The sequence below is a fragment of the Poeciliopsis prolifica genome, unplaced genomic scaffold, assembly GCF_027474105.1.
Source record: "Poeciliopsis prolifica strain line A6 unplaced genomic scaffold, Auburn_PproV2 SCAFFOLD035, whole genome shotgun sequence".
NCBI classification, from domain to species: Eukaryota; Metazoa; Chordata; class Actinopteri; order Cyprinodontiformes; family Poeciliidae; genus Poeciliopsis; species Poeciliopsis prolifica.
Genome location: NW_026562410.1, coordinates 3,315,368 through 3,384,821, shown reverse-complemented (window position 1 = coordinate 3,384,821; position 69,454 = coordinate 3,315,368). Strand labels below are relative to the sequence as shown.

The window sequence follows — 69,454 nt, the reverse complement described above, 5'->3', positions numbered from 1 at the left end:
TTTGCATGTGTAGATGGGCAGTGACAGTTCAGGGTTTCATCTGCAGGTTGCTGGAATTTAAGATGCAGTGGGAAAGAAAATAGCGCCGGTAGTTTCTCAATTTGCAAACCTGTGGCTTAATCTGAATGATTTATGTGATAAGCTGTTCACAGGTTCAGTATGGGGGATTGGATAACATGAGGCCAGCAGTAAGCCTGGTTCTGCTGTAACCAAAGGTAACGCCTTAACTGAGTGTCAAGCTTAATGAAGGTCAACAAATTTTCCCACTGAACGCACGTTTTATCTGACTTTTTGCTGAACTGTCTGCTAATAAGTATCAAAATATCAATGTCCCATATAGCAAGTTTTCATTGCAGTTTGCATGGAGCTAAACTGGGGCCACAAAAAAAAGGAGAGATTTGAAACAGGGAAAAAAAACATAAAAAAGGAAAGGGGAAAAAAAATATTTGGAACTAAAAAAAAAAAATAACTGAAAAATTGGTGGAGAAAAAAAAACAGAAGACTTCACTTTAAATATTTTTTCCTAAAAAAAACAATAACCAGGATTATGTGCTGTATTTTATGACCGTGGAACAAAAAACAGCCAGCGTCCCTCTATTACAGAAAGACGAGCATCTGGAGTTAAAAGTGAAGCTTCGCACTTCAATAGACACAGTTTGTTCATCGAGACCGAGACGCAGTTGAAACTCGTTTCATTTCAGTTTAGTTCCGCATGCTTATTTTTGATTCCACTAGGTTTTGTTGAATTCAACCCAGTTTAGTTTAATTCAGTTCAGTGTAATTTAACCCACGCCTCAGGGTCACATTGGGTTGAAAAATGCATGGAGTTTGTTGAGGTCCATTTCACAGTTTAAAGTTCGGGTGACTGCCTTTATTGTTCCCCAGGAGCCTCTTTCTGTGCAGTTGTTTTATGTGACCCAGCACTTTGTCCTGATGAAAGATGGTGCTGATTGGAGTCTAGTTGTTTGGGGTTTTGAAATATCTTTGTTTTCTATAAAGTATAACACAAGCGCGGCTTTGGTCTTACAGTCCAAAGACATGCATGATAGGTCGACTGGCCTCTCTACATTGTGAATATGAACATGTATCGTTGCTTATCCTGTTTATCTCTGTTACTATCTGGCCTGGATGCATCTACACCATCTACAAAACCCTGAAATAATTAGTGGAAATGCTATACATGATCCAAACTAGTTGTACTTAATCAAATGTTAAGTTGTTTTGATAGGGATTGAGTTGAAACTTGATTTCACCAGCTTATTGCGACGTTTCTCTTCTATAGCAGTCAGTCTGGTTTCTTATATACGTCATCTGAGGTTGTCCTTAAAGTCCACCTAAACTCAGGATGATTTTGCCAACAACATGACTATTATATTTGATTTTTTTTTTTTAAATAAACATCAAATATTTTATTTTTGACGTTTATTAAATTTTCTCCAATGGAGCCTAGACTTTTTTGTTCTCCGTTATTTTGACCGACAGCATTTTTTAAAAATTGGTCATGTACTATTTTTACCCGTCAAAATATGTTAACATAGCCCGATCATGTTAACATCAGGCTATTTAGCCACATTTTTACGCGGTCTGGTTAATATTCACCTAGTTCAATCATGAATCCAGATCCCATCACACATAAAGCAGATAAATGGACCTAAATTATTCTCCATAGTGACACAAACCACTGACTGCGGTCAATAGTTTATAATAAATTGAATTAAACGACTCCAATTAAATTACGGTCACTTCACCTGCTGCAGTCCAAACGCACAGCCTCATAAAGTCCTCCTGGTCGCATCTGCAGAAAAATCTGCTCTGGTCGGATCCAAACCGATCAATCAAACTCTGCGAGTTTTGTTTACCCTGTGTGGCCCAGGTGTGCGCTTTTACGAGGATTTTCTCTTTTCCTTTTTTCTTTTGGCGTGGTTTCGTTTCCCGAAACGGACAGATGTTACATCTAGTTTTAAATAGATAATAGCTTCCTTCAGAAATCTGCTGTAAACCTCTTACTGCATACTACTACGCAGATGACACATATTCAACTTTTATTAAAATGTCAATAATGTAAAAACAAAATCCAAGTTTTGAGTCCCTGTTGAAATGTACAGGTTCATAGGAAGCTCATGTCTGGGTGTAGAATCTGTGGTCTGGAGATTTTTGTTCATGTCACCCCATTCTATCAGGAATATTGCCCCTTAGCTCTCCATACTGCCTGCTACTGTTACTGTTATTTTCTCTCTTTACCTTGTGACCCATTTCCATCCCTGCTGAGGGAATCCTCTGTAAGAATATTACCTGTCACTTTGTCAGAGGACAAACTCATCTTAAATCGTAACTGAAACTGTTCGTCATATTGCTCACTTTGTCATTTCAAAGTTTTTGTTTTCACAAAGAGTCAGGGAGGGGATGAGAAAATCTTCCCAGGATCACCTCCACAGTGCTTTATTTTGATGTTTCATTTCTTCTGCAACGGGTGAAGAGCCAAGATTCGAAAGCTTCTGCAGAGAAACACTAAGTCATCCCCACAAAGACTTCAGCCAGCACCCGCAGCTAGCTGCCTCCCTGCGGTCTCTTCGGCTAAATCCTCCCACTAATCTTCAATTAAAATGCCGATAATAGGTGTTGGCCCGGCTCGGTGCCCATCGCTGCTCCCCATGCTCCGTCCGTCCCTCACGTGTGTCGTCCCCGGACACACGCGAGATCCTGTCAAGACTCTTTGCAAAGCCCCCGAAGGATTGACCTAAATCGAGGTCAGTTCACAAACTAATTTCTGCAAACACAAAGACGGATTAGCAAAGATTAAGATGACAAGTTTTAAAGATGGAGGAGTAGCTGGCACGGGCCAATTACGATTAAGGCTCTAAGTAAAAAGAATGGACTCCAGTTAATCCAGCCAAGGGTTGTGTCTGGATCCACTCTGACCCCAAATTGTCATTTTAATGCCACAGCTCCTCTTTTATTAAGGAGGTTTATGTAAAACACTTGTGGAATTCAGCAACTTGCATGCAGCGGATGATGCTTCATCAAAGAAAAATACTTATGTGGCGTCTGAGAGCGTCACCAGTGCAGCGAAACGGTGAAGTTCCATCAACTTAGGTCAGAATGTCATGGATTTTCTGGACATGTCAAAGAAATGTGCAGGTGTGAGTGTTACAATTTAGCAATAATGTTACTTAGGCTCGTGCTGTGGCACGCAGACACTCTGTCTGCACTGTTGAAGGTTAATTTACCTCCATGGATGCCAAATGGTCAGTGCAACTCCAATTCTACAGTTCACATTTGCACTGCTTTGTGTGTGCAGACGGCTGATGGTCTCCTTCTCTTCTCTGTAGTCATTTCATCCGACTGCAGACCACCGGGCCACTTTAGAGTATTTGTACCGTGCTCAAAGGAACAACCCAGGATCAAAGGGTGTTCCTCTGGTGAAGAAAACTAAATGCTAGGATTGAATCAAGAGGCGGCTCAATAAAGTTTGTGGTCCAAGGGTGTTTAAGGGTGCACTTACGATCGTGTTGTTGTAGTTTTGTGATGTTTTTCTTTATCTTGAGCAGATTTGTTTGTTTTAAAGCTAATTTGCACATGTGTCATGTAAAAGAGGCGAAAAATGGGTTCGCTTCTGTTTTTAATCTGCTAAAAACAGACTATTTACCAGGAGTTTGCAGACATCAAAATGTACCTAAAGATAAATCGTTCATTCGAAAGAAAGCGAAGCATCGTCTCGCTCTAAATGTATCTCAGAAATTCACGAATTCAGTGTGTTGTTCTTTTAAAGTCGCTGCGAACACAAAACCTCAAGCATTCTCTGCAGACTTCCCCTCACATTTTGTAGTTCAGCTTTTCAGCAAAGCTCATTTAAACTGATGAAAACGTGATATCGTTTTGGCCCTTGCGGTCCAGTTCCTGCATTCTTGCGTTGTGGTCCCACCAGATTGTACACAGGTTGCGCGCAAAGCGTTCCTGAGCCAGCCATTTCCCCTAATGCATGCCATGTGTGGATCCACTCTGCTCAAACACACATCTGCTCTGTCACTGTGATTCATTCAGACGATCCACAAACGTGTTTTATTGCTCTCTTTCCTGCATTAGGAAATTCTAATGAATAAAGGAAATGTAAGTCTTACCGCCGCTTATAGGGATTTAAATTCCTGCTTTGATTCCTCCCCCGCCCCTCCATCCCCAACCTCCTAAAGCCATTTTTCACCAGTACTCCACCTTCAATACTCATCCGAATGAAACCATATGTCACAAAGACAGAAACATCCCCCCAAAAAACTCAGCCAGGTCTTAAAAGCTGAATGTAACTCAGTGTCAAGAAGCCTCCCCTCCACCCTCCATCCGGTTGTCGTCTTTGACACTTGAGCTCTGGATGTTTTGCAAAACTCTTCACGGGACGTTAGGGACCTGGTGTGTGAGTGACTGTGGCTGGCTGAGAGCGTCTGTGGGTGTTCAGAGAGTGTGTGCGAGCGCATGTGCGGTTTCCACTGTTTATGGACGCGTGTGTGGTCCGGCGCAGAACAAAAGCGGACACTCATCGGCGGGGCTGGCGTGCGCGGAGCACATTCGGATCAGGAAGGAGAGGCAGGCTTTCATCTTCTCTCCGCCCTGCCGAGGGCCCCGGCGGGGGACCGCATGCCCCAGTCAGGCGAGGAATCCTTTTGTGTGATTAACGCTGAAGGTTTAGGGGGTTCCCCCCACCCGCCGTCAGACCCTCTGATGAAACTGAAGAGACCCCCATCGGCAAGGGAGTTAGTCGTAGCCAATGAAATCTCCTTGAGGTACAGATAACAACTTGCCACGCAGGGGGGGAAGGCGAGCAGCAAATAAAACAGTCAAAACACTAACCAGCTGCGAAGGGGTTTCGGCATAATTCTCCTAATTACAAACTCGGTGGGCTTGACGAGCCCCTTCTTCCCCTCTCCCAGCTTCACCTCTGCTCCATCTGTTACTCTGCTGTTTAATTAAGGAGACTCTCCTAATTGATGAGAGTGAGAAATGCAACTCCAGACCACAGTCTGACTGCAAGTGCTTATGAAAATGCCTGAGAAATTGGTGTTCTGCTCAGCCCTCAGACTCATTCATTAGCCACTGTGGCAGGGCCACCTCACACCCACAAACAGTCATTTATCAGCATTATCCCGAAGCATGCCTCTGTAAACATAAACATTCCTTTTCCCAAGTGATGAAGACGGGGTTTATTGTTGTCTGGACTTTTCTCTCAGTTGTGGGTGGTTTGGGTTTGATACTGATGAAGGTCTGAGCCTAGACCGACTTTTACCTGAGAGACGGTTTTGGGAGATGAAGGGAGTTTGGGAATGTCGGGGTTGGAAGGCAATCAGGCATTTGGGCCTTTTCTTACCTGGAAGGACATATTTATATACAGTTGTAACTTGTATGCTAGCCAGGTAAAAACCAGGCTCTCTTTTCAGATCAAGTTTATTGTCATATACTTAGCAGGGCTAAAAACCAGGCTTCGCTTGGTGCAGAAGGTCTGAACCCTTGGCTATTGAGAAACTATTGCTTTCTGAAGACATGGACTGTTGAAATGTTGCCCAATTGCCAACGTTTGCTCATGACGTTTCTAATGCACCAGTTTGACGCCATGAAGTTTGCCAGAAATTGGGTTCGGTGCAAGCAACCAGAGAGAAGTGCAGAGCCGAACGAGGCGGCTGCTGATGTTAATTCAGTATTTGGAAGCATGGCCTAAATGGACTGAACGGCTTCGTTCACTTCCTCCGCTGCCATTGCTAAAACTACAGGCGGACTACAATGCAATGTCATAATTCACAGCTTCTCCTTCTGCTTGCTGATTGGTCTTGCTGGAACTCTTTCGAATAAATCCTGCTCAATGGAAGAAATCCCAGAAGACAGACAGTTGGCTTGTTGGAGGACAGCTCTACTTCCGCAAGGGGGCGGGGCTGGCGTCGGGTCAATTGCCTGGGAAGGTTCTGGCCCAGTACTGGTCGGGCACAATGGGCCAGTTATCAGGATCAGGTTATTCCAAGGCTTAGTGATTTGAAGTCCTCTAAAGTTGATCCAAGAGAAACCAACAGAGTGAGTAGAGAACCTTCAGGAAGTATAAAGTACTGCCCATCCTCTACCTGTTTCTGTCAGTCACTAGCTTTTAGAGTGAAAAAAGGCTATGGATGGTGTTGATGTAGAAACTAAAGGAGTTCCCCGATCACTGAGGTAAAGGGCTTGAAGTGTCGTCTACATGAGCTGCTGTGACCTAATCAAAAAGCACGCTTCACTCTGAGGCATGAAGTTTTCACTCTAAGCCCTTCTCAGAAGAGGAAAGGAAGAAAATGAACAAAAAGCACAAATAAAGAGCGATCCTTTAACTGAGGTCGTCACAAACCTTGAATGGGCGTCTGCAGCAACTCTGAGTGCCACTCTAAGAACCACAAACCTTTAACCACAAACGTTAAAGGTTTGTGGTTTTCTATCTCTATGGTCTGAGCATTAAAAGCCCAGAAACTGTAAAATGCTCCTCATGTCTCACATAAAGTCACATGGTGGAATTGTTTTCGTTTTTCAAACTTTTTAGATGGGTAGTTTATTTACAACATTTTTAGTGTACAGTGGGATTTGGTGGACTAAAACTCAACACAAATTTGATACATATTGAGTAGAATAATGGTTACTTTAAAAAGTGGAAAGCTAGAGTACAATGTGCTGGCAGCACCATCGGTCTGGATAGTAAAATCGAGGTCAAAGACGTGACTTAGGCCTGTTATGCATAAAAAGTGGGAATCAGCTTTAATTCTGCAGCTCCGTTTGGCTGAAGGTTGCAGTTTCTTTGCATTTTTTCTATTATTATTTTGGGTTTATTGGCAGCACAATTACACATCACAGCTCAGCACAAGCCCTATCAAGCAAAGCGCAAGTCTGACATCATTTATTGAAAATGAATGAATGGGTTGCAGAGCTGCTTTCACTCTGAAAGCATCTTTTGTGTGTGTCGACTTTGATAGATTTCATTACAAGTCCAAATATGGAAATACCCCTGCTGCGGCTTATTAACCAACCCTAAGTTGCACAGGTATCTAAACCCTTCACTCTTAACTTTTTTTTTTAGTTGAAACTAATTAATTTTGAGGCCACTTTAGTGAAAAAGTTATTTAATGTAAGAAATGTATATATTTCTCCATTTTGATGAACGAACGACGCTAAAAATTGCAACGCGAGGACACACAGCGGGCAAATATTGTGAGCAAACAGCAGGTAAACGTCTCACTTCCATCTGGATTCAGGAGCAAACTGAGACGACGGGGACTTCCTGTGGAAACAGCGAGGCAGCATGAACGGAGGACTCAAAGAGAGCTTCCTAAACCAGAGCTTACCTTCACATGAAAGAGTGGGATGATGTCTTATTTGCTCTTGTGTAGCTCTCAAAGATGTCCTTTGAGAGCTGCATTGAGCTTTTAGATTTAAAAAAGCAAAAAGACTCTTGTCCCTGCTCTGCAGTTGGTAGCTTGATGTTTGCTTTCTGTCAAACAGAAGAGGAAACCAGGCAGCAGAGCGATGTTTTCAGTAAGTCGCGTCCTGTTCCAAAGAGCAGCTTGAGGTGTCACAAACTGATTTAGGTTCATTTAGTTTTGCGAAGGGCACGCACACAGAAACCGAAAAAGTAATAAAAACATGAACGAGCCTCCCATGCTAGCAGTGTTGAATCACTTTTTGCTGCCACTGCAGCTTCAGATGAGAGACCATTTCATTCACTCAGGTTGGATAGAAAATATCTGCAAACTGTTTTCTGCGACACATTGCACTTTATGCACAGGTCAAAAACTGTTAACAAATTTGGATCTTTATAGTTTTCTTTCGACAACGTGTTTCTGGTCTCGTTACTCGGACTTGTGGAGTGCTCCGCTAATAATCGTCTTATCCGCAGATTTTCTCAGGAGCTGGGGATCTCTGCAGGTCTTTCTGAGATCCCTCTTCTGTTCCTCTCTTTGAAACCTTTCGGTTGTCCTGGAAGGTTTGCAGCTGTGCCATTCTGTTTCTATTTCTGGAAGATGGCTTGAGCAGTTCATCACGACTCAACCTAACGCTACTTCAAGCTTCTCCTCAACCCTCCCCCTGACCCGTCTGCTGTGTTTCTCGGTGTTAGTACAATATTACTCTCTCAGAAACAATTTCAGGTTGTTATTTTGAAACGTAATGTCATTCAGACTAGGGGTGTTTTAAGGTGGAATGATTTTGTTCCACCTCAACACAAAAGTGGTAAAAAAAACATTTGCCTGACAAAGCAGAAAACAAGTCACCCCTAAAATTGTGGAAATATTTTTTTTTTCATTAAGGCAACAGTCTGAAGCCCTTTTTATGTTTCGAATCACAAACAGATTTTGTGTATTCACTCAATGACTCTTGTTGCTCACCAGCAGTTTAAATTTGCCATGTTAGCGCAAAAAGTTTGGATGCCAAACTTTGACATTACAGTATTAAATGAATACGTTCTGAAGTCTCTGGCTGTAGTTTGAAAGAGTAGAGGAGGAGAGGAATCTGTATTTGCTTGGTAGCTTTATTTTTGATGGCATGTGGGACAATAACATGCAAGAGGTCGCCGCTGTGAGCAAGTTTCTCATGATGTCAAGCTGACAGGTTACGGTAGAGGGTACCACTTAGACCCGCCACCTGTGAATTCCTCTCCTTAATTAGAAGGCAGAACTTAACCGATTGTTTTGGCTTCCCGTTCACGTCTGAATGATGTTTATTGTGTCCAGGCTCCATCTAAGCCAGCGCTGCGCTAAAGCAAAGTGAGTTTACCCCGTCCGCCCACCTGAAAACCACGGAGCCCCTCCTCCGACTGCCCTGCCGCTCACCCACACCTCAAACCGCACCCCGCCCAAAATCCGTACCACGGCAGAAATTGCAGGGCAAATGCCTTTGAGCCGCGCTGATTAAAAGACCCCGCCAACTGCATTTCAAAGAGAGCCTAAACAATATCACGAGCACGCTCGCCTGCCGTGACTCACCCGAAAACTGTTATTACAGCTTATGAAGCGGTGCATTCCATCTCTCTGTGGTTTTCCAGCCCGTAAGATAAGCCGTAGATAGCTGAAGCAGGCTAAGTGGCCTTAAAAGCATCCCTGAGCGGTTAATAAGTATGTACTAATGACTCCCAAACATGTCTTATCAACATGGAAGTCCTTGATGGAGCTCCAGCACATCCAAAGGCTGAAGTACTTGTTTGACGTCGCTGACTCGTAAATCTAGAGGCAGAAGAAATGAGAGCGAGAGAGAAAGAGAGAGACATGGGGTTTGAAGGACATTTGCAACATACAGGCCACTGAGATGGCTGTTCGGTGAGTCGCATCATAGGTCTTACTGCAGCCCAACTTCGTCTTTCAAACCCACACTCACTGCTTAAATCTACTTTAAGAGCCTTTTGTCTGTCTGACAAATTGGGTTTGTCCCACGCTCAGCACGAGGCTTCGAAGTGGAGTAACGTGAGTGGGATCGTACAGAGGAGGGATTCCCGATGTTCTATCAGAAGAACATCAACAGAAGATAAGGTGTTTGGGACACTGATTATGTACTCCGGTTCCCTCCTTTGCCTTGAACTTAAACTGCAAACGGCCACTTAAACTCTATGAGGTTTTAAGTGGCCATCTATACCCTCAAGACCCATAGACATTTTACGGCGATAGTTGGGGATTTATACGTTGTTTTATTATTCAGATCAAAGCAGTTTTTATCTGTATACTGTCAAATTTAATCAAGGTGTAAAGACACAACATTATTAAATTTCAAATGCAGAGAGAGATATTTCTTGATATTTTAGCAGTTTGTCAAGGGGTATAGTTTGGGACAGCGGTGCCCTAACTCGGTCTTGGAGGGCCAGTATCCTGCATGTTTTTGTTCTCTCCCAGGTTTAATGGTCAAACGATGGCTCATTAGAAGAACACTGACATGCTGAAAAGGTTGTTACAACCACCAGGGAGAGAACTAGAACGTGCAGGATGCCGGCCCTCGAGGACCCACTTTGGACACCCCCGGTTTATGGTACATTCTGCCACAACCGGCCCTTTGACGACATTCGTGACACCCCTGATACAGAACATGATCCAATTCATCCTCTCGCAACCTGGATGCATCATTACTAGTTTAGCCGCCTTTCATTACAGCATTGCTTTTAAAATCACAATGTAATCTGATTATAGGTTTTACTGCAGATCCACCGCTTTAGTCATCTGGACGATGGCGTGCGAGATGTCAGACTGCTGCAGTACGTCCAAGTTGACTCAGAGACGTTGCCACGGAAACGGTCGAAAACAAAACAACTCCTGCTAAATATTGATGCTCACTGTAAACCGGCAACTGTAAATATCCAGGGAACGGATGCAAGGCAGGAATGAAGTTGTCTCCGGCAGGTCAACCGTACCCTGTGCGTTCTTGCTGGGATAGCGCAACCGGTTGGCGGCCTCCCTCCTGGCTACGCAGCTCTTTCCCAGCAACAAGCCGCTATCTTTCATACATCAAAAGGTTATGCTTATCTCCATGGAACCGCAAGCAAACATGGGACACATTCTTCTCTTGAAGACAGGGATGTGCACAAAGGCGTCCGAGCGACATGGGGGAAAAACAATAAATGTAGCATAAGACTTATTCCTGTTGTAATGTACCTGAACTAGAAATCAAGTTACTTGTAAAATAGCTTGAAAACGATTCATTATTCCCCTACCACTGCAACAGTTTCCTGCTTTTGTGTTGATTTATCACATAAAATCCCAACCGAACGCGCCGAAGTTTATGCTTTTGACGTGAAAACCCACCAAAAAACACCAAAAGGTTCAAAGGATACAGATATTTTTCAAAAGCAAAGACAGGAGTGGGCAAACAAAACTCAGGAGGGCCTTTCATGTTTCTTTGCTTCAAATTGGAGGCTGAGCTCAGTATATCCAACTGGATGCCTTTTACATTCCACCGCTGCTTTGTGCAAATTTTGTTTAGTCTGTGTTGACGTTCTACTGATTTAAAAAAAAAAGAAAAAGAGGTAAATATGCGAATACAGTTGCGTGGTTACAGATCTCTCATTATGCTTATCTTCTGTTTTCAAGACTTGCGTTTCATTCTGTTAAAGCCAAGGTCACAAATTAGAAAAAAGAAGAAAAAAAACCCGTAAACATAATCATTTGTTTGCTTTTGTAATACGAGGATCGTCGGTTTTTCATAATTAAATGTCGTAGGCAAAGAAAAAAAAACAATGTTTTGGAATAAATCAAACTTTCTCTTTTGAAACGTTTGCCGCTTGCGAGACTCCTTTTGAGTTTCGGCAGAAGCCGGGAAGAAGTCGGCGGCGTCAAGGTCAGTCACGTATTTGTTGTTCCCTTGTGTTCCATTAATTACGGCTCTTTTCAAAATGTCCTCACCTGATTAGAAATCACTTAGGCTGATGTTAAAGCTGTAAATTAGCTTTTGCAAGTAGAGCACCTCAATCAGCGGGGTCTCTCTCCACAAATCCCAAGGTGGGCGGTTGAGGGGACGAGGGAGGTCAGTGGATTTTCCAGGGAAAAGGCTACAGTAATGACTCAAGTGGGAGACAAAAGGCGCAGGCAGGAAAGGAGGGGGGCATTGGGAAGGAGAAAGAAGTGCAGAACCATTGTGCATGTGAGCAGACCTCCTCTGAGTTAATTACCTCCCCTCCTTTTCTTTCAGCCGCCTCACGATAACGTGGGGCGAAAGGGGGCATCCCGTGGAGGGTAAACAGAGGACTAACAAAGATGCGCTAGTCATGGACCAAATGAGCTGAAAGAAGCGTATTTGAAAAACATTAGGCGATAACAACGGAAATGCGAGCTGCTGGAGACAAAACTGAAGAAAATCCACATTGAAAAATCCAGGAAACCTTTCCGCAGGCATCTCTCTCTTTCTGTGTGTGTGTGTGTGTGTCTGTGTGTGTGTGTGTGTGTGTGTGTGTGTGTGTGTGTGTGTGTGTGTGTGTGTGTGTGTGCGCGTTGTCCTGTGAGACAGAGGGGAGCAGAGATAAGGGACGCTTTTGAAAACCTCACATGCCCTTTTCTTTAGCAGCCCAGCAGTGGCTGTTTATCCCCCGGTATGTTATCTCCAAAGTCTGCCTTTTTGGTGCTGATAAGCGGAGAAATCTTTACCCAACAACAACATAAAAGTCACATCGGATTCCCAACGGAAATACAAATATAAAGTTGCTTTAAATAAATGAGGAAAATGTGACGCTGCTCGAAGGTGTGGCCGGTATAAAACGCAATCGCGAAGGTAAATTTATGCGCTTTTAAATGGAATATCTTTGGTTCTGCTATCTTTAGAGGAAAAGAGCTTTACAGTGAAGAAGTGTTGCGAAAGAGTCCATTTCGAGGCTTGTGATTGGAAACGTTCTGGCCCCCTGACACAGCGCCTTGCCTGAGGCGGGCCGGTCTTCAGCTGCCTGCCTGACTGCTGATGTAACCCGAGGTCAGGAGTGAGCACAGCCCAGTGGACAGAACTCTCATTCTGAAAGCATCCCTGACGCCATCGGATTGCCTCTGTGTGTCTGGAAGCCTTGCAAGCCCAAGGCTTCCAGAAGTACGGGTTCAAAGTACGAGAGCTCGCCGCAGCTTTGTGTCCGGCTAACTCGCACTTCCACTTAGCTGATGAAATTCCCAGCAACCTCCAGCGGCACTGTCAGGCTTGGGACTTTGAGCGAAGGTGTTGCTTGGAAGGACTTTAGATCGCCCGCTCTCGACCTGCAGCGTTCCCTCCGTCACAATCAGAATCAGTTTTGTCCAAGCTTCCTGAGCTTCCTCCTAAACCCATCCAGCAGTAGCTGCTCTTCAGATGACTGGAGGGGCCGAGAACACAAGGAGTGAAAAACACAGGCACCAGTGTTTCGAAACAGGACTAACTCACCCCAACGTGAAGTGTCCATTACAGTAACCTGAGTGGTGTGAAATAAAAGCTTGGATTACAGTTTAAAGAGCTGACTGCATGGGGGGAAAAACAGGACTTTACAACAGCTCTAATTTAGTAAGAAATTGGTGTAAAATATGCTGGCAGTGGCCCCAAATCAACAATGATGAACCTGCAAGAGCCACTTGTTGCAAAAACAATGCAATTATGTTTTCTTTTCAATAGAATGTAATATGTTTAGGATCATTTATATCTGTATATTTATACGACATTAAATAAAAATAATATTTACAAATGTGCTCCCTATTTATTTTTGTAAACATCATATTGTCTTTAGACTTTGGCTGAGACACTAAAAGGTTTTTAATGACACTTTCGGTGCCTTGCAAAAGTATTCATACCCCCCTTTTTAATACTTCCTCACGTTATGACCACTTACCTCATTAAATTTTATTTCGACTTCCTTCCCCACGAGTACCTCGAAGGTCCTTGACAGCCTTTTTAAAATATATTAGCCGGTCCCCCAGAGCCGGTCTCTGCATATTTTAGGTGTTTCTCTGCCCCGACACACCTGAATCAAATAAAAGGCTCATTAGCAAGCTACTTCAGAACCTGATGACATGCTGAGAAAGTAATTAGGATTTTTTCTTTTCTTTTTTTGAATCACCTGTCTTGAAGTGAGGGACACGTCTAAAACGCGCGGGGCGGGGGCCTCTTGAGGACCGGAGCTGGCAGCCCATAATATTACCCATAAAACCTCTCATCCTGCACAGACGGCGCTCTTTAATCTTCAAACTGCTTGGATGTTATTATGATCCGGAAGTGTTGTCTCAATATCTTAATGTGTGGAATATCTCCTTTGTGACTGACTTTATTTTGCAAATGTAATCACTCAAAAAGCTTTTTTAAATTTTTTTATTTTAACTAAATGATTACATGTTTAGAGTAGGAAATAAGTAGCCCATTTGTGGATCCCCTTGACATTTGCATTGGCAGCGTTGATAAGTGATGGCAAAAAAAAAAAAACTACTAAATAACACTAAACTAAAGGAGAACACAGCCTGTGGTGCATGTTGGCTATTGCAGCGTGCCGAACTGGCACTCTGGATGTGAACTTCAGCTGTGGGTCGGATGATAAAAAAACAACAGGGTTACATTTTGAGTCGGGCGTCTTACACGGCCAACGTGGGTTTTGTTATTTTCGTTCTGCAGCATGTCTAATCTGAAATAAAATCATCTTAAAAAGAATCTTTGATCTCAGTGACTAAGTAGTTACTTTTTTTTTCTCATAGTTAAGTTTTGTTTCATTGTGACTTTTTGTTTGTCTAATTCAGTTAGTTTGTAGACTGTGTTTTCTAGTTTTTATTAGTTGTTCCTAGTTAAATGGCTGCTACTCTTAGTTTATTTTTCATGCTTTGGTTGTAGTTGTAGAATTCGCAAAGGTCCAAAGTATTGCACTGTAATTATGTGTACAACTGGGTAATGGAGACTCAACAGAAGATACCATTTCCAAAAAATGTATTCAATAATTGTTGAGTAACAACTGACCGACGTTTTCTTTCAACTTTTGCTCTCGCCATTTTGCAGGCCAGGATAATTTTCCGACAGTTGATGGAAATAATTTTTGTGGCAGGAAAAACAAAAAAAAATTCACAACAGTTTGAAAGGCTGATAAATAAATTCATAAACACAGTATATTATATCTGTAATTTCAATATGTCTTAGTTTTATAAAGGTTCACTATAGCTCCAGTTGTTTTTTGTTTTTTTCCCATTCCTTACCATTTTTATTTACTTCAGTTTAAGAAAATTGATTTCTTGATTTCAGTTTCCGCTATTTTCTCATTTTTTGTTTACTATAATAACCTTGTTACCAACATGTAGTGGACGCGTACATCTGTATGTCCACCTGGACACCAGTCCTGAACAGCTCCTTTGACTCTACGGCTGCATCAGCCAGTTTCTGCAAGTTTTCCAGCGAAGCAGCAGTTTGTCGACAGCTCAGAGGAAGCGCTTAGATTAGCTCATGAGGAAAAGCAGCTCTGTTGTGGGGGGACAGAAGACCCCAGGCAGGTAGAAACATCACGGTGGTTATTTATTAGTTTGTCACTGAGCTCCTGCAGTGACAGACCGCTGCATCCTCGCCGCACAAAGTAGAGTTATTGCGGATCCGCACTCTCAGCAGCTTTTAGATTATTTACAGCTGTTTTTTATTTGTGTTTTTTAATGCTCAAATACATGTTTTTTTTAAACTATTAAACTCTGTTTCACTTTTTCTTTAAATCTAAATATGTTTAATAATTAAACAGTATTTTTTTCTGACACTTTACATTTTAATAGTGTTTTTTATTTTCTTTTAGGTGTTTACCTGTATGCGACTGCATGCTTCCACTTTGCCTGTCAGTTTGCTGTTGGTCTGCAAATTTTACAGACAATATAGGATATTTATATTCTATTCTTTCCTGTTCTGACATTACATTCCTTCTTCTTTTTTCTTTGCCATAAAAAAAAAAAAAAAAAAATTTTCACACAGAACACGATGAAGTATGAATTACGTCTGCTAATTGCTTGCCACAAAGAAATACGATTTCTACCCAAACGGTGATGCTGGACTGCTGTCACGTTCAGCACTTTGGTGAAAGTCAAAAATATGTCTCCGTCCGTTTGTGTGAAATTATCCGGGTTTAAATTTCCATCAAAGGTTTTAAGCTGCCAATGTTTTCATGTGTGACTGAGTCAGGGCCACCTCTTCTGTTGCCTAGTAACACTGACATTATAAGGTACTTTGTTTTCATCACTCCAGGCCAACATGCATGCTGCCCACACAGAAACGCTAAGAGTTCAGTCTCCTCGGCCAAACTCTGCAGAAGCTAAGAGCGCCCGGAGGATTCACAGTGCTGAAGGGTCAGTATGTTCTGGATGTCAGGGGTGGTCAGGCGGGGGAGGGTTTAAAACCTACTTCCTGGCTGACAGGAAGTCCAACTTCCTGCCTTGATTAATGGGGGGGGACTGTGGGATCACACAGAGCTACAGAGAGAGGGGCCTCCCACACACAGAGCCTTCCACATTTCACCTTGAGTGTCAACCCCCTCTTTCTTTGTTTAGTTTTTTTTTTTTTTTATTCTCTCCGGCTCTCACGGTGCTTGAGAAAAGCAGGACTAAAATAGCCCAAGCTTGGATCTCAGCAGCTTATTGCACCATCTCGAAAGGCACCGTGATTTGTCAGAGACGAAAACAGATTTCCCAAAGCGCCGAGACTCCTGATGGCAAAAAAAAAGAAAGAAAGAAAAAAAAGGAGTGGATCTTGTTTGCTCGGGGGGGTCACGGACGAGTAAAACCGGTGCTTCTCGAACACGTCTCGTCGGTCAGGAGTCGACTACTGGCGACGAACGCCAACAAGCGAACGGGCTCCTCTCCAGCTGCAGGAATGTGGCGTGATTTGAAGTCGCTCACCAACCAACAGGAGGATGATGGACCTGCTGAGAGACGCAGACTCCATGCCCTGCAATGCCTTGCACTGATAGGGAAGGCTTTCCATTGGAGGGGGAGAAGAGGCAGAGGTGCTTTTTTAAGATTTCATGTCGTCCTCAACCCCCCACCTCCTTGCAGATAAAGGTTGCCGTTGCCAAGGTGACTTGGCAGAGAAAGGGAAAGTATCTGGCTGTTTTTCAGCCGTCCTTGTGCTGGGGAAGCTTAGAAGCCAGAGGCATAGATAAGACTATTTCGATCCCTCCCTTTTCGGCGGAACAAAACCTGTACGCATGATATAGTGCCCTAAATACCTCAAGACACTTCGGCCCATTTGAAAGCTGCCTAAATATGCGAGACATGCGGTAATGAGCGAGTTGGAAGCTGCTTTCGCCTGCTAAATCGGCGTGGTGACATTAACACGCGCAGACAGACAAATCGCCTCCGTAATGAAGAAACCGAGGCGGAATGTTACAGTCAGGAGGAAAAGACTCTTTATGTTTATTAGCCATGAGTTTCACAGTGTGAAAACAAAAGAAAAGAATCAAATGTAACAGAATAAAAAACAGAAAGGAAACTTTGAGAGAAATCCCATGCACACTGACAGAATCGTCCCGTCTCGTTTCCGACTTTTTGTGAAAGCTCAAGAAGACGAGAGAAGAAGGAAAAAAAAAAAGAGTCTGTGGAAATGCCGCTCAGCAATTAGGTGCAAATTGAAGGGGCATTCATTGCTGGCTGTTGCCAGGGAGACTTGTGTGTGGCGGGAGGGGGAATAAATATCCTCATCTGATTGGTTGGGTTGGAGTCTCTTAATTCAGCAGTTGGATGTGGTGGACGTTACAGAGCCACAATGGTCCCCACACACAGGTCTTCAAATTCACAATAGGAAGAATTTTCTGAATGGCCGAAGGAAGGAAGGCTGAGCGGCACTTTACTGGGGGCTAATTTCCACTGGAAGTTAATGGAAAGTGGGATGTGTGGGGGTCTTAAAGGAAGAAGAGCTGAAACAAACTATACCAATTCCACCAAGACAGAATCTTTTACAATGTGAATGAATTTGACAATGCAAAACCGCAACATGTTTAGGTCACCGAGACAGACAAACAGACACAAACATTGAGAAGATGTTAGCGGACATGTTAAGACTTTTGTTGCTGCTGATTTTTTATTTTTTATTTTTTGTTTGCAGAAACTTGCTTCACTGAATGTGTTTTGTTTTTTTTTAATGGTGAAAAGCACTGCGGTGTCTGCCCTTGACGTTACACAGCATTCGGAGCCAAACTCAAACAGCTAACGGGGCGGCGGGTTCTCACTCTGGGGGAGCCGAGTTGACACGTGTCGCACGGCCTCTGCTGCAGACACTGCCAAATTCTTCACCACGTCCGGGTCGATCTGTCATTGTGCCATCCGATCTTTTCTTTTGGGCCTTTATTATTAGCAAGAATATGAAGGTTGGGTTTTTGTTTTGTTGTGTTTTTTCTTTCAATTTCGCCTTGTTTGGGTCTAGATTTGGGCTGGTGCGAGTTTCTACCCACAATTTCAAAAAAGATACCAGATTACCTAATTATCTAGGAATAGCAACGTTAGCAAGTGCTGCTAAACAGCATGTTTAAAGAATGAGAATGTTATCTTCAATTTTTAATTTACCGATGTGCAGATTCTCGTTGAAAAATGTACGTTGAATATATAAAAACCACTGTCTTCCCTGCAACTGAAGGGCAAGAAACTAGCCTGCAGCCCGCTGCTAGTCCCGCCATGAGACGCCAATTGCAGCTTTCAAATGATAATTTTAACATTTTGACAGACGAGGAAAAAAAATTCAAAACTGCCAAATTTGTCTGTTTTAGCAGGTTTGATGGAGGTGGGTGTTAGCCTTTTCAAGCAAGCTGACCTTTAGCGTGAACCGCAGGTGGTGCGATACGCTGGCATTTTATTAAAGGGCCTTTAAAACAAAGAAAGGGAAAAAAAATCTTGATTTTTTTTTTCTGCGGTTTTCTAAGCAAAACCTTCTCATGTTGGAAGTTGATCCCAGTTTCCAGCATATTCCCAAGTGAATGCCCCATCTTACGATGAGCAACTCTTTCTGTGATTTAAGTCTCTCTCTTTTTAAGCCACTTGAAAGGAAGTGAGCAGCGAAGCTACGTCTTGAAAAAAGCAAGTTTCTCCTGGCAAAGACCGAAGTGTGCAAAAGGCAGCTCACTGAGACCAAATAAAACACAACACTTGGCCATGCACGACATAACCCAAACGTACATTCACATCTGAATGCAGGCAGAACAGAAATAAATAGGATTAAACATATTAACATGACACAGTTACCAGTACCATATAAATTAAGACTACACTGCAGCAAGTTCAAGAAGAAACAGATGTTTTTTCAAAAGAGAATAATAAATTCAGCTTTTTGTGTTAAGGTGACAAGACTTTGTGAAGGGTACATGCCAGTTGTCACTGAACCACTGTGAGAGAACATGCGCGAAAAAGGGTTTCGGCGGCGAGTCGGCAAGCGAGCCGGCGGTACCGTTGGGAGAAAACCATGTTTTACGGCGTCGCCGCTGAGCTGCAGAATCCAAACACGGGCGTTAACGCGTCAGCGGCAAAACGCAGGACACATAAGGCCGTGACCTCCAGGCACACGCAAATCCCATTGATCCGCCTCATGAGTGGCGGCGACAGGAACGTTTTTTTAAGAGAAATGCTCAAGTTTTTGCTTATTTTTCTGAGTCTGGAGCATAAATTAGCTGTTAACAGTCCAAAACAAACAAACAAGCAAACAAAAAACAAAAACAGGGAAGATTTGCTCCTTCATTTTTTCCTTGTATGAATCAGATATTCAGTCAAAATCCATTGATTTTGTTCTTTTTCAGTCAAACCGAAGCATTTGTCATGCTATATATACATATATATATTTATATATATATGTGTGTGTGTATGTATATAGCTATAATTTTTTTTGTCATAGAGAAAACTTCACAGATCGTCACAAGCCTGTTATGACTACATATGAAGAATGCAGCTTTTCATGATATGTTTGCAGCACTCCTATGGCAGCATGAAAGCACAATGTGCACACAGGGTCAGAGTCTGTGCCTCGCAGATCAAGCGTCGGTCAGTTCGGTGTCTCAGAGCAAGATGTCCGCCTTCCTCGACGCCACCTTTGGGTTCTCTGCTCCTGCATGTTTTGTCCTTTTTGTTTATCATCTTCTCTCTTTTTTTTTTTTTTTTTTGAACATTTTTGAAACACCAAGATGAATGCGGGGCATCTGTACATCGCTTGCGTAGCGTCTCTTTTTGGAGAAAGAGAATATGTGCTTCTTCGTGGCCCGGAGACCGGCAGATGACGCAAAACCGGGAAAATCTGAGGAGAGAGAAGAGAAACTCGTTAAACAGGCCAATAAAACGGATGAGGGAAAGTATAATAAAAGCAACAAAAAGTAAAAAGGATCAGATTTACAGATGACCTGAAAAATATGTCGTTTCAAAGAACTGCAGTGGAGGAATAACAGCAGTGCAAAAGAGTACCTCTGGCTTAATTTACGCTGAGAGAAAATAAAAGAAATCAAATAAAAAGAAAGTGTCTTTTATTCACATCCTGTGATCTACAACAGTTGAGAGAAACAGCAGCCTTAATGTTCACTATGGTTTTACGGGCGATAAAACCCAAGGGAAGTGATTAATTTCAGTTCATGTTACATTACAATACATTGTGGCGAGTCTAGCATTATTTTCTGCCAAACTTCCCCCAACTCTGTTTCCTGTGAAAAGTCTGGCTCGCATCCAGCTCCTCATCTCCTCAGGAGCTCTTTTCACTTTTAAAGAATTTATTTATTATGTACCTTATCTCGACAGCTCATATGGTTAAAATCGTGATGGCTAACATGACTAAAATGTATTTGTACAAATCTCTCTATTACTGGTACTTCAAAAATATAAATTAGTATTGACCGAGTATGTTATATGTAAGATTTCCTTAGCTTAAAACGTGAATAAACAGTAGTTGCGGAAGGACGTAAAGAACTAATTTCACCTGCACGTCTTGGATAAACAGAAAGAAAATGTTAGGATGCCACAAAGTCAAAAATCAACAGATTTCTGACATTTTAGAACAACTCAAGTCTTGGCAAAGAAGGTGCGATGTTTATGTGAACACTGTTTTCTTAACCTTTAAATCACCAAACTTTTCCATCAATTCAAATCGCTGGTGGTACTTTAATGGTCCTCAAAACATTTTTTGATGTCACTCATCTAAAAGATAAATAAAATACTAATCAACAGCCAAAAAGTTGTTGAAGTAAATTGATTTTTATTTATTTCCAATTCTTCTGCAGTCAAATGTCTGGTACTGTGTGTGAAAGTTGCAAACTGAACTAAAAACAATGTATAACAGCAGCTATTACTATATGCAGTAGCCATATTGGATTGATAGGCTGGGGTCAGGGAGAAACTTCTGACTTTTTCAGCTTCAGAGCACTTTCTGCAGAAATCGTAACCATAGATTGATTTTGGCAGCCAGTTTATACCACACCTTCACCTTAACAACATGTGACATAGTTTGTTTTTTTATAATGAGCATTCATTTTATTTATTTGCCCTGTCCCCAGTTATGTAAGGTAGAAGAACATTGTTATTTCCCTGGATTTTATGATGCCATCTGTCGCCACTGAACTACACAATTTCTAAGAGACAAATCTAGAAAGGAGAAACTCTCACACAGTTTGTTATTGTTCTCCTGGGAAAAAACTCAGAGCATTTCTGTTTTCTTTCTCTAGAAAATGTTTCAGATCAAGAAGGGAAGGAATATTACAACCCAGGAGCGGCAGAGCTGTTCTGAGCCGTTTCCTAACTTTATCAGAGGGAAGACACAAGCAGAGCTAAGAGAATGAGGAGTCTCTCCGCTTTCTTCTTCTTTAGGCCTGTCAAAGCATTAGGAAAAATTAAAAAATATGAAGAAGAATTGCTTGCACAGCTTCTTACTGTGTGGGGGCATTGGTCTGGGAATTGTGCAAACATAAAGATGAGGAATGTGAGCTCACTACCCATGCTCCACATACGTCTGGCCTGCTTATCGTCAGAGCAGGAGTGCTGGGTTAGAATGAGGTCATCAAAAGAGCAGACAAAATGGTAAATCTTCAGAGTAAAATAACAACCATCAAGGATGATGTGTGTGTGTGATTGAGTTGTGAAGGACGGGGTTTGTGCCTGCAAGCTCTCCAGCTCCACTTCCTGACTTCCCCTGCTGTCGCTTCTCTCAGTCACCTATTCTTGTAGCTGATGATAAACGGCTTCCGACGCGAACTGCAAGCTACCTCCCTCTTTTGCAATGTAAAGACCACAGCCCTGCCGCCCCCATCAAAGGTCCGGAGCCTGGAGTGGTGTGAGGGAACTGAGATTGGATTAGTGACAGCAGGGTTTTGAAGCTCGGTGATGTGTGGTACAGCTAATTTGCGAATCCTTTTTTCTTCAGAGAGTTTCTCCCCCACGGGAGCTATAAAGGTATCCAATTCTCTTTCAGTTACCCTTTCTGTCCTTCGGCCTTTCCAAACAGTCACATACTTCAGTTAACTGAAGCACCAAAGTACTTAACAGGTTTCCCAACTTTACTCTTGATCTTGTTTTACTAACACAACCCCAGCCTCTCGCACATTCTGAAACAGGCACAAGAAATAGGATCCGACCTAAAGCACTGGCATCAACTCAACATTTTGGAACATGAGGATTGAAAGGCCCTTTCTTATTGTAACTCTTGTTAGTATTAATTACTGGTTGTCCAGAGATCCTAAATTAGATCTTAGTGGGTTTAAATGCTTAGTAGACAGTCTAAGACACTGCTCTTACCTAATGGAGAAGGTACAGGTCAACGGTTCAGGATTTAAGCTGGTAGATGTTTCCAGGTGCTGACAAAGGCAGTAGGAATGAGTGAGTACGGAACAGTTGTGATGCTGTTCCATGCATCGAGTGTGGGGTCGTAGCAGTCCAGAGTTTTACACCGCTGTGTACCAAAGTACCCGCCCACCACGTACAGTTTGTTTCCCGATGCCACAGCCTGGCAGCTCATCCGCTTGGCCGTTACGTCCCCCACTTTAGTCCACTGGTAGTTCTCGCTGCTGAACTTGTAAGCCGAGCAGGCTGAGAATTCGGTATCCCCGCCCATGACAAATATTTGGTTCCCCAGCACGGCAGCGGCGGTGTAACGCCACGGCTGTGGGCAGGATGCTGGCACAGTCCATCGGTTTTCCTGCGGATCGTAGCACTGCACCTTGGGCAGTTTGTCGTGGGTGACGCTGGTTCCACCGAAGGCAAACAACTTGAGTTTCACGCTGACCACTGCCGCATTGCTCACACCCTCTCTGAGAGGTGCCACCATGGTCCATTTGTTTGCCACTGGGTCAAACTGTTCCACTTGTTTGAGGGACACGGACGGAGAGGCCGGGAGACAGCCCGTTGCCGCGGTGTGTCCTCCAACAACATATAGGCAGTGTTTCAGCTCCGCGGAGCCATGGCCAAACCTGGCGATGAGCATAGGTGCTGCTTTGGACCATTCCTCATGCACAGTGTCGTAAACCCATACGTCTTTGGAAACGCCGTTCTCTGATCCTCTCCCGCCTGTGATGTACACCTTACAGCCAATGGCACAGGCACTGAACTCCTTTCTGGGACTGGGGATGTCAGCCTTCGGGATTATCTCTTTGGCTTTCTGGTCTACCAGGTACAATTTGTCACACATGAATGTCTGTCCGCCAAGCAGGAAAAGGGCATGGCTGGTTTTTCTAGGTCGAGCACATGGGCTGTTGACCACGCCATCATTCTGGAGGATCTTCAGCTTGCAGCGTATGGCTTCATCAACCAGTTCTTTGCTTTTGGCCTGATCATTAATCAGCTCTTCTGTTGAAACATTCTCCATTAGAAAGATGGCAGGCAGTAAGGCGAGACGAACTGTTCTCAGAAGCTCTGGGAGGTAGCAGTGCCTCTTTTCTAGGTCATAGTTAATCCAATTAAGGGCAGCTTCATAAACCAGTCTCTCATCTTCTGTCTCCAGCTCCTCATGCGACAGAAGCTGCACAACCATATCTTTGGGCAATTGGAGAAAGTCCTCGGTCTTGCAAATGGCAGGGAAGTTGCTTAGACACATACCCCAGGAGAGCTCTGACAGCTTCGTACACTGGTGGGCGTCAGACAGCAACAGCATGCCAAGACAGTTGGACGGATGAAGGTTTCTCTCCAGGAATTCGGCGCAGGCATCGCGGATGTCCTGAAACTCCAACATGTCCCCAGCCTCCAGTAGTGACTCTGCATTCTCCTCGTTGATCACCACCCGTGATGAGTATGCGTAGTCAAGCAGCAGCTCTAAAACCTCTGGGTGGATCGAGTCTCGGAAGTCGACCTCACTGGCCTGACTCTCCCTCAGACCGCCACTGAACATGGCCTCGAAGTAGCGGCTGCATGCGGCCAGCACGGCGCGGTGGCAGGGGAAGGAACGGCTGCCCGCGTGGAGGAGGACGTCGGTAAAGAGCCTCTGCTGCCGTAGAGAGTTGAGGTGCATAAGGACGCTGTCAGCGTAGGAGGATTTGTGGAAAAGGTAGATGTTCATGGAGCCGGTGCTGGCTCGGGATTTCCGATTCTCATGGACGCACACTGACATTTTCATTGAATCCTGAAAAAAAAAAAAAAAAAAAAAATGAATGCAACATATTTAAAATCTATAAGAACAGATATAAAACACATTCTCTTTTACTGTAATACATTTTAGGCAAGTCTCAATCTTTTAAATCATGTATTTATATTTCTTGTGGCAATAAACTTGGGAAAAATATTACTAGAGAATAGATTATCTTCATATGCAAAGTGATACATATGCAGATTGATCAGCTACTAAAGTAAGCCAAATTTGCCTCACAAATGTAATTCTCAGCAGTGAATGCTGCACATGCAAACACTAGGAGGTTGATGTGGCAATTTTGAATCGTTCAGTGCTAGTGTCCATAAAAGGATGAGAAAAAATGCACTTTCTGGAAAAGGGAAAACAAAGCTCTATCAGGAAAACAGTAGAGATAGAGACTGCATCATGTACACAGTGTGTCCTTGGCCAAGGACATAGCAACAGTATTCTTTAGAAATTATCGCTGAACATTTCTGAAGAGAAAACTTTAAAACATGCAACAGTTTGTTTTTCAAAGAAAAGTGTGAGCTTGCATCTTCGTCGTAATCACCCTCACTCACAGCATGCTTTCATTCCTCCAATTATTTAGCAATGGCAACTGCCTCCTGCCTTGTGGTCTCTCTGTATTGCAACCAAGTCCCTGTGTGAGCTCGTAAATCCACATCAAAAAAACATCCACATTCTGTGTCTGCCCTAAAATCCACACTCCTCAATAAATTTCACACAATCTCGCACTATTCCATGTATCGCATAAGCTCTAAAATCGTCCTTTCCGAGCTTCGAGTTGATCCAGCTTGCTTGTTGTTTCCTTATTGGCAGCCAGCAGCTGCAGTGGGCGGTCGGCTCCCAACCTTCCAGTTACCGGGAATTCCAAGGATTCCAAACATTGAAGGCAAAAGACGCTCGCAAACATCCATGAAAACCTTTTCTAAACACCTGTGAGGCATGATGCATTTCTCCCTCTGCGCTCCAGTTTTCTGTTTACTTGACTGAAAATGTGAGTGCCCTCTGAACCCTTTTTTAAAAATTCAATTTTACTGTGCCAAATATTGGTGGTTTTTTTACGATGACATACGATGACTTTGCATCAGTCATGCAGTAAGAATAAGGATGCTTTATATTTAATCCAAGCATAGAGCCTTTTTGATATGACAGTATTTGCATATTAACTATGACTATTTTGATGTTTCCTTGTTCAGTTACAGGTGTCGTCCATCACATGTAAATAAAAGAGTTAATGGAATGATTCAGGATTTTTGAAACGAGGTTCTGTTGAAGGCCTATACGCAGTTACTATCTCTCCTGGCATCTTCATTTAGAATATATCCATATTTGTCAGTAATGCAAGCAAAAAAGCTAAAGGCTAGTATGTGAAAGTCCTTCTACCGTCTCAAAACATGCCAAATATTAATAAGGTTACGGAACGTAATGCATTTCTATGAGCCTTTATACCACAGTGCTGCTTGCAATGATAGTTGACACCAAAGTAAATGGTTATTTACACCGGAAATGGATATTGGAGGTTGGGTGAATGAAACATCAAAGCAATCACATGGATGTTCGACTGAAGTTCTCCAGATTCAACCCTTTGCCAACATGTTCCCCCATTTCATACCTACAAGTTTTTTTCCCCTTTCATCTTAAGAATTTTAATTAATTATTGAGATAAAAAGGTAATAAAATGCTTAAAGAACAACAGAAAATCTTTAATTAGAGGGGCACAGAATGTAATGCTGGTGGGTATGAATGGACATATGTGCAACAGTGGGCTTTACTCTGACCAAAATACTTGCAGATTTCACCCCGGAAGAGTACTACTACCTTCATTTGTCAATAACATATTCATTCTGTTTTGTGAAAAATAGTGCAATCATGAGGATAAGACAATGTTTTTATAGATACTGTGGCAATCTATAAGGGGGTTGGAGGTTGGAGCTTAATAAATGTGGCAAATGTCTGTTTTAAGTTTGGCTCCTTTCCACCTTGCAGGTAGAGTTAGCCTCCAAAACCAGCTAAACTGGATTAATACTAAATGAAGATGCTAACAGGCAAACCTTTGTAATGTCTAATATTTTACTGTTTATAGCATTTTTTAACAGATCCTTGATAGGAAAGACCCTGAAATATCCCTTTAAGTTCTGTCAGAGGGCAGACGTTGTACAAACCTGTCGATGGTGAGGGATTTTACATTCGCAATAGATTTGAGTTCAAAAGACCTCGTTTGTCAAACGAGATTCCTCCTGAAGTACAGAGAGGCGAGGGGACAGTTTCCAATTTCCATAAGTTGCATCATGCGCTTAAGAATCCTCAGAATGCAGTCTTGTGAGGAGGGAAATCAAGTGTGAAGCCTGTAGGTACAAGCTTCACACTTGAGGATTTGTGAAGAGCACTGTCACTTCTACCTTTGGCTTTAGGTCTCTGTGAATTCTGAAGGAATCGCTTTGAACTCCCGCTTTGATGTTCATGACGCACAAAGAAGTAATTCTCAGCGTTGGCTGCAAGCGTTCTTCCTTAGCCACAGTTTGTCAGTTTCTTTATATTGCCCCTTTTCAGATCACGGTCGTGATCGCGGCCTCACACGCTCGCTGCGTGATTTTCATCTGGTCGATTTACCTAACAAACCTTTGGTTTCATGCTGAACTCAAATGACTTGCGAAACCAAATGAGGGAGCCTTCCCAACGGCTTGGTAAACCGACTCTCTTTGGTACACTGTGTTTGTGTGCGTTTCGCACAGGGAGCACCAGCATTATTTGTCAGCAGTTTATGAAACATAAAACCGACTGGTAACTTCGCTCAACAGGCTTTATTGCATTCCAGCACAGACATGACCGGGGCACACGTCATCTCCTGGAATCAGCGATGATTGGAATATCCTCACCTGGTCTCTCAACTGCAGGTGCCACCTCCTACATCAGACGCACACACCCACACGCGCGCGCACACACACACACACATGCATACATGTACACACTCCGTCTCTGCTTCTCTAATTGGAAGTTGTAAGTAGCTTGATTTGAGTAAGCGAACCTAATAAGTCCGGGACTTAATTAGAGAGGTTCTGCTTATGCTATTAATTAGCATTTTAATAAATATGGCCATCCATAGTTCATGTCAGAAGCACAGAAGCAGACAGGCAGAGAAACGACTTCAGGAGGAACACAGCTGCAGCTCATATGATTAACTGGACAACAATAATCATGTGTAACGATGATAAAGGTAAAAGATTCCAGCATGAACATGTTAAACTAAGTCATTCTGCGGTAGATTATATATTTTTTTCCTATCTAGTCATAGTAGCTGTCACTTTGGTCCTCGAGTTTTTCTTATTATTTTTTTCATCTTTTCAGTCCCAGTGCAAGCGTTAATTTGTGTTTTAGGCCAGTATTTTACAGTTTTTCATCCTATTACTATCACTCTTCATGTAACTGTGATTGTGTTTTTATGACTTTTTTTTTAAAATCTGCTTTAAATTGGTGCCTTAGTTATGGAAGCCAGGTTTGTTTCATTGTCATTGTGAAACTCTTTGATTCGCTTTATGCATCTTTTATGGCTATGTTTTCCATTTCTAAGCATTTTTTGCTATGTTTTATAATTTTCCTTATTTATGCCACAAAGGGCATCTTTGGGATGATCTTGGGGTCATTTATTGTGATATGTCTTTATCATCTAGCATTCTGAAATGTCTTGCAGCTGAAATGTACTATGCAAATAAAAGTGACTTGACATAAACTTTAATATACTCAATTTTACATATATTTATGTCTCATTTGTGCATATTTAATTTTTCTTCAATGTTATCCTTGATGTGTCTTTTTTCTATAGCAGATATATTTAGCTTTATGTGCCCCCAATATATCACATGTCAAATGAAAGGAGAGCTAGTGATCACACTGAAGGTGGGAGAAAAAAAACCACAACTGAGAATTTGCATCAGTTAATAAACCCAAACAGACAGTGATAACATATAAATGTCAGCATCACTGCACTTTGACTAAGTAACCTTTAGCTTCAGTATCTCGCCTTTAATTTCCACTGCGCAGTAAATTTCTCTACGAGCTGACCTTGTCGCGGCTCAAAACATTAAAACATCTTCACGACAAAATGCAACATGGCCTTTTTCTCAGAACTGCTAACAATCTAATCTGCTGTCCAAATGTTTGTTTGCTTGAGTGGAAGAATTTCAAAATGTTCTTGTTTTAACATCCCTATTGTATTCCCTGCACATGACATCCAGTCCTGTGTAACTTGTTTTGGATCAAACGGTCTGCGGACCATGCAGACTGGCGCAACACTGCTTACAGTAGAAATTTAGCCCTCTTCAAACTGTCCGCACCGTAAAACATAGCAGCGGTGGCGGTGTCATCCTGTGGGGATGCTTTTCTTCAGTAGATTCATGGAAAACTGTGAACGTTGACAATATTTTCATTTTCAAATAAAAGGCTAACTTTACGGCTGATTGAAAACATTTTTGTAAAACCACGTGCTACACTGTCCTGATGCATCACCATGATATCTTGCTGAAAGACATTCAAATTTGAAGTCGTCACCAGATGAAGATTTATGTCGACCTTTACAGGATTTGCTCTCCTTAGATGTATTTGCCGTGGCATGTCATTATGATCCCATCTTACCATTTAGATCGCGATCAAAGCTCGCCTTGTTAGGAACATGCTGTACGCACTACGTAGAAGTTAGGATCAACCTGACAGGCTTCTCTAATAAGAACTAACTACTGTAACCTGAGCAGCAGCATCTCCACTGACTTGTCTTTTCTGTTGTTGCTGTTGTTTAGGAAGGTATATGGAGACCGCTTTAGAAGGAGATAAATTCCTCCCAAAATGTTAGCTGTGCAAGTATGAGGAAGTGGCACTTTCCCATTGTTATTTCATTCTACAATGAAATGAGTTCTTTCATTTTGACTGCATGACTGAGTTTGTGAATCATTTCTTGCGCCTCCACCTGAGAAAAAGCACCAACATTTCTCATTGCTCATGCTTTAAAAATGTGAGCTTCTGCAACCAGAACACATTCTTTTCGATGCAGAGGAGTTTTGGTGAGCATTTTTTACCCTGTTTTATATTGGACTCCCCCCCCTTTAAACTGAACATAACACACATTTCCAGGACTTGTTCACAATGAAAGTAGCTCGCTGGGCCATGAGAGGGATGAGAGGCAAAATGCCATCCTCATCCTTTTCAAAAAGAAACCAGATCCAACAGACGCACAGCCAGACTATGTGCCACATGCAGAAAGAAATACAAGAATGGGAAGAGAGAGAGAGAGAGAGACAGAGAGAGAGAGAGAGAGAGAGAGAGAGAGGGAGTGAGTGAGTGAGTGAGTGAGTGAGTGAGTGAGAGAGAGAGAGAGAGAGAGAGAGAGAGAGAGAGAGAGAGAGAGAGAGAGAGAGAGAGAGAGAGACAGAGAGAGAGGTCTGGCTGCAGTCTGATGGAAATTATTGCCAGGTGCTCACAGTCAACCATGGACATGGGAAGAGAGAGGGATGGGGAGGGAGACAACTTCAAAAGTAAACACCAGGCTTATGTGGACTTAGCTCCGAGCATCTGCCGAGCGAGACGCACAACAAAGACCGCAGACGTGCAGCGGCTTCAGGGAACCATCTGAAGACCCTCAAACAGACTCACATCCATTGGCTGCATCCATCCATCCATATATATATATATATATATATATATATATATATATATATATATATATATATATATATATATATATACACATATACATGCAGCCTCGTCCAAGCTGCTGCAATTTAAATTATAACAATTAAAGAAAAATCACAAGGGAGCGTATAACACCTTACGCCGCCAGCAAAGAGGAAGAAATCCAGAGGAGGGGAGAGAAGGGGGTGGAAAGGGAAACGCAAAATGCAAACAATAAAAAGTAATATTGACATAATGAGAATGTCAACAATTTGCCCTGATGCGCTCGACCCGGACCTCTCCCCTTTCACTGAGCAACTTTAAATTCGTAGGTCAGTGGAGGGAAAAATAAAGCGCGTATGTGGAGAAATTGTTTTGGGTTTTTTTTTTTTTTTTTTTTTTTTTTTTTTTTTTGTGTGTGTCGTTTTTACCTCTTTGGGTGAAAGAAGGACTGCAGTCGAGCCCGACGGGTCGCTCGAGCATGCCACTCGCGAGAGAGCCACGATGCAAAAGCCTTGTGCGCTCGCGCGGAGTGGTGGTGGGGGGGACTCCTTCGGTTACCTCCGAGGAAACAGGTCGCGAGAAAAGCCGCTCTGTCTCTGTCTCTGTCGCTCTGTCTCTGTCTCTCTGTCGCCAGCGCGCGGACTGGTCGTCGGGGTCTGGTTGTACGCGGTGGGGACGAGGTGAATAATAAGAGGAGACGCTGTTTGGAGGCGTTCCTCCAGCTCCAACTCCAGCTCCTCTCCGTCGCTCCTCCGCCTGCGCTTCCACTGAAACCAATGGGTGTGTTTAAACGAGAGGACCGGACTGTCTATGGCAAGCCGTTTCCGTATTTAATCGAAGAACAGCCTCTGTATTCTGGCCAGGTTGTAGAGAGCAATAATACCATTTTTCAAAACAAAAATAAGACTCTTACTAAACATGGCCCCTTGTTACGGGATAGCGTTACGCTGCTACAAATGGAAACTAAAAATAGGTTTTAATGTATCTGCAACTCCAAAACGCGACCTTTGATCTCCAAGAACTGCTTTTAATTTATCCATGCTGGGCCTTTAAATCGAGTCCTGACATGTTGTCATACTCCACGATGTTAACCAGTCTCCAAAATATAAACACTGTATAATGTTAAAACGGAATTGTCCTTCTTTTTGTTTCTTGTATAAGTTATCTAATTTCACTAATTTATGAATTCAGAAAGCTTTTAAGGTCGTCCTCGATGAATTCACTCAAACCTCGAATGAGATCTTGTTTGGGATCGTTCTATGCTTGCAGCTGTGTGTGTGAGAAAACATTAAAATGATATTTTTACTCGCCTTGTTGTCTGTTTGTCTAAAGAATGGAGTTTGGAGGTTAAAAAGCACGTTTAGAAATCAACAATTAGAATAATGGTTCTATTTACCCATATCGACAAAAAAAAAAAAAAATTGATATATTATTTAATACTTTTCTCATTTCAAGTAACTTCAACTTATTATACATTTTCATATTTGAGAGATTAATAATAAAAAAAAGTACAACCAGAATGGATCAAAGCTATCCACAAGGACAATGTTATCATCATCTTGAAAATGACACAAAGCAACAGAGATCTGACAGATGTTCAAGAAAGAGTTTGTATTTAGGTATAAAAAAAGGTTGAGAATGCTGTAAATATCTGAAACGTTCACTTTGCCCGAAATAATTGGCTCGTTGATGCCTGCGCCATTGCCAGCGGCACCTAGTAAATCTAAAGGCGGCTTGCCATACCCGAGAGACGGGGAGGGGAGGATCAACTCGCCCGTCTCAGGCACGAAACGGAGAGAAGAGAGAGACAAAGAGAGAAAAACGGGCTCGCATGCACAGGGATGGGACGGGGAAGCTGTCTCACAAGGCGACAGCAACAAGAAACAGTAAATTAAACATCTCACTTTTCAGATCCAATTCATCCAACGTTAGTGGAGGAAATGGTTAGAGCTCACCATGGTAACCTAATCCCGAGTGAAAGACACCAGTTTCAACCAGTGTTTGCTCCGGAACATATAGAAAAATGCACAGCATCATCTCATTGCTTTCATTTAGAGAAGAAAGACAACAAGTTTGCTCAATGCTTTGAAGATAATGGGATGATTATCACTTGCCTCATTAATGCTATCTATAACTTTATGCATAAACTTGATCATAAATCTAGAATAAATGGAAAATTGACTTTAATAAACGTGCAATAGCGATCTTTCCGGTGGAGTCCAGCAACAGGTGGAGGAGGGGCAGTGCTCGTTCTCTACCATCTCACAGTAGCAGGACAAATGCTTTAGCAGTTTTCAAACCATGACCTCTTGAAACCTCTGAATATCTTGCTTTTCTGCATCTCAAATATGTCTAGTTAAAATATTGGCACACCACCTTTAAATCTCTAAATTTTGTAAACATGAGAGGAATATTAAGATCTTTAATATGTTTCTTCTTCTTCTTTTTTTTTTCTTTTTTAAATTAGACTTAAATTTCAAATGCTCCACTTTAATTCCCGACATTCTGTCACAGCTTTTAAATTTGGAGCAACACCCCCAAAATTATTCATGGCCCCCTTCTGGGCAGACCTTTCTGGCTGGTGGCACCCCTGGGCTTTTTGGGGGTGGAGTGACCCCCTGCCAGCGGGTCAACAGATTAACCCCTTTTTTTGTCCGCTTCACCTCTTTAGGGCCTCTTTTTCAATTTAAAGGCACAGAGGAACTCTTGGGAAACAATCAATCATTGGTGAAGTTAGGCCTCGACGGCTGGAGGAGGAAGATAAAAATAATTACTGTCGAAGGTGTCACAGGTGTTTTATTTTGAAACTGCTTTGCGATTCAGGTACCAGTAATAGTGGAATAGTTCCCTGCATGGTTCCAGCGCTCAGAATAGATCCCAGACAGGAGAATCCAGTGTTGACGTCAACTACAGGGACATATTTTCCGAACTTATAATCTATAGGTGACTCCGAGTGCAAAGTTCAATCCCACAGGATTATAAAAGCATCATGGTTTCTTCGCCGGGGCTCCTGGAAACACAAGGTCCAATTTGATCCCTCGCGTCGTCTCAACGTGAGTCATGTCTGTGGTCTTCGCTGGCTGTCACCAAACTGTTCGTTGGACCCTTCGGGCAGTGATGTCACTATTTTGCTTGCTTTCATCTGCTCTGAGCTTGTGGTGTAGTGAGCGCAGGGCCTTCCCTTCCCATCAGCCGTGTGTGACATCACCAGTGCACCATTACTGCAAACAGCACATTAAATGACGACTCAAGCTTCATTAGGAGCACCGTGAAAAGGGCTGTAAACAGGGCCATAATGGGCCATTAAACCCTAAGCATTTACATGTTGCAAGAGGGACACCTAGTGGACGAAATATATTTATATTAAATATATATATATTAAAAAAATGAAGCAGGTAAATTTCTGTGAAGCAGGTAAATTGGTTTTCCTCCCAAATTCTCTTCTTTTTGTTTTGTCCAACATGCTCAAAAATGTTTTAGAAAGCAACTAATGGTGTTTTTATTTGTTTATCATCTTTAAACTGGTGTGCTTTGTTTAAAAAAAACAAAAAACAATGATAAAGTGTAAATGTTACAGAATAAATGTGTGAAATTCAGCAGGTTTTCATTGGTGATCCTAAAAGTGGCCTAATCACAGAAATCGCCCTATTAAGAAGGCTCTGATATGTCAAATCAACATATTAAATAAAAAAAAAAAAACGTTTTTAAAATGTTTGCCAAGCAGAGGAAAAAGAGATCACCCTGAAAGTCCCGGCCCTAAAATGACGCGTTATGCTGCAGCGAGACTTTTCTTCAAAAAGAGCCGGGGGAAGCAGGGCAGAGTTGATGAAAGATGAATTAGAAGCTGTGTATTCATGCTTTGGAACGGCCTAGTCAAATTCTAGGCTCAAATGTCAAAAGGGTATTTTGTGCCAAAGTCTTAATTACTTGCCATGGAATCAGGAAGGAGGTATCTTGAAGTCTTGTGCCCTTAAAAGTCCTGAAGTGGTAAAAGATGGAACATAGAACAACATGCAGAACAATCCGTATTACAACACGTATGAAGAGTTATTAGGTGTTTAGTGGATGTAAAAATGCAGCTAAAATGGAACAGAAAATAGTGAAAAAGTAACCAAAACAGAAGAAAAATATGTCATGATGATACAAAGTGAAATTTTTTGAGTTTTGGGGGCGGAAAATGCGCTTTACATTACTGGAGGTCAAACTGCAGCTCGTGAAAAAAATTAAATGGCAAACATCAATGTCCTCGTAACTTGACTAAGCTGATTTGACTAAGCTCTTTTGTGTGACCATGACAAACAAGCTCGCTGTTACCTGTCTCATGAGACATGTCAGAGATGAATAATGACTGCAGAGTGGGTAATGACGGCCGAGATGATTGACTCAGAAAAGAGAGAGAGACAGAGAGAGAGAGCTTGTGTTGCCTCACCTTGCAGTTAATCCTAGATGCTGAAAGATAAAAATGTGAAAACCAGTTGGACGTGTTCAAAGCGAATTCAGGAAAGCGAGACCGGATTCTTCCCTGGTACGGAGGTGTGGGAACGCCACAGTTCTTTAGTTGGCATCTTTCTCTCTTAGCACAGCTTTTATTTCTGCTGGTATAGATCAGTTGGAGGGCAGTCGGTCTGAGCCCACCCGACAGCTGGTACCACTTATGCTGCCAGCATTGTTTCCACAGATCACTCAGGAGTAACCTATTATTCCTCATCTGGCGCAGTCAGAGGTTGCTGTTGCTTTTATTTAATTTCGTACTTTTTCAAAGATAAAATGTGGGAGAATCAATGTGGCAGCCGCCTTTATAGATACAGCCATTAAAGACTTTGATGTAAACACAAGCACAGAGGAGGAGCACGCTGCCTGAACTTTGTTCCAAGGGGAAGTCAGTGGCCCTTTGTGTTATTATAAGGAAAGCCGTATGTGTCCCGCTTTGAACTTTAGCTGAAATCCACACAGTGTTTTATTCTCGGAAAGCCTAAACCAAAATGTTCACAGTCAGTGCTGCATGTTTTAAGCTGCTGGTTTACAACATGCGGATTATTCTCAGCTGCAATGTTACGATCAGCCACCTAGTGGCCATTGGTTGACTTACAGCCATCACTTCTCGTGCCAAAAGATACAAACAGCATTGGATTTGTACACATTTTGACTCTCAAAAAACCAAACATCAGAATTTATTTATGATTATTCTTATTATTATCCTTCAGATAATAATAAGAAAGTTGGCTTCCAATAAAATAAGGTTAATGAACAAATTTGTCCTCTACATTGTGCAGATTTATATATATACAAATAACTATTATAACCATAATAAAAATAATAATGAAGTCAGAAAGAATTAAGAAATTGCTTAAAACACAAAGGTAATAAATAAATACTAGCCTCAGCAGTTTTTTTTTATCTAGCATTGCAGTTTAACAAATGTTTGTTTTGTGAAGTCATTGTTTTGACTTTGATTGCAAACTACAAGTTTCATTCTTTTTTTTCTTTTTTTTAAGGCATACTGATTATCCCCTACTCCCCAAAAAACACCCAACAACAAATAATTAGAAATGTAAAAACAAAACAAAAAAAATCTTATAATAGATATAAAAAATGCCATGTTTCTTTTCAGTCATACAGCGTTTGTGGCTCCAAACGACTTCGCCAAGTTGGAGCGAAGGCTAAAATGACTCTTTAAAAGTTGCCGACTTCTGGTTCATCCCATAAAATCCAACCTTAAAATTTCAAGGGTTTGGAATCCTTTGCAACAACACTACAAAAACAGTCAAAGAATAGTTGTTCTTTTTTTTTTTTCTCTCATGCTATTCTCAGGAAAAGTATTGCGCATATTATTAAAGATTTTTTAAAGTGAACTGTACTGTAGCAACAAAGCAAACAGGCCTGCGCTGACGACCTCACTGCAGTCCAGTCTGCTCAACAGGAAACTGATGCTGCAGCAGATTCTGTAAACCTGCATTCAGGCTCTGTACGCGCTTGGAGCCTGAATGCATCCATGTATGCATTAGAGACGCGCGATAACAAAGGTCGATGTGTCATTTTTAATCTACACCTACATCTGCGCTGACCTACTTACTATGTCAAAGTTTACAGAAGAAAAACATCCGATCATCGCTAGAGTAGCAACCAGATGGTGGTGTTTAAGAAATACGTCATCACACTTTACTTCTCAGCACTTATTAAATAAATAAGCACCAGATTAAAAAAAAAATCTACACCAAGAAGTTCACATTTTAAACAAGGTCAAAAAAGAAGAATAGACGTTTTGCTAATTTAGAGAAATTCGGCTGCACATTGCTGTTTGAATCGTCGCTCTGCTGTGTCAGTACCGGGTGCTGCCTTGACAGCCACCAGGCGTTTAATTCTTTTGTTTAAAACTCTTCAGGTTTCGCAGGCTCAGCATTTTAAAAGCAAGAATAATTTTGTCCTTGAGCCGTTGTTCGGACCCCATAGTGACGAGATCACATGACATCTGGACAATAGACTGAGGGGAGCTTTAAACTCTGAACAAGTCACCAGCAATGATGCGTAGAGACAGAGGACCACGCGATTTTACAATCACTAGTGAATTCAGCATGCATATTTTCACATTGTCGGAGGAAACTAAGGCAGAAATTGTGCTAAGCCAGTTATAGTGATATATATGTGTTGCTAATATTTTATGTCCAAACAAACACTAAGTTCCTTGCACAAGTAGAGGAGTTAAATACATCTCCATAACAACCACTGGGGTAATAAGAAGCTATTACTTCTTTAAGTGATGCAAAACTCTGAACATGGGACGTTTCCCGACTCACGCACAAACAGAAGGAATTATTAAATATGTTTTCTGTAACATTGAAAATATGCCTTTGTAAAAAATACACAGATCTTTACTTAGCATTTGCACAACTGGTCTGTAAGCACTCACATTGTTTATTAACACCTTAAGGACGGTCTTGTTTCAGAATCACAGATCAGGAGCTGCAGCAAAGAATGACATCTTAGGGGTCGCCATAGAAAAAGTTAATACTCTCTTGTTAATTGTTTGGGAGTGATTCCAGGAAGAAGCTTTTGTTTTTGTCCTGTTGTCATAAAAACATGGATAGGTTGCTGAACTCTGTTGGGATCTCAACTAGAATCGTGGGTTTTAGTCAGAAGAAACTAAAGGGGTGTGAAATAAAGAACGCGTTTACGGAAAAGCACCTTATATTCACTGCTAAGCATGGTGGAGTACCTGTGATGCTTTGGGCCTACTTCTCTTCCAAAAGGTCTAGGAAGTTGTAGGGTTTCAATTTTGTCACCCCGATACTGCGCAAGTACAATAAAAGGTGATTTAAAGTGGCACTGTATTTTACAACGGAATACAAGAATAAAGTCATAATTTAAAGACTGAAGTTGTTATGAGAACTCCAACGAGAAAAAGCACTCTTTAAACAACGATAAAATGAAGAATGTTGTTGAGCATCTTATGTGTTGATAAAAAAAATTACTTTTAAAAACTACAACGAATCACTAATGGGACGGTACAAAAATTAAACACTTATTAGGGTACACAGTATTAGGGCCAGAGTAGGAGTAATTAAATTACGAGAATAAAGTAAAAGCATTTAAGTTTGAAATTATTTTTTCATTAGAGAAGCCAAATTAAAATAATAATTAAAAAAGTGATGGGTGCTGTATTTACGCACGGCCCCTTTAAATTCTTACTTCCGTGTTGGAAATCCCGCCCTCCCGTTTCCCATACAAACTCCTGTCGGCCTCGTTGTCCAGGTCTTGTGACTTTACAGCTCTGCCGTCAACATGAGCCGCTTGCTGGGGTTCACCTTCGTCTTGCTGGCTCTCGGTTCCTGCCGGGGGTTTTGGGACCACCACGTCGACGGAGAGCCCGAGCTCGTCTCCCAGCCCTCCAAATACGGCTCTCTGTGGCCTCTGCCGCAGAAGGTGCAAATTTCGGACGTCTCCTTCAAGCTGAGCTCCTCCAGCTTCAGCATCACCGATGCCAAACAGTCTGCAGCCGGCCCGAGCTGCGGCCTCCTTCAGCTGGCCTACAGGAGGTCTGGACATGGTTTTCTCTTTTGGGGGGACACTTCCGGTTTCCCAAATTATGTCTGTGATGCGTTCATGGACCTGTTTTGAGTCACGTCTGCCGTATCTCTTTCTGCAGGTACTATGAATACATATTTGGGGGCGCTAAAAGGCAGAAGGCGAACAAAGGCGCGAGGGTAGGTGCCACGGACCTGTTGGAGCTGCAGGTGTGGATCACATCACCTGACTCGGAGTGTGACGGTTACCCCAGTGCGTCTTCTGACGAGTCATGTGAGTCTCTTCCTCATTGATAACATTGTTTTGGATCAGCAGCACTTCATGTAAAAATGCCTTTTTCTACTTTGGAGAACTTGATTTTTTTTATGAGCAAATAAAAGGGGCAAAAGAAAATCCCACTTTTGCCTCTCTAAACCCACGTGAGCAGTTAAAGTTTGAATTTTATTTATGACTTATTTTCTGCAGGGTACAGATGATAAAGCAAAGCATTCCGCCTCTTTACTGTTTCATTTAGCATTGGTTTTGTTTACATATCGTCTATATAATGTGTGCATAGCAAATAAAAGTAACATTGATATTGCATTTCAACAACATAATGGCATTATTATTATTGTAACAATTTTAAAAGGGTTACATAAGATTTAAAACTTACCAATACTGGAGGTGAAGATAAGTTTTATCGTTTTCTTTTTTTTAAATGACTACATGAATTACAAAAAAACAAACCTTGGAAGACAAATTTCACTTTTGTGATCATATCGTAATTTCAGACAAAGAAATTAAAATTTTGTACATGTATTCAGTGGAAGGGGGAATATGCCAGGAATAGTAATAATAATTTACAAAATGACCCGTCATTGATAATCTGTCAATATATCTTCAGCTTTTCTAAAAGATTTGGCTCTGATGGGACCGAAATGACTTTAGATGAAGGTGAAATATTGTCTGGCGTTGGTTTGGCTCCATGTGATGGATCATTATCCTGCTGAAAGCCCCATTTTCAGGATTATCACTGAGTTTTGTTTTTTACCCCCAGCCGTTGTACATTCAAAAGCAAAAACAACAAAAACCTGTCTGTCTTTTTAGCTAATTAAAGCTTAAGGTCCCAGGGAAAGTCCTGTGAGCCTTTTCATAACACGAAAATGTGGAAAAGTTAAAAATAAAAATGACTGGCATTCCTCTTAAGCTACTGGTTGGTATGTGGTTGGTAATCATCATTGGAGACTAACTTGAAGGAATTCCAAGATGCCATCTCTTCAAACAGCGATCGTTGTTTTGTGGTTTTTATCTCCCTAAATTTGTGTTGTTTTTTTAAGACAGATCTTCTTCATCCTAGTCTTGTGTGACACAAATCAAATTGTGTTTAAGCCGTGGAAAAAAGTGTTGTATCGAGGGGTGGTAGTTCTGAAAACGTTCAAAGCTGCACCTTGAGATTGGCCTCCGTCTTTAAGAAACTCTCCTTTATCAGAATGACATGTTCTCTCGCCTTTCCCATTTTGAAGAGTGGCTAAATGAAGTATGCACATTGTATCTGCACACTGAAAATAGGAAGTATTGGATTGCTAAATAAAAAAAAAAACTTCCTAAAAACTCATCAGCTTAAACAATGTTTCAGTTTCATTTATTATTGAGTTGATTAGAAAAAACCTGGCCGCAGATTGTGACCCAAGTTACTAGGAAAGAACACATAAAACATCTCATCGAATACTTTAATTAAATGGTTTCTTTAAATTTTCGTTTTTCACCCTGATATTGTGCTTCTGCATTAAAAACTACATTTATTTAAAATTTTTAAAAAAATGGATCTTATGTTTTTAACTTTTATCTTATTAGTATATTTAAATGTAAAAGGTAATTATTATAGGCTTGATCTCTGCTGCTTTCTAGTAATGTGGGATCATGAAAATATTTTTGTGGAGCTGATCCCATTGTAGTGACAAAACTTGACCAATGAAGCGAAGGGAAGACTACCATCAGGGAATTGAGTCACAAGTTAATATTCAGCATGACACACTTAGATAATCTTATCTGATGAAATGTTAAACACGCCATGGTGACATTTTTCAGTGAGCGATTTAGCTCCATTTGATCTCATATTTGATGTAAAGAGGAATTTGTAAAAAAAATTTTAAAAAGATGTGCTTGAGCAAGTGAATACACTGCATGCATCCTTTTCCAAGAACAGCAATCTCACTAATAACGGGAAGGAGGAAGTAAAGATTACCTGCAAAGCAAAATCAAGGATTAATCCAGACCAAATGTTACAATCGTGATTTGACTTCCTGGAAAGCTTTATCAGGTCGTACTACGACTGTTTGTTTCTGCAGATGAGCTGACCGTGGATCAGCCATTCGCTGTCCTGAAAGCACCGAAGGTTTGGGGAGCCCTGCATGGTAGGAGTTTATTTACCCATGTGCCTGGTTTTAAATCATCATCAAATGACGAGTACATTACGTTTTAAATGAACTTTGATTGGACTCTGATTCCTTTCTCTCTGTTTCGCTTAAAGCAATTGGCTGTGCTTTGTGAAAGTATTCACAGCCAAATATCAGGGGGTTTTCCAGATGGGGTTGAATTTACTTTGAAATATGTATTTTACGTTGTTTTCTTCGTTTTGAGGTCTGGAGACGTTCAGCCAGTTGGTCTATGAGGACGAGTACAGAGCTGTAAGTGAGACAGATGAATTGTGGTGAACACAAGTGTTTAAGCTGCAGTTCATGTTGTTTCTGCAACTTTTTTCCAGAAAACCATCAATTCGACGGTTATCAGCGACTTCCCAAGATTTGCTCACCGTGGCGTCTTGCTGGACACGTCACGGCATTTCCTTCCAGTTAAAGTCATCCTGACAAATCTGGTACACAAACCACCTGTTTATGTACTAAGTAGTTAATTTGTCTTAACTTTTTAAAAATGTATTCCATGTTACTTCACCCTGCAGGAAATCATGGCGATGAATAAATTTAACGTCTTCCACTGGCACATCGTTGACGATCAGTCTTTTCCCTACTTGAGCCAGACGTTCCCAAACTTGAGCCAAAAGGTTCCAGAACAAACATATTATCAGTGTTGACCATAATGTTTCATGTCCCTATGTTGATATAAACGTATCCCATCACAATGTTGACAGGGCGCTTACCACCCGTACACCCACGTGTACACACCCGCCGATGTGAAAATGGTGATTGAGTTTGCCCGCCTCAGAGGCATAAGGGTGGTCTCTGAGTTTGACACCCCAGGACACACGCAGTCTTGGGGTAAAGGTGGGTTCTCTAGTCGTTGCCGTCCACGTTTAGTTTCAGCTTCTACATTCTCCTGATGTCCGCCTCCGTGCGTTTGCTTCTCAGGTCAACCTGACCTGCTCACGCCTTGCTACTCGGGCTCGAAGCCCTCTGGCACCTTCGGACCGGTGAACCCCATCCTCAACTCCACCTACGACTTCATGAAGCAGTTCTTCAAAGAGATCAGTGAAGTTTTCCCCGACGCTTACGTTCACCTGGGAGGTGACGAGGTGCCTTTCTCGTGCTGGTGAGAAATCCTGATCCGTCTAATAGACCAGAGAGATGTTGGCGGCTGTTATCTACTTATTTATTATCTTTACAGGCAGTCCAATCCAGACATTCAGAAGTTCATGGAGCAACAAGGCTTTGGAACGGACTACAGGAAACTGGAGTCCTTCTACATCCAAAAGTATGCATCTTGTTTTATTTTCTTCTTTAGAAAATATTCATGCATTTCTTTTATTGATTGATTTTTTTTTTTCATATGATAGACTTCTGGACATTGTCGCTGCTACCAATAAAGGCTACATCGTCTGGCAGGAGGTCTTTGACAATGGAGTTAAGGTATCCTCTATTTTCCTTATTTTTGTAAAGTGAATGCAAAATTTGTTACTTAAAATAGTGTAAAATGATAGTTAAAACCAAATCTGATGTTTTTAATGTCTGCTTTTATTGAACAATTTAGAAAAAGTTTATTGATATGGTCTGCAGATGGTTCGAAGTTGTTTAATGTTTTCCCAACCAATCCCAGGTGTTGGTTTGGCCCGCTAATTGCAACATTCTCACAATCAGCTGAAGCTGTCGAAATTTTGTGCTGCATTATCAACAAGCCATATCAAAACAGAATGCTAGTACTAGCATTTTTCTGCTGCAGATGTAAATGGGAGCATTTTTATAATTTATATTTTACAGCACAAGCAGTTTGTGTCAATTCAAGACAGCTTTGATGATTTGGTATCTAGTACAAAGAAAACAAAAACTTATTGCTGTTTTTCTGTCTTTTTGGGAAAATGGACAAAACATGCGGCTTCTTTGTAAATTCTGTACGAAGCTCAGCTACAGTTCATTCTGAAAATATTTGGGTATTGATTTAAATTTGTATGTAGCTGCTCAATCAGTTTAAGCAGCAGATAAAACAAGCATCTCTACTGACAATTGTTTTACAATAAGTAAAAAGTAATAAATAAAAAATCACCCGGAAATATTCAATTTATTTCTTTTTTCCCCTCCAACTAGTTACCTTCTTTCTTTTCAAGCTATGTTTTCCGTATGCAAGTTAAAAGACATGAGTTTGACTTGTAACTATTGCAGCTGAAGCCCGACACGGTAGTGCACGTGTGGATCGGCAGTGGGACTAACTCAGAGATGAGCAAAGTGACAGCAGCGGGATACACCACCATCCTCTCTGCCCCATGGTACTTAGATTATATTAGCGTGGGACAGGACTGGCGGAAGTACTACAGTGTTGAGCCGCTCAACTTCGACGGTCAGTTTTAGTCGTTAATAAGAATAATGATGAAGATAAAGATGGTGATTATTTCTTTTCCTTTTTTTTTCAATCATCTCATGATTGAACTTCGGTCAGTTTTAGTCGTTAATAAGATAAAGATGGTGATTATTTCTTTTCCTTTTTTTTTCCAATCTCATGATTGAAGGAGGGGGATCACTTTTCAGTTTGTTTTTGTTCAACAGGCTTAAATTTAAAGAAACTGTACAGTTGTGACAACAAAAGTCAGTGTGTGAACATGTGGCAGTGTGGTTGGTGGTTTTACTTCTTTATTTGCGTATTTTGCCCGACTGGGCGACTTCAATCTTTGTTTTTACAGTGATCAGATCAGTCAACGTTCACATTAGCATTTTCCTTGGAAATGCACACTTTCTAGTTTCAATCTGTCTTCCTCTTTGTATATGTGTGTGTGCTCTGTAGCTGAAACCAGACACACTAATCCACATTTGGAAAGGAACCCAGGAGGCATACCAGTCTGAGATGGCAAGAATTACGTTGGTAGGGTACAAGACCCTGCTGTCCGCTCCCTGGTACCTGAACCGTATCACCTATGGCCAGGACTGGTCGGGCTTTTACAGAGCCGATCCACAAGATTTTCAGGGTTTGTGTCCACATGATATGTATATATATATATATATATATATTATATATATATTTTTTTTTTTTATCTTCTTGTTGCTTGAAAACCTTCCCGTTTTGTCTGGTTACGCCTCACCTGGTTGCAACTGCCTTGTTCCTGCACTTAGAAGCTAGTGCTAGCATTGCCACACAGCGAGCATATGCAGCTAGCATGTTAGCCAAGCAGCGATTGGCTAACGGCCTCTGGACTTTATTTACTAAAGATCGCAGGCTAGACTGTAACCAATTCATGTTTTCCAACAGTCCCATTACATAAGAAGTTTTATTGCTGCAAATGTCTAAAAGTCAAAAGGTTTCAAGACTCTTTGACGCAGCATGCAAAAGGTTAATGGATCAGGATTGTTTGCAGAAAGATTCATGAATCAACCACTTTCCTCCTGAGATAGAGCTGGGCAAAGATCAATGGAGCACAGCCCATTGCTTATCAAGCTGTCAGTTTGATGAGTAAAAATGAAAATTCCTCGGAGAGAGAAATGTTTTCTCGCATTGAGATGTGACCTTTTCAAGTGTTAAAATAATTTTTCAAATATCAAAGTGTTAACAATGTAAACACTTTGATATTTGAGAAAAACTAGATCCAAGACTTTGAATTTCAACCAGTTGGTGAGAAATCTGGCTCAAATTTCTTTCAATAGGAGACAAAACACAAGAACCAGGAACGTTTGAAAAATATTTAGATAGTATGGATTTGCATGGATTTTCGTCACTATTCTGTACAAAACACGGGGAATGCATTGATTATTATCAGCAGTACTACACTTACCCTGCTTCATTATTAAGCCGGCGTTTGGCTAAAATGAAGCAAAATCTAAAACTGACCCAGTGTTGTCACTCTTGTGCAAACTTTTGTAAGCCTGTTGAATAAAGAGCAGGAAAATGTGCTTGTGCTTATGAAAAGGAAGCTGAATTTACTGAAAACATGCTTTTAAAAAAAACAGGAACTGAAGAACAAAAGAAGCTTGTGATTGGTGGAGAGGCCTGTCTGTGGGGAGAGTATGTGGACGCTACGAATCTGACACCGAGACTCTGGTAAAATATGTCTCTTAGCTTATTTTAACGAAGGTTTTTTTTCACTTTTTGTCATGTTTGTAGGCACAGACTTCTTTAGTCTATTTTTGTCGTGTTAAGGGATCAACACAAAGTAGTGCATAATTGTAAAAGAACAAGAAAAACATACATGGCTTTTAAATTGTGCTGAGACTTAATATGCAATATAAACCACATTTTTCAGACTTTTCCTTAACAATTATGAACCTTGTTATTGTTGGTCTGTTGCATCAAAATCCTGTCTACCAAACAGGAAGGTTTCTGGTTGTACAAGTTCAAGGGGTGTTAATTAGGGATGGGCATTTATTATATCGTTTATCGTGACACAATTTTTAAATTTTGATTTATCGCTGTCACGATAAATTCCAGTTAATGTTTAAAAATGGACTAAAATATATGTATTTTTAACTAATTTCTTCTTTTTTTTATGTTCCATGTGAGCATTAATAAAAATGTGATTAAATGAAGTCCCGATATGCAGATTAGTGATATGAATCACATCTCTCAGTATGTGGCTTCCTGAAGAAGCTCTTTTCAAGTGGGAATATTTTTCAAGAACATTTCATGTTTGTGGGTTTATGAATTGTGCACCATGCAGTTATCTAAAAAAGAAAGTAAGGCATAGTGGTTTTTTTTTTTATTATTATTATAATTTTCTCAATGGTACTTTTAAATTTTTTTTCCCGAAGCACTGTGAGCACAAATAAGATCAGAATGCTATTTTATATTTCCTTAGGCCTCGAGCCAGTGCTGTAGCAGAGCGGCTGTGGAGCGCCAAAGAGGTCACAGACATTGGCGACGCCTTCACTAGACTTTCTCTTCACCGCTGTCGCTTGGTAGAGTAAGTATCGAGGAATTGTTCAAGTACTTAACGGATATTATTACTTATTGCAAGAGACATTAGGAATTGTTTTTGTTTTCTTTCCTCTTTTCTGCAAGGCGTGGGATACCAGCTGAGCCGCTGTCTCCCAGCTTCTGCCTGCATGAATACAAGGGCGTCTGAGTGCTGACGTGCTGATCTGGCAACCGAAAAGGGAAAGCACACATGCGCTCACAATCAACCTTTATGCTTGGTTTGTAAAATTGGAGAATCGAAAGAGGAGCTCCTGCTTCAGAGCTGCCAATGTACTTATTGAATGTGATTCACAAATCTTATGTTCCATGTCGATATGAATAATTATTTTCTATATGTGTTTGTTAGTGGGAATGTTTCTTAAGATTTCAATAAATTATGAAATTGTAATTGCTTCTGTGTTTTTGTTTTTATTAGCAAAAACTATACAGAAATACAGCGGCCATGAATTCATTTAGCAGCATAGCAGAAGCATGATATTGTCCTCTTTCAATGTATTCTCAGTATTTACCATATTAAATAGCTTCTTTTTTTTTTCCAGAAGATGTGAAGAAAACTGTAAAAATATGTGATCACATCAGACCGGACATTCTTTTAAGAAGTGTGCTCTGGTCATGGGGGTTCATGGCTTCGTAGGCGTCCAGCTCCATTGAGAAAGTGGCGTTCCCAGAGGTCACAGTTCGCAGGACCGTGGAATAGCCCTTTAACCCGTAAAAGATTAAATCATTAAATGAAGAGTTGAGACAGATATATCATTTAAATCATGCTGAATCTCACCATCATTTCAGCCAGGGGCACAGTTGCCAGCAGCATCTTATTGTCAAGGCGACTCTGGATCTCTCTGACGGTCCCCCGTCTTTGGGCCAGGTCCCCCAGCACCGAGCCGAGGTGCTCCTCCCCGACGGTGACCTCCAGGGACATGATGGGCTCCAGGACCTGTCCCCCCGCCAGCCTCATGGCCTGGGTTCCCAAAGCGACACCGTTAACGCGATGCCTTCTTCAACGTACTGCGCTTTTTAACGTGAACAAACATTCTCGGTCTACCTTCAGCATGCAACGGGACACGCAGGCCGACACCATGGCTGCAGACGTCCCCGGTTCCACGGAAACGCTGTGGATCAGAGAGGTGACTCCCCAGACAGGGTAACCCAGCAGCGGGCCTGGAGGGTGGATCATATTTGAAAGATTTACGGTGAATCAATATGTCTTTGAATATCCTGTTTGTGTCTTCTGAGTTCAATAGCAAATTTCTTTTCATGTGATATAAGTTTATCATTCTTTCTGCTCCTTTCTCATTCATATCTTTTTAGTTACATGAGCCATTCATATTTATTATTGAGTGAATAAAAGAAAATGAAAGGGGGTTATAAAAAACCAAAAACTCAGTTTCCAGGGCTTTAACAAAAAGCCGCCTCATTCAGCGAGTGCAGACTGACATCCTGAATTTGGATTTTTTTTTCTCATTTTGTTGAAAATTTATAATACTAACCGTTACCTTGGTGTTGTGATGTTTTATGTTTAAGAATAAGGAAGAATTATCAAAGCTGCTTTTACCTTGGAGGTATGAGCTGTGCACTCCGTTTTCCACAGCCTCTTTTATTTCTGGCTGGATCTGCACTTGTAGTTCTGTAAATGCTACTTCACACGAAGCTGAGTCCACCGGTCTGACGGTCAGACTGACCGACACAAGATGCCTTCTGTCCCCTACGGTTCGGTCCAGTGTGTCTAACAAAGGCGCATTCATTAGATGATATTTTCAGTCTTCCAGAAATGAACGTTAAAGCGGCGTACCTGCAGTGGAGGCTTCCTGAAGGATGGTTTCTCTGTAGGCCACCTGCAGCGGCCCAAGGTAAGTCTCGATGCCGTATTCCCGTCTGATTCGGTCGTGGATGATGTCGATGTGCAGCTCTCCCATCCCGCACAGGATGGTCTTGGCACCGAAGGAAAACGGGACCTTTAAAGTTAACGTGCTGTGCTTTGGACAAAACTCTAGCCGCTCCAAAAAAAATGCCACTACCTGACCAGAATCAGGGTCAACTCTGACTTTCAGGCTGGGGTCTTCTCTCTGCAGGCAGTTGAGTGCATTCTCCAGATCTTTTAGTGAAGAAAGAAAGTTTGAAAAACTGGAAAATTTTCGGGAATGAAGATAAACACTATACTAAAATTGTCTCTTTACGGGAATACATATTGAAGTATTTTGGTGGGGTTTCATGCGGGAGATCAACACAAAGCGGTGCAAGAATTGATATGAAAATGTTTTTATAAATTTGGGATGAGAGTTTTTGTTGCAACACAAATAATTTTTTTCTTTTATTAGCCTTTTTGGTTTGTTTTAAAAGAAAATTGTTGCTGGGAACAAACTAAAAACATTCTATAGATTTATAGACCGAGTAAATAGAAAGCAATTTTGTCCCAAAAAGCTAAATAATTGCAAATATTACTATCAGACGAGTGCTTTGTATGTTATGGTGTATGTCATGCTTAATTTTCATTAAAATAATACATTATTTTAAAAATCTATTGTTGCATGGGCAAGATAGAGGGAATTTGTGATCATATTTTAATTCAGGGAAAAAAAGAGAAGAAATTGCGTGATTGTAGCACCGACCTGCCTGCTTGGCCATGGTGGGGGGTTCTATGGTGCAGAAGAAGACGGGATCTGGGACTTCCACCCCAGACAGGACGACGCCGATGTCGGCGTGGTCTCCACGCTTTGTCCCCGTCCCGCCGTCGCTCTGCGCTCGACGAGCAGCGGCGGCCGCGGACGCCTTGGAGGAAACGATGGTGTCTCCCGTGACCGTCTGACGTGAAAGAGAAAACCGTGAGAAGACTCTTTAATATTTGGAAAAGGCGTGGGGGAATACACGGGTCACCTGCTTCAGTCCTACGGTCAGGGCGATGTTCCCCGCACTCATGGAGGGGATTTCAATGTGCTGGTCAGCGAACGGCACCAGCAGTCGGCTCATCCTCTCCCTGCAAACAGAACACGACCGTCACTCGCAAGAATAAGCGACGCCGCGGCTGCTGGGATGGAAAAGACATACGTGCTGTTCCGGTTTATGTTGTGGACGGCCGTCTGTGCTTTCAGAGTTCCGGAGTAGATCCTGAGGAAGACCAGCGGACCGCGCTGCTTGTCATGGAGAACCTTAAAGGCCAAGGCGCACAGGTCGTCTTTGTACCACCGTCTGCTGGTCGAATGCAGACATGTAATTGTCATGAAAAAGAATAATGTATTTTTTATTTTGGAGAGGAACTATTCTTACCGTGATATTTTGTCATGATTTTCAATAAGTAAACTAAAACATGTTAGATTTTTAGTATAACACTTTTCCAATATAATATTCCCCCCCCTTATCAATTTCCGTATCTTTGCCAAAGAGGACATAACAAATATAAGGTTCTCCATATAATTTGACATAAAATTACTGGAACGGGTTTCAGAGGTCACTCACACCAGGTCATGGTGCCGTTCATTAGGAGCAGGTAGGTAAGCAGTGATGGCGTCCAAAAGAGGCTGAACGCCTTTGTTTTTCAGAGAGCTCCCGCACAGCACCGGGACGCCTTTCCGGGCCAGGGTCACGCGCCGCACAGCTTCCTGTAGCTGGACCATCAGATTTAACACAGGTAAGTTCGTAAAGTATTATTACATCTGAACACAAAGTTCTGTTTTAGGTCAGTGCAATGGAAGACTTGCTTTGTCTGTGGGAACGGCCTCAAAATTGTCACCGAAATCCGTTATTAGCAGCTCTGCAAATTCATCGTCCAGATCAGCCATCTGGGATTCAGAGAAGAAGAAGAAAAAAAAAAAAAACGCTCATCAAACGCCGTTCTTTTTTTTTAAAGTTACTTGTTGCTGCGAATTTCAGGATGCACCTGCTCAATGAGCGCCGTCCTGGCCTCACCGGCTGCTTCCAGGAGCTCTGGATCTTCGGATGGGCCGAGAGATTTGGCTTCAAATGTTCGTCCATCGTCTTGTGTCGAAGTCAGGTTCCATATGAGCTTCTGATTGGTCAACAAGTCCACCACACCTGTGAAGTTCTTACCGCTGCCGATTGGAATCTAGACAGGAACGGATTTAGGAGAAGCTTGCAGTAAAACCTCATATTTATTTACAAAGATGTTTATGTTGCAGCTGAAGACAAGAATTGGAAATAAATTTAGACAGAAAGTTGATGTGCATATGTACCTGCAGGAGGACTGGAGTGGCTTTCAGTTTCAGTCTTATGCTCTCCATTGAGAAATTTAGGCTGTAAAAAAAATGTAATAAAACATAGCTCCATTTTTAATATCACCTTCTCTGAGTTTGCAGAAGACAAGATGCCTAAGTCACTTACTCTGCAGTAGGTTTGTCCATCTTATTCAGGAAACAAACGCAGGGTATATGGTGCTTCTCTGCTTGCCTCCACACGGTCAATGTTTGGGCCTGTTGGGGTTTTCAAAGGCAGCGGAAGTTGCTAACTCCATGGGTAAAATGTATTTTAAAATTTAAATATATATGCATATATATTTGCTGTGCCAACCTCAACGCCGGCAGACGAGTCAAACACGGCAACAGCCCCGTCAAGAACACGGAGCGCCCGTTCCACCTCCAGAGTGAAGTCAACATGTCCTGCAAACACACAAATTTCCACTTTCATTTGAATATTTTAGGTTTAACAAGTTGTTTTTTTTTTGTCTTTTTTTCTAATGTATTTACCTGGCGTATCTATGAGGTTTATGCGATGGCTTTTCCAATCAAAAGTGACCGCTGCCGACTGGATGGTGATGCCACGTTCCCTCTCTTGAGCCATGAAATCCGTGACCGTGTCCCCGTCGTCCACGTCTGACGGAAACAAAAGCGCCAACGGTTCAAACCATGGAAAACAGGCGTCCACCCGTTGCTGCCTGTGTCTGACGCACACCTCCTAATGCCCTCGTATAGCCAGAGTAATACAGCATCCTCTCTGTTGTGGTCGTCTTTCCTGCGTCGATGTGAGCCATGATGCCGATGTTTCGGATCCTGCAGAAACACAGCACACCTTCACACCGATCTCCTAATAGAACGTGCAGCAAATGGCCAATAAAAATAGCCTGCTAAATAAAAACGCCTTACTTGGAAATGTCGGGGTTGAGCACAGCCCGCAGAGATTTGATATCATCTGTGAGAGTTAGCAAGAAGGGAAATGCTGAGTGTTTGACAAAAATCCAAATTAATCGATGGTGTATTTACTTTTTTTTTTTTAAGAAAATTAATCATTTTGTCATAAATGCACCAAAATAACTAGAGGTTAACTGCTTAATTTGTACATCACAACTTACTGGAAGACAACAAACAAAATTTAAATTTACATAAATTCATTGAATGCTTTGCAAATGTATTTTCAACTCTTGAACTTTTCATTTCATGACATCGCAGACCCAAGCTGTCAATGTATTTAGTTGGGCTTTTTTTGCATCTAAAAAGTGTAGCACGCAAATGTGTAAACCTACTTTAATTTAATACCCTCGAATAAAATCTACTTAAATAAATGATACTTTGATGAATCTCGAAAAGCCTTTTCAGAGAAGCAGAGATCCACAGCTTAGGAGATCAAATCTGTTGGCACAACAATTACTCACTGGGTTCTCAACAAATATGGCCTTGACCAAAGAATAATAATAGCAGATATAGGATCCTCATTTGAAGTGGCAAAGTGACAAAATGAACATATAACTTAATTCCAAGCTGCACGGAGGATATTCTTGTAAATCCTTAAACACCCAACACAAACTTTAAAACATTTTTAAACGATGAAGGTAAAAATAAATCCCAAACAGTCTTTAAAAAAAATAACTTAAGGAATGTGGCAATATATTCTACCATAGTAATCCTGATTAAGCTTAAAAGAATGCATCCACAGCGCCCTTTAGTAGTGATGAACATATTTGTATGAAGTTGTCACACCTGGTAGAGCGACATAATGTCTTCTCAAATACCAGCTCAGTCTCCATCTGCAGCTTTGTGGTCCAGCTCTCAACCGTGTCTGTGAAGGACAGCGTTATTAATCGGATCAGTAAATATTTATGTGAAATAAATATGACGCGTCTTACCCATATGATCCTCTGTAAGGCTCTAGCAGACATCTCTGGTTGTGCTAAAAGCTCCTTCCTGCCTTTCTGTCACAGCTTTAAAGACAATGAAAGTGGACGACGAGCTGCCACCTCATTCGTTACAGAAGAAATAGAAATAATTTATTTGAATAATACAGAGAAGGAAGTGTATTAAAGTACCCTTGAGGCCAGAATCATTTTTTACTCATAAGTCTCGTTTAAGGCACGACACCAAAATACATCCCCTGGATTCCTCAGGCTTCGTCATTTGGTTCCGCGTTTAGAAGTAAATTCACAATTTTCATTTATTTTTTTTAAGGTTAAGTAAATTTAAATCTTTGAGCATATTTTACAAAAACTGTAAAATATGGTACAGTATTTTACAACAAAACCGATTCTAAATTTTTTAAAAAAAATTCTAAATCAAAAACGGATATGTTGTTTCAGCGTGGTGACGCACTTCCTCTACGTGTCGGCTCCGGGGAAAACAACATCAGAAGAGCCCCAGCCTGAAGCAAAAAACGCCATAAAACACCGTGCCTTCACCAGGCGCAACCACCGGCAGCGGCTTTATTGAAACAAGTAACTTCCGAAGAACAACATGGTAAGAAACCCAGTCGTCTAAATGCCGTTCATTCGCCAGTAAGAGACAATTTAACGCTCTCGCGTTTCTTGAGCTAGCGTTAGCTTTCGTCAGCATGTGGCAGCGAGAGCAACGGAGCTGGATTTCAACTGTTTGTCAAAATTCACCTCGTTGTGTTATTGTCAGGTCTGTGATGTCATTACAATATCTAGGGTATATTTTACACACTAAAGGAGGGCGACCAGGCATGAAAGGTTAATTAAAAATTTCGAACAAATATTGAGTGTGATTTATTTTATTTTTTTTTTTGCTTAAATAAAGAAAATAGAACTTGGAAAATAATTTTAGATTGTGATTTGTTCGCAGTCTCAGTGCCTTAAATCAATATTCACTTGTTTTTGTTTTTTCTTGAAACCACCCAACCTTATTTTCTTAATTATTTCCTTAAAATGTCTGTTTTTAAAGGTGACTTATTGAAAGGGCAACAACTGTAGAAATATCTGACGTAAACTTTAAACAGCTTTTTTACATCGAACTCAAAAAGATTAAGAGCCTATGATCTTTCTGCCACAGTTTATTTTACAAAAGTTTACAATTAAATCTGCAAAAGTTGATTTCTGTAAATCTCAACAGCAATGTTTTAATGCGTGTTTCCATCTTGTTTCTCAGCCTCAGAACGAGCACATCGAGTTGCACCGCAAGCGGCACGGCTACCGCCTCGACCACCATGAGAGGAAACGGAAGAAGGAGAGCCGAGAAGCCCACGAGCGGTCCCACAAAGCCAGGAAGATGATTGGCTTGAAGGCCAAGCTCTACCACAAACAGAGACATGCAGAGAAGATCCAGATGAAGAAGACGTGAGTATGGAGGAAGATATCTTGTCTTGTTTTGTTTTCACCCTGGTAACATTTTCTTTCATCTTTTTCAGCATCAAAATGCATGAACAGAGGAAGACCAAGCAGAAGGACGAAGACAAGACCCCTGAAGGAGCCGTCCCGGCCTACCTGTTGGACAGAGAGGGACAGTCTCGTGCAAAGGTCCTCTCCAACATGATCAAACAGAAGAGGAAAGAGAAAGCCGTAAGTGATGTTTTATGATGTGCACTTAGTCTTTCTTTGTTTACTTCTTCATAATTGTAAACAGTTGTGTAAAATTACCATAACTGCGTTCGTAGGGCAAGTGGGAGGTGCCCCTGCCAAAGGTTCGCGCTCAAGGAGAGACAGAAGTTCTTAAAGTCATCCGAACAGGAAAGAGACAAAAGAAAGCCTGGAAGAGGATGGTCACTAAAGTCTGCTTTGTTGGAGACGGCTTCACAAGGAAACCTCCAAAGTACGAACGCTTCATCAGACCTATGGTAAGTTGACTGTACAGGTTGAGGTCAAATGTTTTCTACTCCTTGGTACCGATGCATCAATTCACTTTTTGCACTTCTGATATAAATATATGATGTTTAGTGTTGGCCGGTACCGATTTGATACAGAAAAACAGTGCTGAATTGGCTTAAAAGATTTCTTTTTCTAAACTCGGATATAAATATACTGATGTACAAATTTATCTCTGCACCAGTACAGTGCACGTAAATGCACCAATAGCTTGACAAGGTTGGTCAGACGTAAAAACAGCACAACTTTGATTTGTTTGGTCAATGTGAAATAAGTAATAAAGAAACTGAAGCTGACAAAAACAAACGGCAACAAACATCTTTCCAAATGGTTCAGAAAGTGCAATTAGGAATTCTGAATATAATGCAAAATAAGTAATGAAGCAATCAGAGAAAAAAGCATAGAATTAGACTGAATTGTGGATCGGTCAGATGGTGACCAATAACCGATCTATAATCATTTTCCAGTTTCGGTAGTGATACAGATTCATATCAGATGGGTGCCTCTCTGCTGCTTGGTTTGAGCTCAGTCACCCACAAATCATTCTCTCTAGGGTCTGCGCTTTAAGAAGGCTCACGTCACACACCCAGAACTGAAAGCAACGTTCTGCCTCCCCATCCTGGGTGTGAAGAAGAACCCTTCGTCACCACTCTACACCACTCTAGGGGTCATCACCAAGGGAACGGTGATAGAGGTCAATGTCAGTGAGCTGGGCCTGGTTACACAAGGTGGAAAGGTTATCTGGGGTGAGTTCTTCTTCAGTAAGGAATTTTCTAGGAACTAATATAACTAAAGTATAATTTTGTTTCTGTTGTCTCTTTTTTTTATTTGCATTTTCTAAGAAAAGTAGAAATTCCTCATCTTTTGAATACGTCATACCAAGTGAAGATCTTCATGTTGGAATGTTTGATTTTTTTTTCTTTCTCAGGTAAATACGCCCAGGTGACAAATAACCCAGAGAACGATGGATGTATTAATGCAGTTCTTCTGGTTTAAGACTCTCTATCTGTTTCCACCAAGAGCATTGATGAACAGCAGACCTACATTCACCAAACTGTTGGGAAGGTGACTGGAGCTGTGATTGGCTACATCTACTGCAGCCTAAAGGACACTCTGAAAGGAAATCATTTGATATAAATAAACTTGAAATACCATCAAATATTTCCCTGACTTTTGTATCTTCCTTGTGGACTTCATAACAATAGAATAATAATCTCACATTACATCAAAAATCTGTATTAGAACTCAAAGCTGAAGCTGTTCATGCCTTTCATGTCAGCTCATGTGTTGTCTGAGAAGATGCTTAAGGCCATATTAAACATAAATAATCCAAAATGTTGCGATGATGGTGTGTTTGAAAAACATCTAGTAAAAATAAAACAAGTTGCCTTTCTGGGTATTTTGAATACATGATAACTTATGTGGTGCTGTGAACTGTTGGGTGCAAAACATCAATCTAGTTTTATGTTTTTATTTTTTCTTCACATACAACAGTTCTGAAGCTGATTATGAACCTAAAGTGACAATTTAGAAAGATCTTATCTTGGATTATTTTAGTTTAAATCCAGGTCCTTTACATCTGTACAGTACAGATGTAAAATTACCATAATTGTGCATGTAGGGCAAGTGGGAGGTGCCCCACTTGTACAGTACAGATGTACTGTCTTCACTTCCACAGACTCCAACATGGGAATTTCAGTGATTTATTTACTTCTGTATAGTAGGGCTGCATGACCTTAGAAAAAAAATAATATGTGCTGAAAAATAAAATGAATTTCCATATGAACAAGGTTTTATTACAGAAGTTGCTTCAGGTCAAAGTATAACTGCATTTCCATATTTACCTTCTAAAATATGATTTACAGTGTGTTCTATACATAAGAATACATTATAAGTGAAAAATGCTTTAAAGCCATTATTATGGTCTTGATTTTGTTTCATAACAAAAACCGTTTTTTGAGAATCACCTTATACATTTCACACAATGTGTTGGGTTGATGTTTGATTGGGAAGCATCAACCCAACACAGACTGTTTCCATGTAGAGTTGATGAGGTGACAATCCTGAGTTTCTTAAAAACATGTTATGACATTTGATTTCACTTGTGCAATTTTTAGCAGTGTGCAGTGAGATTTAACAGCTCTGGCCATTTATTGAGGTGAATAAAGAGCTGCTTAAGTGCAAAATTTCTTCCAATAAAAACAGACAAAGATGTAAGGCAGCTACTTCCTGTAGTGTCTCATCCTCTTGTCCTTCAGATGTGCACATCTATATATAGAAGTTTAGTTTGTGCTGTACCGTCTTGCAGCCTGTGGCAGAGAAAACTCTTTCAGGTTTTGGGGAATAGATCATATCTCTGGCCACCATGTTCGCCACGTCGCGGTTCGGTCTGAGGTTTCTGGCTTTCATCTCGGCCATGGCGCACTGGACCACGTGCCTTTCCTCCAGAGGCAGGAAGGGGACAAAAAAGTCCACCAAGTTCTTGTCGATCAAACTTGTATGAAAGAAGCCGCCTGTGGGACAGGAAACAGAATATGACTCTGAGCACTTTTACTTGATTTTAAGGACATGTGGAGATCTCAGCTTACCATTTTGGCCATTGAACGCAGACAGCGAGAGTTTTTCTTCCAGGTCTTTGAGCGTGATCTTTTCTCGATCTTTTCCCATCTTCCAGAATTCTAGAGCCGTCTTAGTGATGTCGTCTCCTCCTGTGTTGCTATCGGTTACAAACCAAAACAGTATGTTGAAATTTAAAATGAAAATCCAGAGCGACCAATTGCTTTTTGAAGTCTCATAATTCGGAAACTGGGTTCGCTTGTATAACTTCACATTTTATGAAGGTCTCAGAGAACATCAGAAATATCAGAGTTGTTTATATAAAAACTACACAGACAAAAAATGCTGTATTTTTCTGCATTTACTTCATGATCACAAAAATCAATCATAACTCAAAATAAAAGTAGCCTGTAGTGGTTGTCCTTAATCTTGTGTGGTCTTACCTGAGGAAGATGAAGATGGACTTCCTATAAGAAATCCCGTCCAGATTGTCATAGTATTCCAGGTATGGCTTGATGCTGTCAATCAGGCCTGGGTGCATCTTATCCGACTCATCAAAGATGAACATGGAGCGCTCGCACTTGGTCACACTCTCTCTGACCCACTGCTGCAACTGAGACTGAGAAGAAAAGCAAGTCAGCTTTTGAACAGGAAAAGACTCATTAAGTATTTCCCTCCAGGATTTAAAAACACCAAATATTAAAACATTTAGTTATTACATGTAGAAAAGTGATCAGGCCCGAAATCTGGGTGTAGTGATGAACTCAGACTTTTAACTGTTAGAGCCGCATAAATACGGTTACAAAGTCGGCCTTCTATCACCTGAAGAACAGCCATTATGAACAAATGTCCCTGGAAGATCTAGAGAACTCATTTCATAATCAACACTGTTGATTATTGCAACAGTGTCTATTTGACAAAATGTAATCATTGTTCATTGCTCTAACTGGTTTCAGCATTTTGGGTTTTTTTAAAGTAAAGAATTTTGAACTATCTTATTGCTGAAATGTGCCACACAAATAAAGTTGACTTGATTAGAGTTGTGGGGTGTTCCTTACCTTGTACAAATTAATTAAATCTTTATGTGGGAAGTGAAAAGTGGATGTGAACAAGTGGACGAAGCGGCTTTTCAATCCTTTGGTGTAAATGCTTTCGGCGATGATCTGGCTCACTAAGTTCTTCCCGGTGCCGGTCCACCCGTGGAGAGAGAGGACCAGGGGCTTTTTCGGGTTCCTGTTGTTCATGAAGCCGTCCACAGCTTTGAGAATGATGCGAGACGCAATGTGCTGTCCGAACAGCTTGTTTTCCAGGTCCGTTTGGAGCCCTGGAGAATTTAGACAAAAAGCAAATCAGGAGATTTGTGACTGGAACCACATGAGTCACATAAGAATCATGTGGGAAATGACAACAAGAAGGCCATCATTTTTTTTCTGAATTTGTGGAGTAATCCTTGTTGTCTTGTCAATTCATAAGAATGAATGCATGAGAATACCTCATACAGGTTGGAGCGACAGATTTGAGCCCTTGAGATTGGAGAAATGCTTTCTAGCTTTTGTGGCAAATTGAACATCGGATATGAATGTTGATTTGAAGCAAATAAAAAATGACAAAAACAACTTTAAAATATCCTAAATTGTGAATGATCACAGTCTGCTGAAGTGAATATTTGTAGAAGTGTGCTGGAGCCAAACTGTGCAGACGACAGTTTTCAGTTTCACTTTCATAGAACAGTAACGTTCATCAAATAGATAGGTTAAACTTCAATTGTTGAACCAGTCAGATTATGTTTTTACAATAAGACCTTCTTGTAGAATTAAGTTTGACACACACACACAAAAACAAACTCAGAAGCTGTATTGGTTACGCATATGCTTACTTGTTCTACTGAAGGATATCCAAACGGGCCGGCAGGATTCATAGAAGTAGCAGAAAAAGCTACTCGACAAAATTCCTATGACACCACCAGCAACAACAGCCACCCCCACAACAGTAGTGATGCTAATGGGTTCCAGCTCCTTCTGTTGCCTAGCATGGCGGAGATTCTGTGAGGCGATAAAGGACATTTTACTTTCTCAGCTCCATTTCGATTAGCACAAACTGGGTTCAAACTAAAAAGAATTGTGGCGAAGCGTCTCGAAGGGGAAGTGCTGTTGTTGTAAAAGTGGTCATGCAAGGGTCCAAAGGTGCCTTATACTGTTTTATTTACCTTAAAAGCTTGTGGTATGTGTCCATTTACTTAGGATAGATTAATCATGTCCAAAATGGAAGATCTGTAATCAAAGAACTCCTCCTTAAACATCTCATCAACTAATCAAGCAAATGATAAACTGTCATAAAACAGTGCACAGAAACCTACCAATTGTAAGCTGCTAGGACTTAATTTTACAGTGTGAGCAATTGATTTAGAACAGTTTGGAGTTTATGTTAAATACCATGTTTCATGACCTGAAATGATCATGTATTTTGCTGGACATTAAATTGTCCCAAGAATTATTGGGACAAATGAAAATGTTGACCATTTTCAAGTAATATATTGATAATGACACAATACACATTGAATGTGCAATGCTAATTCTAAATAGAAGTGAGGTTTGTCTTAATGTAATTTTTCATGAAAAAGCATTTTTCCTACAAAAAAACCCCACTCATTTTGGTTTACAGTGTTTGTGGTTCTCCTGCTGCACTAGCTTTATGATTTTTATTCCACTGTTTCGCCTGAAGTTGCACTTTGCACCGTCATGCTATGCAAGCTGTTTGATGATTACACAACTTAACATAACAACGGCAGCTGATCCCATGACGGATTTATTGAAGTGATGAAAGAGTGGTCACTGAATGAGCAGGAATCTGGTGTTCCATTTATATTAACGAGTGAAACGCTGATATTCAGAAACATTTTTTATTGTTAGTTATGGTCTGATTTCCTTGAAGCTCCTTGGCTGTGTACAGCAGAAATTCACGTTCACATTCAGAGGGAAACAGAGACAGTTGTACTGAAAAGGTTTGCTTTCTTCTTAACATTTGTACAACCAGCAGAGCTTATCGTCCTGCTGCTTAAAATGTAGAAAACAGTAGTTCCAAAAAAAAGCATAGATGCCCCTTAGTGTGGCATGAAACAATGAGAAGTCATCTAAACTTTTTCTAACATCAATGTAACATTTATTCTGTACAAGTAAACTAAAGGAAAAAAAATCTGTTGGAATTTTTTTTTTTTTGCAAAAATGCAGTTTAATAATTATGAAGAACCTTAAACTAAAATGTGGTAGATTCAGTTTCATCATTCACTCTGCTTGAGTAAACACTAGGTCTGCACAACAGCAGGAAAATGTATAATTGTGATGCTCTTGCTGAAAATTCCAGCAATATTAATTATTACCCCTTATTCTATTTTACTGTCCTCCATGTTGCAGCTCAGCCACTAAAACTATGATCAGGGGAAAACATTAAGAGCAGAGTTAATCCTGTTGGTCAAATACATCAAAACATCTAATAGAAATCTCTGCTATTTCTATTAGGAGAGCACCGATTGCAGTTTTTTGGGCCGATGGTTCATTTAAACAATTTTTTAAATGAATGACTTGGCCTTTTTTTTTTTGTCTAAAATGCCACTAAATACAGCAACAAAGACACCAAGTTGGCAGCAATGGGATGACGTTTGTTGACCCCGTACTTACAAACATAATTTTCAGACTTTTGCGAAGACAGATAAGATCAGTGGATTTATGTACGTATCGGCCGATTTCTGATCAAACCAAAACGAACAAAATCAGAGTTGATTTGTTGGCCAGCCAATGTATTGGTGCGCCGCTAATTTTGATATTCCACATACTGATAGTGTGATATTTTGTTATGGCCAAGCAAAAGTTCAGAACAAACATCAACATTACATCACATCATGAGATAAGACTTGGAGAACTGTTGCAAGCCAAAATGCTGGATGAAAATACCCAGATGCTGAAATTAATAAAGTTTATAAAACTACACTATTTCAGCTAAGCTAATGCTTTCCAACTGATTTATTTTTCAGCTGATCTGTATTAGAGTAGTACAAAACTATACAATATGTGATGATGTGTGTAAGTCAAGTCTTCCAAAAGAAAGTGTTACGGTCTTTCTGCTTTTGGTTTCTGGAAAACAAAAATCATAGATTATCATCCGTCTGAGTGCTGGAAAAATGAAATAAATGTCCATCTTACATTTATTACAAAATGGCTTCAGGTCAATGTCTAAGTTAATTCCCTAAACCTTTACCTTCTAAAATATGCTTACGCTGCATTATGTTGTCAGAATGATAAATTTATCCACAATATTACATGTGGAAATGTCTAAAAGAGACTTTTCTCTTCGAAACAAAAACCTGACATTTGTTCGCTTTTGAGAATCACCGTATTTTACACTCAATGTTGCGCTCTGATTGGGAAACGGCAACCAAAACCGTTTCCGTTCAGAATCGAAGACAATTCTGAGCTTCTTAACAACAAATCACGTTACACCACATCATTTCACCCGTGTAATCTTCGCAGTGCAGTGAAGTTTAACAATGAGGAATAAAAGACACTAGACTTAAGTTTCAAAAACAAGAAAAAAGAGAGACTTCTTGTTTTTACCTCACCTACACCACCGGCTGCTCGTTTATTGAGGTAAATGAACAGCTGTTGACGTGTAAAATTCTCCTAGAAACTGAGAAAAAGGTTTAAGGCAGTTCGTTCGCATCACGTCGGAGAACGACTCCAAAGGGAAACGGGTTTCCCTGACAGGAAGACATCAATATTTAAGAGTTTTTGCAAGCAAACGCTACCGTCCAAGACTGGCGACATAAAAGCAGAGATTAAGCTCTTTAGCAAGGGACAAATTGCTCCAACCGCTTGAATATTTCATCCGGCTGGCGCTGAGTGTAAGTGAGAAGGCCTCCTGATGGCTTAATGGCCACAAGGTCAGACAGAGAAACTTTCACTAAACTCTCTCCAGCCAGATCGGCTTCCTGTCTCTAGTCAGTTTGGCTGCAAAGTTTGTTTTCTAAAAATAAAAGTGCACTTAGTGACTCGTTTTTATGTCCTTCAGATGTGCACATCTGTGTAGAAGTCCAGTTTGCTCTCTATCGTCTTGCAGCCTTTGACGGAGAACACTCGCTCAGATTTGGGGAAGTAGACCAAATCCCTGGCCACCTTGTCCGCCACGTCGGGGTTCGGTTTGAGGTTTCTGGCTTCCATCTCGGCCATGGCGCACTGCACCACGTGCTGGTACTCCAGAGGCAGGAAGGGGACGAAGAAGTCCACCAGGTTCTTGTCGATCAAACTTGTACGAAAGAAGCCGCCTGAGGGAAGAGAAACGGAAAAGTACTTCAAGAACTTTACGCATTTTTGTTGTTTTTTTAAAAGAATCTGCGATGTGACCTGGGCTTACTTTTGTTGTTGTTGAACACAGACAGTGATAGTGTCGTTTCCAGGTCTTTGAGCTCGATCTCTTCTCGATTTTTTCCCGCTTTCCAGAACTCCAGAGTGGTCTGGATGATGCCGTCTCCTCCTGCGTTGCTGTCGGGTGAAAACCAGAAGCGATACATAAAATCCAGTGCAACCATTGCCTTTAGAAAACAGAGTTCACTTGTAGTTCACTATTGAGTGGATAAAGGGTGTTGTCACACCTGTTAGTCGGATACACTTAGTTTGATTATATATAAAGCTCTCAGAAAAATGCTTTGTTTCGCTTCATTTACTACATTTGACAAAAATCAATGTAAAACCAGGAGTATCAATTTTCTAAGACACAAGTCAAATATCCTGAAGACTTAGTTGTTTACCTGAGGAAGATGAAAATGGATTTCCGGTAAGAAACCCCGTCCAGCTTGTCATAGTAGTCCAGGTATGGCTTGATGCTGTCAATCAGGCCCGGGTGCATCTTGTCCATCTCATCAAAGATGAACATGGAGCGCTCGCAGTTGGTCACATTGCCTCTGACCCACTCCTGCAACTGAGACTGAGGACAAAAGCAAATGATTAAAGCAGGTCAGACGGCTGAAATGTGTCGTAAAACTCTACACGGACTATAGCTCACCTTGTAGGCGGCTATGTGCTCCACGTGCGGGAAGTGAAGCGTGGACGTGAACACGTGGACGAAGCGGCTGTGCATTCCTTCGGCGAAAACGCTTTCGGCGATGAGCTGGCTCACAAAGTTCTTCCCGGTGCCGGTCCACCCGTGGAGCGAGAGCACCAGCGGCTTCTTCGGGTTGGGGTTGCTCATGAAGCCGTTCACGGCTTTTAAGACGATGCGGGACGCAATGTGCTGCCCGAACAGCTTGTTGTCCAGGTCCGTCTTGAGCCCTGCAGAATTTAGACAAGAGAGGCATCAGGATCGGTTGCTGTCAAGTCGATTCTGACTTTTCCCTTGTTTTCTTCTTTTTTCTTTTTGCGTTTGGTTTTTCACTTTCCTATGGCTGTCACGGTGCGTAATCGTGGCAACAAGATGTTTCCCACTCATCCCAATGGTGAAGGATCACAACCTTGCCTCCAATGTCTCTCTGCCTGGATTTCCAACTATATGGTAAGACAGAGATTTAAAGAGGAGCTGCAAAAGCGACGCTCCCCAGCAACTGGAGATGTCATCCAGGATGTACTACTGTAAATATCTTCTTTTTCCCTGCATATTGTGCTATAAGGTTCACATAAAGTAAAAGTATCTTCAGTCAGAGGTTTCTGCAGATTCGTTGCAAAACTGACTGCTACTGAAGTCAGTTTCCTCTATGCCACGATAATGACTAAAACTCATTGTTCAAGCAGTATTAACTATTTACGGCCGTTTTGTTGTTGTTTTTAAAGCTTCTCTAATGTGAACTACAATGCTGTAGAGATCTACAGATGCAGAAATTCTGCAACAATTGCTAAAAAGGGCAATATTTTTCGGTTTCAGTTTACATTACCACACCCACACACGCCATTTTACCGTCTCCCTGCTGGTTGGTGCAAAGTGGACTTCTTACACCAGGCTCGGGTATCAACGTTGCGCTCGAGCTCACCTGTTGCGTTGTAAGATATCCATTTTGGATCGCAGGTTTCCTGAAAGTATCTGAAAATAGTCCGGCCCAGCGCAGCGCCGACACCGACTACCACCGTTGTTGTGATCGGATCAAACGCGTTCACCAACCCGCTGAATGTCAGTGTCGCCCACAGACAGATGTGCGAAACTTTCATTGTCGAGCCACGGGGATCGTTTCCGATGTCAATTAGTGGAATAAAATGGTATGGAGGGCACGAGAGAAAGAAAAAAAAAAACGGCGCAAAGCCTGTACGGGCGCTTCCGCCTACGTCATTTTTTTTTTTTTTTTTTTTTTTTGTTGTTTTGAGTTACGTTCAAGTCAGGTTTGAAAAAATGTTTAAATTGGATACTAATGAGGATTAAAGTGAGGGGAAAAAAATATAACAAAACAACAACACTTTTTGCTTACTCGTTATATTGAATGATATCCACTCGGGTCGGCAGCACTCGCGGAAGTAGTAGAAGATGTTCTGGTATCTCGCTAAAATCCCCGTGAGAGCCGCAGCCATTCCCACCGCGATAGTGGTGCTGATGGGCTCCAGTGCCGCCGCCACGCTGGAGTGGAGAAGCAGCCAGAGGAGCAGGACGTGTTGCTTCCTCGGACGCATGTCTCTTTTGCGAGGGCGAAGGGTTAGGGTTGTTATGCTCAGAGGAGCGCGTTGTTATGGCGAAGCGGTCTCGAGGCGGAAGTGCTGCTGTTGTTCAACTGATGACGTCAGGGTCCAAAGGTTCTTCTTCTTCTTCTTGTTAAAGGGGTTCAGTTTCCCAAACACTTTTAGCCTCTGACTCCCTGACAGGGTCATGACTGATTTTATTTTTTTTTATTTATTTTCGTTTCACAAAATTGTTTCTTAAATATAATCTTTGGAGATCATATGAACGCCACTGTTTCACAGTTGGGTGTCATGACCCTGGATAAGCAAAAACGTGGCCGTAAGATACTTAATAGAGTTTCACATGACAAAATAATAATAATTATTGTCGATATATACTCTTAACCTTTCTGCAAAAATATTTTTCTTGATAAAGCACAAGAAGCTTCAGAGAGATGTCGTCTGCTTAATAAGTGGAGCCTGGTTTCTGACACTAAAAATATCTCCACAAACCCAAATGCAACTTTTTTTTTACATTATGTGAAAAATGTAAAGAAAAAAAAAGAGCACCAGACCAAACTCATTTAAGTGAGACTTATCAGCCTCATGGTGGCGCTACAGCACAGCTGAGAGAGGTCCCAGGGATTCAGAACCAGATGTAAAAACTCACAGGACACATAATCACAACCAAACTTTTGTAAAAGCATGGAAAAAAAATGAAAGAGAAAAAAATAGAACCTCGTCTCCATTAGGATGCAGAAAGTAAGACAGAAACTGGATGAATACTGTGACAAAATAAAGCATCTCTGCTGGGTGCCATGGAGATACTGTTGTATCTGAAATCACAGTCATTCCTCCAGGTTGGTATTGATCAACATGCAAACAATGGAGATTGTTTTCAAAAAAGATAAATAGACATGTAGGAGATAACTGTGGAAGCAGGCTGTTTGTATGTGGAGAAAAATTTGGTCACCATTTCAGCCGTCATCAAGTGGGAAAAAGCAGTGAGTGGATGCGATCTGATGACTGGATGATTGGAGCTCTCTGCTCTTTCCTTTCATTTCTCCAGCACATATTCCCACAGTAGTTAGGAGAAGGCTACCAGAGGGCGCAGGTCAGCCTTTAATCCTTCTGTAAACAGACAGCAGTGCCACCACTCACACTTAAACGCCCCCTTCACCCGCCCGGCCCCCACTCCCACACTGTTCACCTCATCTCAGGCTCGCCTGCCCAATCCCCCGGGAGGACAGTCTCTCAGAGAATCAAAGCACATTCCTGTGACATGAACAATGAGATGATCCACAGAAAGGAGGCTCAGAGAGCCGTATCTGAAGATCTGCATGTACATAATGCTCGAAGATAAGAAACTCAGGTGTGTTTTCCAGTTGTGGTGCTGCTTTCCCACCAGGAGAGGTGTGAACAGCGAGCATTTGGCGTAGCTGGCTATAATTCCTGCTATTTGTCCCAATCTAATTTTAATCATTGTTATTTTTTTTTTGTCTAGAAAATATAAAAAGGTCACAGAGATTATAGAAAAAAATAACCTGTGAGGTTAAGGTCACTGTGGACAAACTTGATCTGCAATGACAAGAAATCAAACCATTAATAACTGTAAAAGTAATTTTATACATGTCTCACATTTGGATAAACCCACAAAAAGTAACAATTATGTCTTTTTCAAAATGTAGAATGATGAGGATTTTTATTTGATCTCAAACAGGGTTTGCTGTAAACAATGTTATTTGACTTTTACTGCCAACACTGACAATAGGATTTTGATTCATAAAGTAGACATGGAAAATGCTGCACCTTCATTGAGCAATTATTGTGTTAAAGAATTTTATTTTATTTACTTTGATGTCGCTTTTTGAAAGAATTGTAAAATTTGTGGACTGGAATTCCAAAATATACGTCAAAACAGCCTGTATGTAACGAAGTATTTAAAAGATCGTCTGTTCTCTAAATCTGAAGAATCCAGGGAGAATAAGAATCAAATCAACACCAAAAGCCAAATCTGTTGCCACAGTTCAGATATGAACATGTCTTTTTACACATTGTATCTTATGCTACTGAGAATAAAATAGGCAGTTTCTTGATTTGTTCTTTTTCAAAGTTCTTCTTTCTTTTGCCTTTCTTGTTTCAGATCTTCAAACAAATTATATTATCTATCAAAGGTAACTTGAGTAAATACAAAAAAAACAACAAAAGAAAACAAATTATACAATGGCTTTAATTTATTTGGGTTAAAAAAATTGTCTCACTGGGAAAAAGAAATCTAACAATCTAACAACTTGCGATAATGTCCCCCCCCCTTAATAAATTCAATCACATTGAAATTATTGCTCTCCAAGTATTGACATAAAATGAAGTACATATTTCTGCAAAGCAGGCAGCACAACTATATTTTGTTGCCTCTGTTTGATCTGTTGTAAAACTAGCAATCTGTGCGGGACTTAAGCTCTTCCTGATGGTGGCGCTGCAGACACATTTCAGTGGTACCAAACTTCAGCGGAAACCAGGGAGAGTCCCATCATGTTCTGCTTTCAGGAGTGAAATGGGAAGCTCAGTCCCTGGTTGCAATATTTATTGAGTGGAAAAATGGCAAATAAAAACAGAGGTGTTTAATGAAAGTGAAGAAACAATACAAATGTTACAAATGGTCTAAAGAAAGAGGGACCTGCTTGGTCAAAAATTCAAAATCATTGATATGATGAGAAGAAGGGAGAGCAAAACTTCTATTGAACTCAGTAATGGGCGACAATGTACAATATTTCATTTTCCAGAACCAAATCTATTCTCTTCTTGCGAATTAATGGAGAGTGGTTGCAGCAAGAAATAAAGCTACAAACTTGGTAAAGGTACATATATTTATGTGGCGCATTTTCAGGAATTGCAGGAATTAAAAGGAAATACAAACAAGATAAGCCAAAGGGAAGAGCAAAAGAAGAAAAGGTGATAATGTTGATCCAAAATAAATAAACTAGATACTCCTATTCAGGGTGGGTAGATGAGTATGAGGAAGTGTCCTCTGGTCTAATTCCTTTTCTGGTTTGGAAGAAAAGGAGTCTAAAAGGTCGTCTTTCTGGATTCTAAGTTTGTTCTGATCCCTGTTCTGGGTTCCTAATAGGGCTTTTCCCAGGAAGTTTTTTCAGGGATTCACAGATCAGATATTTTTAAAATCTCACCTTCTGTTTTGTCGTGCAAAATTCTTTTTTTCTTCTTTTTTTTGTTTTGTTTACCAAAGAGCTTTCAAAATGTCACAATCCAGCTTTTTCGCCATAAGTCAATATACATGCATTTTGAGCAGAGACGTCATCCCACCATACGGTGAGCAGCTCTACGAGGTAGAGCAGTCACAGCAAAATACAGTTTAAGACAAAACTACTGCAGCCTTAAGATTTATCAACGTCTTCTTATTAGGACAGATTTGTGTTTTTCCCCATTCTGTCTAAATCCAACGTGTGCAATGAACGACAGAGGTGAGGTTGGGTACGTTTAAGCTTCCTGTTTTCTACTAAGATCTTGGGACCGATGCCCTCTTGAGCTTAGTGCTATAGTCAGCATCATGAACAAAGAGCTGAAATTTTTCCCCTTAAATGTCTTCAGACATTAAACAGTTCACTTCTACTTGGAGAAGAATGTTGTCACTACAACTCTGTAGTGCTTCCGTGTGTTGTGTTAATTGCTCTAAAAAAAGATTTCATTTGTGATTTACCGACTGGTTGCTCACCAGGTCGGACCAGTCAGTTTGAAAATTGGCCAGTTGTGATCATCAAGCAATTGCTTGGTCCATCTTCAGACAACTTAATTTTATTGATATATTTTGTTGCTGATATTTTCTTGCTGCCTTTTGGAGTTTTGCGTGGAATACCGACTTTAAGATGTGATGCTTCGTTGAGACAAATAATTTCTTGGTCATTTTATAAAGTAAAATTTTACAGCAAAATCAGGATTTCTACAAACTGATAACTCTGATTCTCTTATTCCTCTCTGCTCTGAAATCAAACCAGAGCAAAGAGAGGAAGAAACCGTTTCGAAAGCATCTCCTCCTGATGGATTACGATCATCGAAGGGCAAAAAGTTACGCTCTTATAAAATACGACAGAGATAACTCAAAACACCAGAACCATCCGTGTTTGTGTTCTGGTTTGCTCATCCGCCAGGAAAAGAAACCTGAATGATCTCGGGCTCTGCTTCCCACGGATAATCTGCAACACCTGCTGTCAGATCCAAACGGATGCACCACATGTGTGTAAGCCTCAGCAGGGAGTGAATTATGACGGGGGATTTCTGCTGGTTTCCATGTAAACAAAATCAAATTGTTGTTGTTTTGTTTTTGTCGCTGCAGCGGCAGCAGTTAAAATCTTCAACCGTGGGACAGTTTCCCGTGTCGGACATGAATGTCCCCCATGCAGCGACGAGATGGAACTCTCACATCCCATCATGCACCAGGACAATGCAGAGCAGCAAAAAACGACAGGCCCCAATTTCTACACCGAGGCTTGTGAATAGGAGAAAAACGCGCCTTAGCACAATGCCTGCAGTCATTTCACAAACATTCCCTGAGTCGTCCCTATTGTGTCAGAGCAGCAGTACATAATGTAAACATCCTCTCTCTGTGCCGAGACGCAACTATATTCAGACTCCCCACAGGAAGTGACTTCATGTCCAGCGTCCGCTGCACTCTTCCTCTCTCAGGTGGGGGAGCATTCTTGGCAGCGGACCTCGCGGGTCAAGGAAGCAGAGGTTAGACTGTGATGCCACTGAATGCTACAAGCGGCAAACACTTTCTGTGATTTGTTTTAAAAATTCATATTTATGAACACATTTCTGTTTGGGTCACTTTGTTCGTTTGCCTAATCGTGTTGTGTTCTAAATGTTGTTGTTGTTGTTGTCCATTGTGAGACTGTCCAGTGGACTCGGGAGATTTTTTTATTAACTTTTGGAAAATGGCAAATTTATATCCCAGTGAAATAGGAAAACATGCTTTGCTCATAATAAGCTCCTTGATGGTGTGTAAAAACATCACATTTGTATTAAATATCATGTGGTATTACAGACTTTAAAGACCAAATGATTTTAGTTAAACCTCTGGTGGATTGCATCAGAAAACGGAAAATGGGTTGTAATTGTATTTTCCACAATTTTCCACAAAGAGTGTATAATATTCATGATAGCATACAAAAAAAATTTCTCCATTTAATTTTAATTCTGGGATGATTAGTTGAAATGGAAAATCACATCTTAATGTAGGAACTGAAATAAATAAATAAATAAATTGTACAGTTTTTTTCTTAGTTTTTGAGAAAATTCTGGTTTGTCTTATTGCCAACAAATATATAGAGATCTGTCTAACTTTACAGTGATCCAGTTGGGGAATAAGGCTGAAGAGCACAGGCAGCGGTTTGACGAAAAGGCAGACATACTTGGCTGACATTCATAAAACCTGAGAGGAAGCTTTAAGGGTCAAGTTTTGGTACAGTTTAAAACAAATCCACATGTAACCTGCAGCAACGCACCCAGACAAACATGCTGCCTGGAGAGAGCGGAGAAGGAGTGGAGAAATACCTGTGAATCGTTTTGGTTTGTAAAGCAAACATGTTTCTGCACATTTTGAACAACTTCAGAGCAAAATGTTTGCTAGGGTTAAGAAAGTCTGATTGGTTATTGGCCTCACTCGGGATTGATCCCAGAACATGCGTTGATGAACGGATGGAAGCTTCATCTGTGACGTTATTTTAACTGTCTGGGAAATTTAAGTGACACATCGGGCATGGGTGTTACCAAAACAACACTGAAACAAAAGAGCTTTACGCACCGATTAGCAGCAGATCCTTTCGCGCATGAAAGTTGAGCTGATTTCAAAATGCATGAAGTCACGTGACCGCGTTTAGAGAGCAAACAGGAAGTCAAGGAGATGGTTGAGATGCTTAGCCAGTTTTTAGGAGCTGTAACTTTTAAAGGACAGGGCAATCAAGCCAATCTGCGCTGACCTTCACTTGTTTATCTTTTCTTTTTATTGTTGTTGTTGGGGTATTTGAGTGTCCTTCTGGTCTGGAGGCCAAACAAACACAAATCGAACTGGGGTCGCAAGTTCTTCACACAGGTGTCTCGGGGGAATGCCAGCGAGGTACCGGCATCTTTTCCTCATGACAAGAAACACAATAAAACAATTTTTCACAGGCCATCCAGCCATCAGACATCCCCAAATCTGTGATTACAGTGTCACAAGTAACGGCTCCGAATC

At 41.2% G+C, this 69,454-nt stretch overlaps 6 protein-coding genes across 8 annotated transcripts; 2 read left to right on the top strand and 4 right to left on the bottom strand.

Moving 5' to 3' along the window:
* Positions 1–16,805: 16,805 nt before the first annotated feature.
* Positions 16,806–30,409, bottom strand: enc1 (ectodermal-neural cortex 1). Its single transcript, XM_055052605.1, has 3 exons — positions 30,078–30,409; positions 22,164–23,979; positions 16,806–19,686 (listed from the first exon to the last, which is right to left on the bottom strand). Exon 2 carries the CDS (start codon positions 23,971–23,973, stop codon positions 22,198–22,200), a length of 1,776 nt encoding a protein of 591 aa, XP_054908580.1. The 5' UTR covers positions 23,974–23,979; positions 30,078–30,409; the 3' UTR covers positions 16,806–19,686; positions 22,164–22,197.
* Positions 30,410–37,355: 6,946 nt separating this feature from the next.
* Positions 37,356–45,385, top strand: hexb (hexosaminidase B (beta polypeptide)). 2 transcript variants are annotated; one of them, XM_055052587.1, is made up of 14 exons: positions 37,356–37,682; positions 37,793–37,944; positions 39,999–40,064; positions 40,291–40,337; positions 40,415–40,525; positions 40,610–40,711; positions 40,799–40,931; positions 41,016–41,196; positions 41,272–41,358; positions 41,441–41,513; positions 42,877–43,057; positions 44,034–44,124; positions 44,879–44,983; positions 45,082–45,385. In XM_055052587.1, the coding sequence occupies exons 1-14, from the start codon at positions 37,429–37,431 to the stop codon at positions 45,143–45,145; spliced, it is 1,647 nt and encodes a 548-aa protein (XP_054908562.1). In that variant the 5' UTR covers positions 37,356–37,428; the 3' UTR covers positions 45,146–45,385. The 2 variants fall into 2 exon arrangements, with proteins under 2 accessions (XP_054908562.1, XP_054908563.1); XM_055052588.1 differs by lacking the exon at positions 42,877–43,057 and adding an exon at positions 42,261–42,435.
* A 35-nt stretch (positions 45,386–45,420) lies between these two features.
* Positions 45,421–51,281, bottom strand: gfm2 (GTP dependent ribosome recycling factor mitochondrial 2). The gene is made up of 20 exons (XM_055052586.1): positions 51,065–51,281; positions 50,919–50,997; positions 50,088–50,133; positions 49,897–49,994; positions 49,692–49,817; positions 49,516–49,604; positions 49,330–49,418; positions 49,182–49,242; positions 48,869–49,054; positions 48,690–48,770; positions 48,448–48,596; positions 48,040–48,180; positions 47,869–47,968; positions 47,604–47,796; positions 47,013–47,089; positions 46,787–46,925; positions 46,550–46,720; positions 46,040–46,155; positions 45,773–45,955; positions 45,421–45,696 (listed from the first exon to the last, which is right to left on the bottom strand). Exons 1-20 carry the CDS (start codon positions 51,095–51,097, stop codon positions 45,568–45,570), a joined length of 2,286 nt encoding a protein of 761 aa, XP_054908561.1. The 5' UTR covers positions 51,098–51,281; the 3' UTR covers positions 45,421–45,567.
* Positions 51,282–51,525: 244 nt separating this feature from the next.
* Positions 51,526–54,190, top strand: nsa2 (NSA2 ribosome biogenesis homolog (S. cerevisiae)). The gene is made up of 6 exons (XM_055052696.1): positions 51,526–51,668; positions 52,317–52,504; positions 52,576–52,726; positions 52,822–53,001; positions 53,583–53,775; positions 53,958–54,190. The coding sequence occupies exons 1-6, from the start codon at positions 51,666–51,668 to the stop codon at positions 54,023–54,025; spliced, it is 783 nt and encodes a 260-aa protein (XP_054908671.1). The 5' UTR covers positions 51,526–51,665; the 3' UTR covers positions 54,026–54,190.
* A 78-nt stretch (positions 54,191–54,268) lies between these two features.
* LOC129374325 (torsin-1A-like) lies at positions 54,269–57,672 on the bottom strand. The gene is made up of 5 exons (XM_055052695.1): positions 57,462–57,672; positions 56,644–56,909; positions 56,029–56,204; positions 55,618–55,745; positions 54,269–55,542 (listed from the first exon to the last, which is right to left on the bottom strand). The coding sequence occupies exons 1-5, from the start codon at positions 57,646–57,648 to the stop codon at positions 55,298–55,300; spliced, it is 1,002 nt and encodes a 333-aa protein (XP_054908670.1). The 5' UTR covers positions 57,649–57,672; the 3' UTR covers positions 54,269–55,297.
* A 798-nt stretch (positions 57,673–58,470) lies between these two features.
* tor1 (torsin family 1) lies at positions 58,471–63,312 on the bottom strand. 2 transcript variants are annotated; one of them, XM_055052675.1, is made up of 5 exons: positions 63,024–63,312; positions 61,637–61,902; positions 61,383–61,558; positions 60,989–61,116; positions 58,471–60,899 (listed from the first exon to the last, which is right to left on the bottom strand). In XM_055052675.1, the coding sequence occupies exons 1-5, from the start codon at positions 63,220–63,222 to the stop codon at positions 60,643–60,645; spliced, it is 1,026 nt and encodes a 341-aa protein (XP_054908650.1). In that variant the 5' UTR covers positions 63,223–63,312; the 3' UTR covers positions 58,471–60,642. The 2 variants fall into 2 exon arrangements, with proteins under 2 accessions (XP_054908650.1, XP_054908651.1); XM_055052676.1 differs by lacking the exon at positions 63,024–63,312 and adding an exon at positions 62,595–62,864.
* Positions 63,313–69,454: the final 6,142 nt, after the last annotated feature.

Bases quoted from the DNA above. Each gene is read 5' to 3' on its own strand.
- enc1 (XM_055052605.1), bottom strand. From the start codon at position 23,973: ATGAAAATGTCAGTGTGCGTCCATGAGAATCGGAAATCCCGAGCCAGC.
- hexb (XM_055052587.1), top strand. From the start codon at position 37,429: ATGAGCCGCTTGCTGGGGTTCACCTTCGTCTTGCTGGCTCTCGGTTCC. The intron at 40,712-40,798 runs GTTCCAGAACAA...CAATGTTGACAG, and splicing joins TCCCAAACTTGAGCCAAAAG to GGCGCTTACCACCCGTACAC. The intron at 41,359-41,440 runs GTATGCATCTTG...TTCATATGATAG, and splicing joins GAGTCCTTCTACATCCAAAA to ACTTCTGGACATTGTCGCTG.
- gfm2 (XM_055052586.1), bottom strand. From the start codon at position 51,097: ATGTCTGCTAGAGCCTTACAGAGGATCATATGG. The intron at 49,605-49,691 runs GTAAATACATTA...GTGTGTTTGCAG, and splicing joins AAACCTCATAGATACGCCAG to GACATGTTGACTTCACTCTG. The intron at 45,697-45,772 runs GTGAGATTCAGC...TACGGGTTAAAG, and splicing joins TGCCCCTGGCTGAAATGATG to GGCTATTCCACGGTCCTGCG.
- nsa2 (XM_055052696.1), top strand. The intron at 52,505-52,575 runs GTGAGTATGGAG...CATCTTTTTCAG, and splicing joins AAGATCCAGATGAAGAAGAC to CATCAAAATGCATGAACAGA. The intron at 52,727-52,821 runs GTAAGTGATGTT...CTGCGTTCGTAG, and splicing joins AGAAGAGGAAAGAGAAAGCC to GGCAAGTGGGAGGTGCCCCT.
- LOC129374325 (XM_055052695.1), bottom strand. From the start codon at position 57,648: ATGTCCTTTATCGCCTCACAGAATCTCCGCCATGCTAGGCAACAGAAG. The intron at 55,746-56,028 runs GTAAGACCACAC...TGTAACCGATAG, and splicing joins TCCATCTTCATCTTCCTCAG to CAACACAGGAGGAGACGACA. The intron at 55,543-55,617 runs GTAAGCTGAGAT...CCTGTCCCACAG, and splicing joins TGCGTTCAATGGCCAAAATG to GCGGCTTCTTTCATACAAGT.
- tor1 (XM_055052675.1), bottom strand. From the start codon at position 63,222: ATGCGTCCGAGGAAGCAACACGTCCTGCTCCTCTGGCTGCTTCTCCAC. The intron at 61,559-61,636 runs GTGAGCTATAGT...TTTTGTCCTCAG, and splicing joins AGCACATAGCCGCCTACAAG to TCTCAGTTGCAGGAGTGGGT. The intron at 60,900-60,988 runs GTAAGCCCAGGT...CTCTTCCCTCAG, and splicing joins TGTGTTCAACAACAACAAAA to GCGGCTTCTTTCGTACAAGT.